This window comes from Cynocephalus volans, chromosome 4 (assembly GCF_027409185.1).
Source record: "Cynocephalus volans isolate mCynVol1 chromosome 4, mCynVol1.pri, whole genome shotgun sequence".
In the NCBI taxonomy this organism is placed as follows: domain Eukaryota; kingdom Metazoa; phylum Chordata; class Mammalia; order Dermoptera; family Cynocephalidae; genus Cynocephalus; species Cynocephalus volans.
Window position 1 is genome coordinate 84,843,354 of NC_084463.1, and position 72,089 is coordinate 84,915,442.

At 36.7% G+C, this 72,089-nt stretch overlaps 2 pseudogenes; one reads left to right on the forward strand and one right to left on the reverse strand.

The window, feature by feature from the left end:
• The first annotated feature begins 9,956 nt into the window (after nt 1-9,956).
• LOC134376250 (large ribosomal subunit protein uL15-like) lies at nt 9,957-10,386 on the forward strand (annotated as a pseudogene).
• Nucleotides 10,387-15,902: 5,516 nt separating this feature from the next.
• Nucleotides 15,903-60,360, reverse strand: LOC134376251 (probable ATP-dependent RNA helicase DDX10; annotated as a pseudogene).
• Nucleotides 60,361-72,089: the final 11,729 nt, after the last annotated feature.

The following is a 72,089-nucleotide window of genomic DNA, read 5'->3' on the forward strand; positions in this document are numbered from 1 at the left end:
CATAAAAAAGAATGAAATTCTGCCATTTGGAACAACATGGATGAACTTGGAGAAAATTATGTTAAGTGAATAAGCCAGGCACAGAAAAAGAAATACTGCATGTCCTCACTCATAAATGGGGCTAAAAAAGAAACAGCAAACACAAGAAGACATGGAACTTTCAGAAGGAGAGATCAGAGCTATAGTTGTTAGAAGGGGAAGGGGAGTGGGAGGAGGGTTAGGGAGAAATTGGTTAATGGACACAAAGAATGAGTAAGTTTATAACAATGAATATGTCAACTATACTGATTTGATCATCACGTATTGTACGTAAATACTGATAGTCAATTCTGTACCCCACAAATATGATAATCAATTATGTTGCAATTAAAAATAAAATTAAAAAATAAAATTTGTATGGAATTACAAAGGTCTAAGAATAAACACAGCATTCTTGAAGAATTAGGTGAGATAATTTTCTTTACCAGGTACCAAGACTTCTGAAAAATCTCCATTATCAAGATAGTGCAATACTGCATAAGGAGAAGACAAATGGATTTAGTAGATTAAAAAGATGGGTATTTCAAAAGAGGCTGGAATCGTGAAGGAAAAAAATGGAAAAAACAAAATTTCTGAAATCAAAAGTTCAGAAAGAATTGACTGTAAATCAGACACAATAGAAAAAAAAAAAAACCAATAAACCTGAAGACAGGTAAACTGAAATTATCTAAACTATCCATACAACTTAAGATTAAGTAGTCAAGTAACTAGAAATCACAACTGACTTTAACATAAGAAAAAAATTTTAATATCCCTATATATACTAAAGAATTCAAAATTAAAAACTTTCTGACAAAAATTCTCCAGGTACCACTGGCTTCAATGGTGAATTCTACCAAGCTCTTAAGGGTAAAACAATCTTACACAAAAACATCCAATTCCTCTTATGTGGCAAGTATAACCCTTACATCAAAACCTGCAAAGGACATTATAAAAAAAAATTATAGGGCCGGCCCCATGGCTCACTTGGGTGAGTGCGCTGCTGGTAACACCGAGGCCGCAGGTTCGGATCCTATATGGGGATGGCCGGTGCGCTCACTGGCTGAGCGTGGTGCAGACACCACCATGCTGAGGGTTGCAATCCCCTTACCAGTCAAAAAAAAAAAAAAAATTATAGACCAGTTTCACTCATGAACATTAAAGCAAAAATTCTTAACAAAATACTAGAAAATTGAACCAAGCAATATATAAAAAGGATAGTACAGAATGACCGATTTGGGTCTTACGCAGGAATGCAAAAATTGATAAATGTAATTCAGCATATTAACCAATTAAAGGAGAAAAACTGTAAATCATCTTAGTACATGTACAAAAAGCACTTGACTAAATTATGCCCCTTCATAATTTAAAAAAGAAAAGCACTCAACAAAGAAGGAATAGAAGGGAACTTCCTCAATTTGATGAAAGACAACTATGAGGTAGGTAAAAAGACTTTGGTTAACTTTCTAGCTCTATGTCCTTGGCAACCTGATAACAGTAGCATGTCCACAAGCTTTATGCTTATAGTAAAAATGACGTCTCATTGGTAGAATGAATCTGGACTTGAAGAACTATCAATAATATGATAGGAAGTACAAATTCAGGCTTTCTTGTAATGAACATGTCCCCTACAGAAACCCTGTAAGAGATAGCTGTAGCGTTGTTACAAGAGATAGCAGCTTCTGAGGGCATGAAGCTTCTATGCCAGGATGGTTCTCCCATCCACTCAATGTGGATCTTGTCTCCTTGTACCTGAAACTCTCACCTGGGAACCAAAGATAAACCCATGTAATGCAGTAATGGCTCCCACAGAAGAGGCATGCCTGAGTCTGCCCTGAAGCCAAGTATGGCAATCAAGTCTTCCACCACCAAATGTTTACGTGAACCTAAGAAGACCCTTGGGTAGGCAAAAATGGAATAATACATTCTAAATCATACTTAATGGTAAAATAATAAATGCATTTCTCCTAAGATGTGGAAAAAAGCAAGAATATTCACTCTTACCACTCTTTATTCAATATTATATATTAAAGCTCCTAACCACTGAAATAAGGCAAGAAAAATGAATAAACCACATACAGATTGGAAAGGAGAAAATAAAATGGTCTTTAGACCCAGATAACATGGTTGTTTATGCAGAAAATCCTAAGGAGCCCACCAAAAAATAAATCCTAATAGCACTAACAAGTAAATCTACCTATTTTACAGGATACAAAAATCAAAACACAAACATTAACTGTATTCAAGGTTTCTTGTACCAGCAACAAACAATTTGAAAATAAATATTTCCCAAGTAACACTGACATATTATCAGAAATCATAAAACACTTAAGAAACAAATACGAAACTCTAAGACCTTGCTCCAAAACTCCAAAACACTGCTGTCAGAATTGAAACTCTAAAGAAACAAATGAAGAGATACAGCAAGCTCATAAACTGGAAAAGTCAGCACTGTTAAGACATCAAATCTCCTCAAACTGATCGATGATATTGCAGTTAAAATCCCAACGTGTTTTTTACAGAAACTTACAAGCATCTTCTAAAATTTATATGAAAATCCAGAAGATTTAGCACAGGCAAAACAATAGGCAACAATACTGAGGAAGAATAAAGTTGAAAGGCTCATATTACCTGTTTCCATGACTCACTGTGAACCACAGTAATTAAGGCAGTAAATGATACCGGCAATAAGGATAGATAGAGATCACATGGACCATAATAGGAAGTGTTAAAATGGACCCAAATAAACAGATAAACTGAGTTTAGGCTTGAGTTAAAGTTATTCATTGGAGGAAGGACAGTCTTGGAGGAAGGACAATCTTGTGAAAAACATGATCTATAAGAAGTGAAAATCCACATGGAAATAAATACATCTCAATCCTCCCCACCTCACACAACATATTAAAAATTAATTACAATAGAACATAAAAGCTACAACTATAAAATTCCTACAAAATAGTCAAGTATAGTATGTTAGTGACATCTTGCTATGGGCAAAGCCTTCATAAGGCACAAAAACCACTAGCCAAAAAGAAATTAAAATGATAAACTGGACTCCAAAGTTAAAAATTTCTCAAAAGACACCATAAAAAAAAAAAAAAGCCACAGACAGAAAATATATGCAATAGTATATTTGACAAAGGATTTAACCAGATTCTATAAAGAAAAAAATCCCTTACAGCAACATATACGAAAAATTATTCATCACGATCAAGTGGGATTCATCCCAGGGATGCAAGGTTGGTTCAACATACGCAAATCAATAAATGTGATACACCATATTAATAAACTCAAACACAAGGACCATATGATCATCTCTATAGATGCTGAAAAAGCATTTGATAAAGTTCAGCACTCATTCATGACAAAGACCCTCTATAAGTTAGGTATAGAGGGAAAGTATCTCAACATAATTAAAGCCATATATGCCAAACCCACTGCCAATATCATCCTGAATGGGGAAAAGCTGAAAGCTTTTCCTTTAAGAACAGGCACTAGACAAGGATGCCCACTCTCACCACTCCTATTCAACATAGTGTTGGAAGTACTAGCCAGAGCAATCAGAGAAGAGAAGGAAATAAAGGGCATCCAGATTGGAAAAGATGAAGTCAAACTGTCCCTGTTTGCAGATGACATGATCCTATATATCGAAAAGCCTAAAACCTCTACAAAAAAACTGTTGGAATTGATAAATGATTTCAGCACAGTAGCAGGATACAAAATCAACACACAAAAATCAGTAGCATTTCTTTTCTCCAATAGTGAACATGCAGAAGGAGAAATCAAGAAAGCCTGCCCATTTACAATAGCCACCAAAAAAATAAAATACTTAGGAATTGAGTTAACCAAGGAGGTGAAAAATCTCTATAATGAGAACTACAAACCACTGCTGAGAGAAATTAGAGAGGATACAAGAAGATGGAAAGATATTCCATGCTCTTGGATTGGAAGAATCAACATAGTCAAAATGTCCATACTACCCAAAGTGATATACAAATTCAATGCAATCCCCATCAAAATTCCAAAGACATTTTTCTCAGAAATGGAAAAAACTATTCAGACATTTATATGGAACAATAAAAGACCACGAATAGCCAAAGCAATGCTCAGCAAAAAAAATAAAGCTGGAGGCATAACACTACCTGACTTTAAGCTATACTACAAAGCTATAATAACCAAAACAGTATGGTACTGGCATAAAAACAGACACACTGACCAATGGAATAGAATAGAGAATCCAGAAATCAACCCACACACTTACTGCCATCTGATCTTTGACAAAGGCACCAAGCCTATTCACTGGGGAAGGGACTGCCTCTTCAGCAAGTGGTGCTGGGATAACTGGATATCGATATGCAGGAGAATGAAACTAGATCCATACCTCTCACCGTATACTAAAATCAACTCAAAATGGATTAAGGATTTAAATATACACCCTGAGACAATAAAACTTCTTAAAGAAAACATAGGAGAAACACTTCAGGAAATAGGACTGGGCACAGACTTCATGAATACGACCCCAAAAGCACGGGCAACCAAAGGAAAAATAAACAAATGGGATTATATCAAACTAAAAAGCTTCTGCACAGCAAAAGAAACAATTGAAAGAGTTAAAAGACAACCAACAGAGTGGGAGAAAATATTTGCAAAATATACATCTGACAAAGGATTAATATCCAGAATATATAAGGAACTCAAACAACTTTACAAGAAGAAAACAAGCAACCCAATTAAAAAATGGGCAAAAGAGCTAAGTAGGCATTTCTCTAAGGAAGATATCCAAATGGCCAACAGACATATGAAAACATGCTCAACATCACTCAGCATCCGGGAAATGCAAATCAAAACCACATTGAGATACCATCTAACCCCAGTTAGGATGGCTAAAATCCAAAAGACTATGAACGATAAATGCTGGCGAGGCTGCGGAGAAAAAGGAACTCTCATACATTGTTGGTGGGACTGCAAAATGGTGCAGCCTCTATGGAAAATGATATGGAGGTTCCTTAAACAATTGCAAATAGATCTACCATACGACCCAGCCATCCCACTGTTGGGAATATACCCAGAGGAATGGAAATCATCAAGTCGAAGTTATACCTGTTCCCCAATGTTCATCGCAGCACTCTTTACAATAGCCAAGAGTTGGAACCAGCCCAAATGCCCATCATCAGATGAGTGGATACGGAAAATGTGGTACATCTACACAATGGAATACTACTCAGCTATAAAAACGAATGAAATACTGCCATTTGCAACAACATGGATGGACCTCGAGAGAATTATATTAAGTGAAACAAGTCAGGCACAGAAAGAGAAATACCACATGTTCTCACTTATTGGAGGGAGCTAAAAATTAATATATAAATTCACACACACACATACACACACACACACACAAACCGGGGGGGGGGAAGAAGATATAACAACCACAATTATTTGAAGTTGATATAACAAGCAAACAGAAAGGACATTGTTGGGGGGGAGGGGGGAGGGAGAAGGGAGGGAGGTTTTGGTGATGGGGAGCAATAATCAGCTACAATGTATATCGACAAAATAAAATTTAAATAAAAAAAAAAAAAGAAAGAAAAAAATCCTTTTTTTTTTTAAGGGCCAAAAGACTCGAACAGAAACTTTTGCAGAAAATAGGAATGAAAAGATGAAACATGAAAAGATGCTTAACATCACTAGTCATCAGGAAAAGCAAATTATAACCACAACAGGACACCACTAGAATGTCTAAATTAAAAAGACTAATAATACCAAATTTTCGAAAATATACGTAGCATCTGGAACTATCAGATAATTACCAATGTATATATAAGAACACAACCACTTTGGAATAAGGTTTCACAGTTTTGTTTCAAGCAGAATTTCTCAACCTCAGCACTACTAATATTTTGGACCAGACACTTGTTTGTTGTGGAGAACTATTCTGTGCATTGTACGATGGGCAGCAGTATCTTTGACCTCCACCCTTCCACACTCAGTTGAGATAATCAAAAATGTTTCTAGACATTGCAAATGTTCTTGGGCGGGCTAAATCACCTACAATTGAGAACTACTGCTTTAAAGTTAAACATACATGTACCCAGCAATTCCATACCCAGGTGTTTACCCAGACATGAACACATATTTCCATAAAATATTTGTACATGAATGTCTACACAGTTTTATCCATACTATCCAAAGACTAAAAATAATCCAAACGTCCACCTACAAGTAAACAGATATTGTATGCTTACACAATAAAATATAATGAAGCACTGAAAATGAATTAACTACTGATATTTCCATTAACATGAATGAATTTTAAAAACAGTATGTTGAACATAAGAAATCACACATAAAAGAGTACATGCTATATGATTATATTTATATGATGTTCTTAAATAGGAAAAGCTAAGCTTTGGTCAATGAAATAACAGTGATTGTGTGAGAGGATGTTAGGGAGCTGGACAGGGCACAGAGGAAGTTGTTTAAAATCTGCACCTATGCAATATGAAAATTATACCTCAAAATGTAAGAAAAAATCAATTTTTATGATATTGCATTAAAACTACAAATATGCAGACAAGTTGAGAAAGTGACAAAAAAGTAGAGCATATAAGTAGCTCTAAAGTCACATTATTTTTTTTTTTGATGTTACAGTTATATATTTAAATTTTAAATAGTACTTAGGGAGGGGTGTGAGAAAGTCAGTGCATTCTTTGCTACCACCTGCTACATAAGCAAACCAAGATACTCAGGCACTGCTTTCAGATATTGTACTTAACTAAATAGATGCTTCAGTTTTCATAACTCGACACAGATACCAAGGCTTAGCATAAATTCCTCTTTAATCTTTTTCAGTTAGCTGGTCACCAATCCCTTAATTAAACAAAGTACCTCACTCATTTATTTCCTGATACATTCACTCAATTGTCAAATGTACTGCATGCTTCCTTGCAAAGGTCACAGTCTTCATAGATCCATCTGCCAATGTAACCTGTCACATTTTAAAAGTCAGCATGCAGAGCAAAACCAATTTAAGATTAACATTTTTCATTTCCGTGTAATTTCCCATGACAACTCACCCTTATATGCACCATGTTTCCTTCATTTCACTAATGAGCTAATGAACATTTATTTCACTTCTTTCGGAATTGGATGCATTTGGCAATACCAACCATTTAAATGTGCCAATGTCTAACTCTAAATAGGTTTTTAAAATGTTTCACTGTGTTCTCTGTCACTCCTAAAGCTACCTGGTACTGAGTTATTTCAATAAGAGCCCAGACTGGTAAGAAGTTGTAACACATTACCAAAGACCACTATGCTGCCAGCCATCCAGTCATATAAATTGAGGTGTCTTCTGACTCCAGCAAGTTAGAAACTGATCACCGGTAGATGTAGTAATCTCCTAACAGTGAGAAGTATGTGATTTTCACTAGATCAGAGAGGGACCGGATGCCCAAATCCACCCTCAAAGCATACCAGCAAATGGTATGAAATGGCATATTTAACATGCCTATACACATATTTTTCCATAATACAAACTATAAAAAGTAAAGCTCAAAACTCATGTTCACTGGGGAAAACATACAGAATACAGTGTAAGAAATACTACAGAGGGTTGCTATTGGCTGAATGTGTCCCCAAAGTTTTATGTATTAGAAACTTAATCCCCACTCTGACAGTGTTTACAGGATGGGAAATCTTGTGATGGTTATTGAAAGGTGGGGCCTTAAAGAGGTGATTAGACTGTGAAGAATGTGTCCTTGAGAATGGATTGATCCATTCATGGAGTAATGGGCATGGTTCTGATAGCTTAAAAAGGAGAGCAACTGAGAAGCTTAGCTCTCTCTCTTGCTCAACCATTTCATCATGAGGTATGCTGCATTGCTATAGTCACTACCAACAAGAAGGTCCTCACCAGCTGTGTTCCCTGGACTTTGGACTTCCTAGCCTCTAAACTGTAAGAAATAAATTTCATTTCTTCAGACATTGCTCAGTCTCAGGTATTCTGTTATCAGCAATAGAAACAGACTAATACAGGGGTATAGATTTGAATGGGGAAAATGGAATGCAAATAATATTTTCTAATGTAAACAGGTACAGGTTTCAGGGATTTAAGAAAACAGCTGAGGTACAATTCAAGGCCAAAGGCTAAACAAAGGCAGATATTTCCAGTTAAAAATAATGAATTGAGCATACCCACTTTGCTGCCTCCAGCAAGGAATACATTTAAAAATGTACAAGAAATAATTTAAATATAAACTCCCAAAGTCCAAGAGAAAGAGAAGACAACAGAAAACAACAGATGTTAACAAAGCCATATACTGTGTTAAGTGGATGAATAGTAAATAACTCAGCAGTGAAGAAATTACAACCTAAGTACCTTCACAGGGCAATGCCCACAAGATGCCAGCCTAGCCACACGGCCAATGGACAGATGATTCCCACCTCACCAAGGTGCAATAAACCAAGGCAAGATCCATTCTCTCATTACATACAGAACACAGCATCAATTCAATTACTTCACATTTCCTACTGGAAAAAAATAAAAAACAAGCCTGATTTCTCCTTCTGATTGTCAAGTAGCCCCAAGCCAATCGGGAAAAAAAAAAAAAAAAAAAAAAAAAAAACTAGTATTATTAAGTACTTAAATTGCTTACACAGTAATGGTTTTGCAATATCAGTTTTTGTTGTGGTGGTTTTTCCTAAGAACACCTTCACTCTGTCCACCCACTAAGTGATTTCATGTGTGCGGCCTCTCATCTTTGTGCATCTCTGGGAACCAGTACTTTCTATCCTTTCTAAGGAAAGCAAGATAGCTTCTTTTTATGTTTTTCTAGGCCCAGTACTCATTTTCACACTAGCAGTTGCAGGGCTGGATCTCCCTTCTCAGCACTATGGCACTTTCCAAAACAATTAAATGAGAATACAAGTGTTTTTTTTTAAACATTAGTAAGTTTAAAACTACTTTTTATAGGCAACACTAAGATATAAACTAAAGCCCTTACTATATTTTGTCCTCTTCAGTTCTGCTATAAATAAACTAATGCAAACCCTTCAATATCAAAATTTATAATTCTGCAATGAATGATAGAACCAGATTCCAGGAAAAGGCTGACAAACAACTACATAACTAAGTGAAAGGTGCATTTGTGCCTTTGAGTGTGTGTGCATGCACACACAGTGGGAAGCATGGAGGGGAAAGAAAAGGCTCATGGACCTCCTAGACTTAATTTGGTGGAAAAATAGAACCATAAACAAAAAAATAAATTTTATAGGTTCCAAAAGAGAAACCATGATAGTTAAAGAACGCGGGTAGACCAGCAGACCTCACCAAAAGACAAGTAAAGCACCAATAGTAAGTGCTGCTACCTTGATAGGTAAATCTCTAAAAGCAACAGCCAATTATCTTGAGTGAGCAGAAGAGAAAGTTAGTCTTGAGTTTGCTTTCGGTCACTTATAAGTAAAAGATCTACTCTCTTACTTATAGATCTCTCTTCAATGATGAGAGAAATCATTCTTACTTGCTCATTTATTCAAGTACCATAATGTTCGTAATAGTAAATAAAAAGTTCTAATTCAACAAATACCATGTACACAAGGCACCCTGCTACACTTTATATCTGAGATGGCAGTGAAAAAGAACATAGTGATTTCAATATCCTGTACTCCACATAGAGTCTCAAAGAAGAAAGTTCTTCATCTTCTATCTGGGTTCTACAACTGGGTCAGGTTCCCTCAGCCACTGGTTCTCAAAGTGTGGTCCACAGACTCCAAATACCCTTTCAATAAGTCTGCAAGGTCAAAACTTTGTTCATAACAATACTGATGTTTCACCATATTGACATTATCAGTTATGACACAAAAACAGCATTGGGGTAAAACTGTTGGTACCTTACCACAGATCAAGACATTGGTGCTCTTTCACCTCAGCCGCCACCATGCCATCCAGACTGAGAAGATCTAGAAACTTAGGGGCCACGTGAGCCACGGCTGCATTGGCAAGCACCAGCAGCATCTGGGAGGCAGGAGTAATGCTGGTGGCATGTATCACTACAGGATCAACTTTGACAAATATCACCCAGGTTACTTTGGGAAAGGTGGTATGAGGCATTACCACTTGAAGAGGAAGCAAAGCTTCTGCTTAACTGTCAACCTTGATAAACTGTGGACCTTGGTTAGTGAACAGACACAGGGAAATGCTGTCAGAAACAAGACTGGAGCGGCTCCAATCTCTGATGAGATGCGATCAGGCTACTGCAAAGTTCTGGAAAGCTCCCAAAGCAGCCTGTCATCATGAAGGCCAAATTCTTCAGCAGAGAAGCTGAGAAGATTTGGGGGGAAGGGAAGGTCTCTGTCCCAGTGGTTTGAAGCCACATGGAGAGAGGTTCATTAAATGCTAACAAATGCTTTTTTAAAAACAAAAACAAAGACATCAACAAACTGTACTCATCAGATATTCTCTACCATCACATGCTTGTAATAAAAGATGCCAGTCTCACTTTAAAATGCCCTCCATAAACCAGTAAAAACTGATCATTAAATCTTAACCCTTGAGTATAAGTATTAGTTTTCTGAGGCTGCCATAACAAATTAATGCAGATTTCATGGCTTGTCAACAGACATTTATTCTCTGACTTCTGGAGGCCAGTAGTCCAAAGTCAAGGTACTATTAGCAAGGCCACACACACCCTCCAATGGCTGCAAGGGGAGAATCCATTCCTTCCCTCTTTGTTTTTGGTGGCTCCAGGCATTCCTTGGCTTATAGACATGTCACTCCGATCTCTGCCTCCATGATCACACTGACTCTCTGTGTCTTCTCTCCTTCTGTCTCTGTGTATTTTCTCTCCCATCAGGACACTTGTCACTGGATTTAGAACCCACCTGAATAACCCTAAATGATCTCATCTCAAGATCTTTATTATATCCGCAAAGAACCTTTGTCCAATTAAGGTAACACTGGCAGGTTCCAGGGCTTAGGATATGGACATATCTTCTGTGAGACTGCTATTCAGCCTGCTACAAGACTTTTTAATACCCCACGTGGCCAAATGGCAAGTATTCGTAAAGCACTTCTGTTGCACAGTGAAATATAAAAGTTATCTTGAGGAAAAGCACTTGTGAGATTGAGTTGCAAACTGAACTAGACTCTTTTTAAATGGGCACCACTTTTACTCACAAGAACAAGTGACAAACCACAGTAACAAAAAAAACAAGAGCAGCCCTGAAAGCTAGAAGCTGGTCTGGTATCAGCAGAGTCTTGATGTTGCTAAGACCTGACCCTCACAACTAAGCCTTCATGTTCTCCTGTTAAACAGAACATCAACATCAGACTAGGACACTGACCATGATGGGTCAAGACAAAAACAAAAATAAAAACATCAACACTCCCCAAACCACAAGATGACTAAACATCCTCCTTTCCTAGCTAATAAGAGTGACCACAATTCCTTCACCAATTAAAGCTTTAGCCTCCATTTATTCCTTCCTCCTTAAATGAGATTTATTAAGAAAACCAGTAAAAGAATCACCCCAGTTACCCCACAGCATCTAATCCAGAGTACGGCCCCCTTCTTTTAACCTTCCACTGAATCATTTAACATAAATCCAAGTCCTACAGTAAGTCCTGTCTAATAAATTCTTATTGAGATGCCCCATGGTTCTTCATGGTGTGCATTCTCCCTTGCCACCACAAGTAATTAACCCAACTTGTTCAACCTCAGGTGTATTAGTCTGTTTTGTGTTGCTTATAACAAAGTACACGGAACTGGGAAATTTATGAAGAAAATGAAATTTGTTTGCTTACAGTTTCTGAGGCTGGGAATTCCAAAGTCCATCTGATGGTGGTGACAGTGACCAAGGGTCTCACATAGCAAGATGGTTGAAGCAGAGAGAGCAAGACAGACTCTCCTCTTCTTTTAAAGCCCCCAGAACCATGCCCTAGACCTCCATTTTTAACCGATTCACTATGGCATGGTCCTTTCAATTACCATAATAGGATTTCCCACCCTCTTAACAGTCACAGTGTGGGCTAAGATTCTAAAACATAAAACTCGGAGGACACAATTTAAACTTCAGTGAGTTTGGGGGAAGACATAATTCAGTCCACTACAGGTGTGTTCCTGGTAGTCTCTGGCAGGAGGGCACTGACAATGGTTTTGAGCCTTGGTCAATTACAGACATCTCCTCAAAAATGCACAAAGTGAGCTTATTACTTCAAAGAAAACTGACAGTATTTATTGCCAATGATAAAATTCAAGCTTTAAGAGCAAATTTGATTGTGGGAAATTTGTATCTACTGTGCACTGGATAGCTTCCCAAAAAAGATTTTTCTAATGAGACCACTGGTGATAATAAATGTGGTTTTGATACTTATAAAATGAAATAGGTCAGTATTTGGAAGATCTGCATAACTCAGAGAATATTTTCCAAATAAACAAAACATGAGGTTAAAAAATACAGTTAAAAGGCCTTTTTGGAGTACAAGACAGACCAATGGACTTGACTGTAACAAAGAACAAAAGGTTCATTGATGTGGTTTCAGAATTTATATGAAACTATCACTGGTTGAGTTCTGGTGTGCTATCAAAGAAGAATGTACACATCTGAGAGGGGTATTAACACATTCCTCCCTTTCCAACTATAAATCTGTGCAAGGCCAGACTTTCTTAATATCCTTCAAAGGAATATATTGCAACAGATTAAACTCAGAAAATATTATTATAATCCAACTGTTTTCAACTCTATTCAGCAGATGTTAAAGAGATTTGTATGGTTAACAATATATAATGGTGTTATTTTCTCACTAATTTTTATTTTAGAAGACAATTATTTTTCATTAAAAACTATTTTAAGTTAGCAAACAGCATTTGCTATTATTTTAAATTAACAAATATTGTAAAAAAATTCAGTGTCAAAGGAGTTTACATTCCCAAGAAATTTAGATAATTATTTTTTTGAGTATCTACCTCATAATTCTATTAAGTTTAGCATTTACTAAAAAACATAAGAAATCAAAACTGTGAGAAAAAATGAGATAGTACCTTTTTCTTAGGGCAGACTAAAAAACGCACTAAATATAACCCATTGAAATGAAAAATCAGCACAGAAATTTAAACATCAATGGTTGGGTTAAAAACACAGATTAGGTACACAAAAAGATGACAGAGTTAAACTGGAAGATAAATCTGAGGAATTAAACAAAAAGGCAGCACAGAAAATATAAAAAGGAGATTACAAAATATGAACAAAATGAAGAGACAACATATATCAAATTGGAGTTTAAATACAGAAAACAATGTTGAGAATTTTCTAGCACTGGTGAAAAAGACGAATCTTCAGGTTCAGGAAGTACAAGAACAATCACTGAATAGTCAGACAAAATTTTAAATGCAATCAGAAAGACAAATCACTACAAACACTGACAATTAGACTGACACCAGCTGTAGCATGTGCTGGAAGACAGTGGGATAATAGATCAGATAACTGTCACACCCAATGACTCCAACACTTGTGAGTAAAAGAAAAACATTTTCAGACACAAAAAGATTTACTAATAACATACCCTTCCCTCACTGAAAGAACTACTAAAAAATGGTATTTTAAGAAGAAAACTAACTCCAAAAGGAAAATGTAGGTCACAAGAAAGACTTGAGCAAATAAGTAAACATGTTGCTGTAGTTTTAAATAATAAGCACTGCTCTCTGAGGGGGAGGGAGTGACTAAACTGGAGGTAGGAGAAAATGTGAAACTAAAATACTGAAAATGGTAACATTTGAGTTGGGAAAGTGTTCCAAGGGTCTCACACTGTACAAGAGCAAAGTAGAAATATTAGTTAACTTTTGACTTAATTATGTCCAGTATGCTTTTATACCACGGAGGATAACCACAAAATTTGGATGTTTAAGATAACCAAGCACACACAACAAATTAAAATACACTGCTGTATGCAGAAAACCAACAAATAAGTACAGATACTGATACAAACCCCTTGTGTTTCACTAACTCCCACTCTTACACTTTTATATTATATATAACATTTTTATACTTTTATATTATATATAACAACATATGAGAAAACAGTGACGGTGTCAAAGCAACTAATATTAGAAAAGCTTAGTGTTTTTTCTCTCAAGATAAATATATAAATACGAAACCTAGTATTTTCTTTCTTGTATGCCAAAGGATCATCCTGCTCTTTGGAAACCACAGGTACACATACATAACCAGAACTGTACAGGCAGTTTCCCAGATGAAACAACCCTTAACGTAATAAATCATGAGTTAATTAGGCCAAGAAGGAGCTAAGTGAAGGGTATTCCAAACAGACATTAACAGCATGAGTAAAGGCTAAAAGGATCAAACAGCATGATCTGTGAAGGAAAACTTAAAAGTTTGAAATTTGCAGTTTTGAACTGTTAGGACATAAAGCAGATCTCTCCGGCATTCACTCCCCAAAACTAAGAGGTGACATCCTTATATCCACTCTCAGTAAAAACGCTGCCAGTAGATCTCAGTGAAGCAGCCTAATCTTTTCTACCCTCCTCTTCTCATAGTAATCAATGCCCCATACTCATTACATGTTATCAAGTCTCAGATGCCTGAATATATTTGCCTAAATTGGAAAGTAGACAGGGTTTTATTGTGTGGCCCCAAAGGAACATGAAATCTGACTTCCACTTTCTTGGAGAAAACGAATTTCCTTAGCACAAATGCACTTTTATACTGCCTTTTCTCAGAGTGCATCTCAGTATAAAACAAATAATCGTGACACTGACTTCCAATAAGCAGTAAAATAATCCCACAGAGAATTATTTACTGGCAGCGAAATCCTATGAAGATGCCAAAGACTACTGGTGATATATATGATGAGGTCCATATAGCTTAGTGCTCAATCTTGCTTCCTCTTTGTCTCTCCAATATGACAGCTGAAATGGCTGGCACCCCAAAAGTAGAAGAGTCCCTTGTCTCAGCAACCACTTAAAAGACAGTAAGGTAGCACCTATTACTTAAGAAAAGGCTCTCAAAGTAATTAAATTTTCCACGCCCTTGAAGTCAACTTGAAGCTTTTAAAAACTCAAGCAACTCAAGTCCTGATGGTTGCACAACAGCCTAACCAGTTAATTACTTGCTACCAACCCTGTGTAACAATATTTATCTATTCATTCACACAGTCATCCAAAGACTCAGTGAGCATTAACTATGTACCAGGCACTGGTGCAGGATATACTGTTATGAAAACAGATGTTCCTGCCTCATATGACATAGCACTTCCCCAGTTTATTAAAATGTAATCTCAAGAACCATGACATTCATTAAACTACAGTTCCTTCCATACTATTATGTTTAAAATTCTGAGGAACATAAATAAGATTCACAAGTTAATACAAGTTTGCTGCAAATCTAAATAGCTGGGATGAGAAAACAAACACATCTTACACAGTAGGTGCTCCATAAATGTATGTTAATATCCATTATCATAAAAGAGATCTAAACGATAAGCTAGCTTACAATGGTATTCAAGCATGAGTCCTCTAAGTCACACCTGTAAAGAGCTACTTCTAAATAAATGACTATGTACTTGAACGAAGTAAAGAATTTTTAAAACCCTATACTACCTTATTCTCATGATGACAGTTTCAGAAGAGACATTACAAAGGAAGAATCAGAAATATGTAATATTGGATGTATGGTACAGAAAGAATTGTATAATCATGTATCCATTTGCTTTTCCTGAGGAAAACCCTTGGCTTCTATGAGTGATATAAAGGCAAACAAAACAGTTCGGCCTTCATAAGTTTACATAGTGGAGGAGAAAGAGGGTATAAAAAACAATAGAAACAAAGGAAAATATAATTAGAGCTGTAAATGCAGAAGTCTATGTATTATTACATGGGGAAAATATCCAATTCAAAATCATCTTTAAAAGTAATATAGCAGCAACTAAATTTAAATAAGGCTTTGCGGAAGCAGGAGTACAACTGTGGATCACCCTGGTCATCCAATTTTGTAGGCACCTACAATTCAATGCTTCAACAAATAAAGGAGAAACTATTTAAATTTCCTTCAAATATGTCCAAATTCATGAACAATATAAGGTTCTTTACAAGTACACCTAACCTAATCTTCCACTTCGTTTAATACCTTCTCACTTCACAAAGTAATGTACAAAGCACACAGTGAGCAATTAAATGATTGCTGAATTGCAGCACTGGCTTAATAGAAAATCTCATTTATTTAGACGCAGATCAAAAATCATTTTGTAAAAAAAAAAAAAAAAAAAAAAAAAAATCATTTTGTGATGCTCGCATGATAAAAAGTGCATGAACAAATGTCAAACATCATGGTTAGCAATGTATCTTTGCAATGCACAAGTATACTGACATGTATTAGATACAGAATAACTCTTGGATTTAATATGAGCTTCTCAAATCACTCAAACTGCAGTCAAAACATTTCATTTCATTTCAGCAGCTGAAGTGAAACTAAGGCTACAAATATTTTTCTGGGTCACATTTAAAGACAGAGCACCTAATTTACTGAAAAACTAATAGCATCTTGTCATCTAGTCCTAAGTAATTTTTCTGAAAGAGCTGTAAGTAATCTTCTAAAACTATAGTACATGAAACTTGAATATTAATATTTTTTCTTACTCCTATTCAAATACTATGATTAATTTTATATATGTTTAAGAATTCAAGGGAGGGACAGAATGGGGATTTAGGATAAACTGAAGCAGCCTACTTTTTAAATTCAGTCCCGCTACCACTGTTGTGACACTTCCATCAATTTTAAGCAAATAATAGACTGTTATATCTGTCCCCTCAGAGTCAGGGTAAAAACCCATCTTGGGGAACTGGCAGAGTATTATTACTGTGGTTTCTTCCTCCTCTCTTTCAGAAATTTTGCTTCTTCAGTATGTTATTTAATTTGAACGTCCATTCAAATCTTTCATGAAAGTTAATATCTTAACAAAAGCAAATACATTTTAAATTGCAACCCATGTAAATTTGTCTTCATTTCAAACCTACATTTCTTATACAAGAGAACATACTTTTTAAAGAGGCTTTTTATTTCAAAGTTTTAATTTTATAGTGTAATTTATACTAGAATAACTATAGATGACAATTCAAAGGCCATTTTACTACATTTTTTTTATGACCACAGTTTTCAAATCATACTAGTATGTTTTAAAAACATACTAGAAACCAGGCCATCATGCATCTAAAAATTATCTTTAAGAGGATTTTCCATATGTCTTTTCTAAGACTATAGACAAATAGAGATTTTCTCAGGTTAATATAAAAAACATTTTTCAGGCTGGCCGGTTAGCTCAGTTGGTTAGAGTACAGCCTTGTAACACACCAAGGTCAAGGGTCTGAATCCCCACACTAGCCAGCTACCAAGCAAATGAACAGAAAACCATTTTTCAAAGTTAGGGAATAAGTTAGACTTATCTATCTGAAAATTACACTGCTTGAATATCTGAAACATGAGCATGCAACCTAGAAGGAACAGAAGATGATGAAATTTAATTTTATCATAAATTCCACTCCAACAAATGTATCCAATTCAAAAACAACTTACCCTTTGTGCTCCTTCTTTTAAATCTTGATCTTGGGCTAAAAAGGATTCCAGTTTTTTCTGGACATCTGGTAAGTTTTTCTGGATTGATTCTTTGTAACAAAAAGATAAAGGTTAAATAAAAATATTTCAATTTTAGAGACTAAAAATGGTGCACAATCTTTTCCTATTTTCCTCAGTATTATCTTTCAATGTGTAACATTTTTTCTCATCTATGACCCAGATTAGACCAAAATTACACAGGACATAAATTTGATTCTCTTACGAATATCAAAAGAGAAAGGAAATGACACAGACACTTTCTCTAAACATCCCTTGATGAGTGAGTGAAAGATACTTAGATTAACACCGCAATTAGCCCTAGTTACTTCTTAATTCTACAAAAATAGAAAGGAGTCTCCCATGGGAGATGGATCCTCAATAAAATAGAGTGAAGTCTAATATCATTTTTATAACTGCTTTCATTTTTAGTCAAATAACACAAAATCAATCTTAAGTAATAAACAAATAGCAAAAGAATATAAATATTGACTTCTCTATTTGGAAAGTAGGCATAATACAACAGGGATGGTACTTAACTCTGCCCACCGGGGCTACAGGAGAGAAAAATTCTAGGTTTCACAAGACACCCCACTTGTTTCCCTGATTTTAGACTGAACCACTTTGTTCCTGAAAAGCTGGGGTGATAATGCGTGGTGGTGGATGAGGTTGTTTTTCCTTTTTTTGTTTTAATTTTAGAAAATTTCAAAATATACAAAGGTAGAAAACTTTCACTCGGCCTCAACAATTATTAACTTGTGGCCAATTCTGTTTCTTCTACCTCCTCGACCACTCTTCCTCCATCTAACCACCCTCCAAATTATTTTCAGAGAAATCAAGCCAAAGCATTTCAACAGCCCAAATACAAGTGAGACTGAAACTTGTCATTCAGACAAGGATGTGGAGCAACAGGAACTCTTTCATTGCTGGTGAAAATGCAAAACGGTAGCCCCTTTTGGTTTTGTGAGAAACTGCCCAACTGTCTTCCAAACACACTTTTATTATCGAGTAATCATGCTCCTTGGTATTTACCCAAAGGAGTTGAAAACATCCAGGTGGGTATTCATAGAAGCTTTATACATAATTGCCAAAACCTAGAAGCAATCAAAATGTCCTTCAGCAGGTGAACGGATAAACTGTTACATCCAGACAATGGAATATTACTCAGCACTGAAAAGAAATGAGCTCTCAAGCCATGAAAAAGCAAGGAGGAAACTTAAATGCATGTTACTAAGTAAAAGAAGCCAATATCAAAAGGTTTCATACTGTATGATTCCAACTGTATGACATTCTGAGAAGAAAAAACCATGGAAACAGTAACAATATTAGTAGTTGTCAGGGGCTGAGGTGATGAGGGGAGAGAGGAATAGACAACACAGAACTTCTTCGTGCAGTGAAAATACCGTATGATACTATAATGGTGAATACACATCTTTACATATCTGTCCAAACTTGTAGAGTATACAACACCAAGACTGACCCTCACATAAACTTACTTTGGGTGATAATGAAGTGTCAGTTTAGGTTCATCAACTGTAACAGATGTACCACTCTAGCAGGGGATGTTGGTAAATGGAGGCTATGCATGTATGGGGCATGGTGTATGTAGGAAATCTCATACTTTCTATTCAATTTTGCTGTGAACCTAAAACTGTTCTAATAAAAAAAAAAATAGTCTTTATTTTTTTAAGTCACAAACCAGACAGCTGATTGGATTAGAAGGGAATTTGGTATACATAATTAAGCACAGTAATTTCACGTCCTTATTTTCCTAATAATAACATAAAGACAACACATAGCTCTTACCTGATTTCCTTCACAGGTACTTGCTTCTGGAGAAGCTGCTGTACCATCCCTTTTTCTTCTGAGGGAAGCAAAATTAATAAAGCTTCACCATCCTCTTTGTACCTAAACAAGAAGAAAATCTGTATCAATGCAATCTGCTTTTTACATTTTAACAGTATGATGAACAAAAACGCAGAAGCAAATTCATCTAACTGGTAAATATTAAGAATACCAGTTTTTAACCTTCTGTGGCAGCAGAAAGTTAGGGCTCTGAATGCCTCATATCAAATTTTCATCACTCGTTATAATTCCTAGTGACTTTTAGGCTGTGCCACAGTACAAGAGCTAGATCTTAAAGAAAGAAACCAACCAAAGGACATTTCTTAAATAAATGTCTACTTATATAGCATGGAGACGATTTCTCGCTCAAGTCACTAGAGGATCTAATAAAATCAGTCATTTAATGAACATGGCAGCAAACATATTAAAGAAATCAATTAATCTTCCTGGGAATTTTATTTATACCTTGGGTATAAAGTTGTTCAGAGACATCAGTTATAAGAAATGGATCACTGCTCAGATAAAACACATACCTCCAATCCATGTAACTTCTCTTCCCTCACCTAGTAAAATCTTATTTCACACTTGCACCTTCAGAAATTTGTACTAACATGGGCCACAAGGCATCTTGTAGTTACTTAAGCTTCTTGTGTTACGTGCATACAGACTTCCTGATACCTTAGTGTCAGCTATGACATGCAACTAGTAAAACAGACAATGAAATTGGGTATTTGGGGAAATATTTTTAATTAAACAAAAGAAAAAAATCTCAAAGCACTCTCTTCAGGATTCAAGCTATAAAATACAAAGGGAAATTTTTATAATTAACCAAATAAACTATTTCCTGAGAAACTTTGTGTCAGGCATAAACTGAAGAACACAAAGAAACAGAAGATGAAAATCCCTGTCTTCTGTTATCTAACGCTCAGTTGAGTAGGAAAGACAAAAACACAGAAGCAAGAGAGTCAAGAGAACAGTCACAGAATTGTAAATAAGTGCTGAAGGTCAACCACAGCAATAAATGCCACCAACACAGAAGTAAAAAGAGTTCACTCAGGGCTAGCCAGAGATAAACAGAAATAGTCATGGCAGATGGCATTTCAGGTGGGCCTTGACAGAAAGGAAAAAGCTAAGGTATCCCAAAGATGAATTACATGAACAAAGGAGTAGAAACCAGAAAGTACAAGGCAAATTTAGTAAAGAGTGAACACCAAAGCAAACAGTCATGGCAGATGGCATTTCAGGTGGGCCTTGACAGAAAGGAAAAAGCTAAGGTATCCCAAAGATGAATTACATGAACAAAGGAGTAGAAACCAGAAAGTACAAGGCAAATTTAGTAAAGAGTGAACACCAAAGCTGGAGTACATAAATGGACAACAGGAAAGACTGCTAAAAAGGTACATAAGATCCTGTTTTTGGAAGACCGTGGATGCCTCTGCATGGAGAGACTGAATACCACTGTAAGACCTTTATCATTGAATGCTGAAAGGAAAAACTGACTTTGATGATTTGCTGAGAGATGGTACTATACTGCATTTTAAAATTTGAGGTCGGGCCAGTTAGCTCAGTTGGTTAGAGCATGGTGTTGATAACACCAAGGTCCAGGTTCTATCCCTGTACCAGCCAGCTGCCAAAAATAAAAAGTAAGATTTGAAGGGCAATTTTTACCTGACATGTTGGCTCTAAAATTCAACTCCTATGAATAAGGTGAAACTCTAGTCTAATCTCATTTTCATAAGATAAATATGTAAATATCCTTATGTGTACACAGATTCAGACAGGAAAATATAAAACTTATCGAAATGTTAAATTTTCTTCAAGTTCATTCATTAATTTTCAACACATTTTATTAAAGATCCTCTATAGGCTAGGCACTGAAACAGAGATAAAAAAGACATGGTCCTGGGGCCGACCCCCTGGCTCACTTGGGAGAGTGCGGCGCTGGGAGCGCAGCGGTGCTGGGAGTGCCGAGGCCGTGGGTTCGGATCCTATATAGGGATGGCCGGTGTGCTCACTGGCTGAGCGCGGTGCGGGTGACACCAAGCCAAGGGTTGCGATCCCCTTACTGGTCACACACACAAAAAAGACATGGTCCTGGCTGTTACAAAGCTATTAGGGACAGACATTAAAACCAGTAATTAAAACTAGTAATAACAATCAAGTGTTATGAGTGAACTAGTAGACATACAGGAAGCTACGTGTAAGTATGACAGAGAGCTCTACTTAATGTAGTCTAGGAGACAAGAAAACTTCCTTGAAGAAATGACATCTAAGCTGAGACCCACAGAAATAATTAGGAATTAGTCAAACATTAGGGATAGGGATACAGATGGGAGAGTCAAGGTTTCCATGGGGAAAAGGCAGCATTTAAGAATCCCCTGTATACTTTTGTCTTCATGCTTATTTGCTTTTTCTAGTTAATGCAGGAAAGAGTAAAGCTGAACATACAACTTACTTAATCCTTTTACTAACTATATTTCATAACTGAAAAAGTAGTACCACATACGTTCTTTATTATATTTTAACACAGAATAATATGACTGAAAGTTTTTCATATCTATTCACTACAAAGAAATATGAATTTAAAGGATTTGCTTCAGCAATATTGGGCTAAGCCATCCATGAAGGCATAAGTTATTAGTGTATAACATAAAGAGGTGACACCCTAAGCAGACGAGATATTTGGGGACATCACAACTTCTGAAGCACCAAGACCTCACTAGGGACACGTCAAGGATCAAAGAGGACAAAATCAGTTAATACTGACCACTAAGCAGTACACTTACCAAAATGCCCTCAGGCCTTCAGAAGTAGAAAGGTTTACTCTGTGTGGCCCAAACAGGAAAAATCAGGGAAGAGGGAAAACAGTGGTTTGAAAGATTGTCAACCCTTTCAACATTCTATACAAAATTCAGAGACAGCATGATAAAATAAATAGGCCCACAAGTCTACATAGAGCAAGAACTAGGGCAAAGGGGTAAGAGAACTCTCTGACATCAAAAAGGCATCCACTGAATGTTCTCTGAGATTCTTCTGACTCATAAGCAGGAATAATGTGGCCAGTCATCTATATCTATCTTATTTACCCATTCATGCACCCGGAGAGAATTTGTGAGAACGAATTGGGATTAAAGTCACAAAGGGGCCACGCACAAACCTTTTAAAGCTACAGCTAACAGAATATGTATGTAAAAGGCCACACAAGGTTAAGACAGACTGTAACAGTGCAGTTTAGTTTCCCCAAAGGAAAATGGAAAATAATATCCAAAGCCAAATCCTACAAGGCAAGCATCTATTAAAAAGATCATCACTGGCCATTTTACCTATTTTACATTATACATGGCTTTTCCCTGAAACAACGTAAAGCACAAATTATCTCCTACACACTAATACTAAAAAATTTCGAGTTTTCAAGAATAAAAGCTCTTTTTATAAAGAAGGCATAAGCCATTTCACTTTGTTTTAATGCTTATAAGAATAAAGTCTATTTACCCATGAGGTAGCTTTCAGACTTCAAAAGCAATATCCATGGCCTAAGGCTAAATATATATACAAGAGAAATAAATGTTCTTCATAATACTTACATTTTAAAACTCCACATATACAGATTTTTGTTTTAGAATTTATTTCAAATTGACATAAAATTGTATGGATTTATTATATACAACATTATGTTCTGAAGTATATATACACTGTAGAATGGTTAAATCTTGCTAATCAAAATATGCATTACTTCACAGAGTTATTTTTGTGGTGAGAATATATTTAACATTCCCTTTGAGCAATTTTCAAGAATATAATATATTAACCGTAGTCACCATAATAGATTATTTTAAGACATATATAGGCACCATATAAAAAAGCCCTGCATCTGAAACAACAAAAATTTCATCTTCACCATTAGTATTAATGCCATGTTGTGTTTACGCAGCTCATCCAAATTTACAAAGAACTTCGTTTTACATTAATTTGCTGATGTTAAAAGCAAACAATCAGTAGAGGACGCAAATATAAAATAAAGTTCCCAAAATACCAGGAAGTTGGCCTAAAATCAGCTGGTCACGACATATCAGACTTTAAACTTCGGATCCACTGCTTTTTCAATTATACCAGCATGCTGTCCAGAAACAAGGATCCTCAGTAGGTTGATCATGACTGTCTAACTAATACCAAAAAGCTTATCTCCACATCCTGCAGCTCACTAGTATTTTTGGCTAAAATAGGAGATTCAGACCACTGACTTGGATGCACATGGTAATTCTTCCATTAAAATAACCTTCAAACTATGGCCAGAGAAGCAAAAAAAAAAAAAAAAAAAGCCCTGCCATTCTGGCAATAATTTGCTTTTTACCCAAAAGCCAATAACCCTTTAACTTCAATTCAAATTCTCTAACACATCAACTCCATTCCAATAAAGTCTCTAACAGTAGTTGGGAGGTATAAGCAGACACTCCACCCTGCCCTGATCTGGCCCTGTTAATAACTGCCTAGTCACCCCAAGTTCTCTCCACCTGGTGTCCCAGATTACAGGTCAAGTTACAAAAGGGTCTATTTAGCACAATTCCATTTTTGTAATCTGAAAAAATATATACACACAAACATACACGAAAAAAAACTTTCTGGGTGGTAGATTTTAAATAATTTTAATTGTTTTCCCATTATTGTCTAGAATCTGCATGGCGAATAAGCATTACTTTGGTAATAAAATACAAGTTAACAAAAATAAGTAAAAAACTAACTCTATATGCTTTTGGACATCTTATATCACTCTTACTTCATTTAACACACATCCTAGTACTACCAAATTAGTGTATTTCCACATCTTGACCATTAAATCTGAGGATGTACGAATGTGCTACGTGTCCCTAACACACACATGTGTCCCTAACAGTTGTTCAATAAATATTTGGTGAGTAAAGGAAAGCAAGTGACCACTAGATGTTATACGAGGAGATAAAACACTAGATTTGGAGCCAAAAGAAGTGGGTTCCAGTACTGTCGTACTATTTATTCATTAGCTATACAATTTTTGATAAGATTTTATTGCGATCTATTACATTTTCTTATTTTCACATTATACATTTGAATAAGATGATCTAGGTCCCTTTAGGATATGAAATTCTACAACTGTGACTATTAATATACTAGTCATTATTCATAACACAAGCATAATCAAGAGGTGGAGAAAGGGAAACATTTGTTGATTACACTCTATTCCACAGTCCTTCTTTTTTTCCTTCCCTGAATCTTCCCATTCTCCCTATACCTCAGCCTTACCTGTGGCAACCATCCCCAAGATTTCATGTCACTATGAAAGAACAGTGCAGTCTGTCATGCAGATGCAGAAAGACAGCCATAAGGAATCTGAGTCCAACTGTTCTGTTCCTCCCACACAATATGGTACAAAAGAGAGCTGATTCCAGGAAAGAAGGTATCTCTGACTTACAGGATGTCTAAACACTCTACACTGGATTCTAAGGAGAAAAAAGAATAGGTTTGGAAATATTCTGGGAAAAAGTAAGTCATCTGCAACCTAATATCTCAAATAACAAAAAGGTATATCACGATAGACTCAACAGTGACAAATTAAGTTCTCCATAAAATAACTGGAAAGAAACCAAGCCGGTTAATACATACTGCATGGAAAGCTTCTAGCACACTGATTAAGAAAATGGATTTATAGAGTTCACAAAGGGTAGAAATCTTAAATTCTATCAACTCTGTTCCCCCCAAAAAGGTTTTTTTAAAGCTAAATTTTAATAGATAAGAATAAAAATAAAACTCAAATAAAAGCAGTACTGATTCTACCTAAAACTGTACTTTCAGGAAACAACTGAGAATTAGATATGATTACCTCATTTTACAGGAGAAGAAACTAAGGCTTAAGGAATTTAAAAACTGACCCAAGGGTGCACAGCTATTAGGTGACAAAATCAAATTCAGACCTAAGTTTCCTGACTTTTAAAGACAATGTCTGAACAACTATGGGATATCTGGCTCTCACAGTCCAAATAAGAAAGAAAACGACTACATTTTTAGTTTGTCTTCATGACCACAAATGGCAGCAAATTTAAGACATCAACCTTCCTTCTCCAAGTACCTGGCTTTCATGCATTCTAGAAGCCCTGCATAGGAGCAGCACCCACTAGAATCCATTAAATGTAAACAGCTGCACATTGGCAAGAATGAGCTATAGAATCAGAAAGACCTGAGTATAAATCCCAGGCCTGGTACTTACTCAACTGAGTAATCTTAGACACATTTTACCTCAAGTCTCTGAGAAAAAGTTTCCTAGTAAGAAAACCTCTTTCATAAGGCTGCTCTACAGGCTAAATGAGTTCACCCATTATTTACACAAATATTTATCAAATTTTGGGAAGTAAATAGCTAAGCCACAATCCATTCATTCCCCATGTGGTGTAGGGGTAAGTAGGGAGGAGGATGCCAGACAAACAAACAAAAAAGTGATATGGCCAAAGTCAAATCTCCTCGTAAACATACTGACAGACCTCCTGGGAGACAAACGCTGTTAGCATGAGGGTCCTCATCTATGAGAGGCTTTTAATAGAATGTACCAGAGTTGTTCACAATCCATGGATTCAGTGGATATTTCTCTCTAGTGAGCTCTGCACCTGAGTATACAAATGGCCCATCTGTGTAAGTGATATGTCACACACATCAGTTAGAGTCTTCTGTGTTAGGCTGGGCAGAGTACACCCTAATGTGGCAAGAAAATACCTGGGGCTGTAATGGAGGTCCCAGACCTCTTCCTGCTTCACCTATAACTCGAGATTGCCTTTATCCTTAAAATTATTAATAAAACTTGATACTGGGTGTGATGGGTAGCTTCTAAGATAATTCCCAATAATCCACACCTCCTGGCATTCACACCATTGTGTAGTTTCCTCACACACAGTGAATAGGCTCAGATGTGTGACCACTAGGATACTGCAGATAAGATGGAATGTGACGTACAAGTCTAGGTCATAAAAGATATTGCTGCTTCCACCTTTCAATTCCTTGCCCTTTCATAATGCTCTCTCTGATGAGGTCAGTTGACAAGTTGTGAGCTGCCCTATGAAGACAACCATATAAAAAGGGACTAAAATGCCTCTGACCAACAGCCAGGGAGGAAATGAATCTCCAACAACTATGTGAGTGAGCTTGGAAACAAATCCAACCCTAGTTGAGCTTAAAGTACCATATGACACCTTGATTGGAGCCTTGTGATAGACTGAGAACCAGAGGACCCAGCTGAGCCACCCCTGGATTCCTGACCCACAGAAACTATGAGGTAAATTATTGCTTTAAGCCACTAAGCCATGGGACAATTTGTTACACAGCAATAGATAATTAACATATTAGGTAAGATCTATTCATAAGTCGGATTTATTATCTCAAATGTCTGCTATATGCCAGGACCTGTTCTAAGCACATAGCATACATCAATAAACTAGACAAACACTGCTGCCTTTGTGGAACTTACAATCTAATAGGGAGAAAGAAACAAAAAATATACTAAGTAAATGCTCTAGTATACGAGGGTACTTCAAAAAGTTGGTGGAAAAATAAATTTAAAAGATGATATGAATCTTTCCATGAACACTTTGAAATTCATATTTGAAGGCAGAAAGGGCTATGGAAAAAAGAAAATACAGAGCAGGGAAAGAAGTGGTTGGTGGAGGGTAAGAAAGATACCTGTGTGGATACCTGAGGAAGCATTTGAGCCAAACAGTGAATATAAAGGCCCTAAGGCAAGAACATGCCTGGCATGTACAAGAAACAGCAAGGCCAGTATGGAGCACAGGGAACAAGAGCAGAACAGAAAAAGGAAGGGCAGAAGGGAGAATGAACAGCATAGGCCCAGGATGTCACTGGCCTTCACTCTCAATGAAATGGGAAGCCATCAGAGGAGTGACATGATCTAACTTGTGTTTTAAAAGGATTGGTCCACCTGCTGTATTGAATGGACAGTAGGAGACAAGATGGGGAAGTAAGTTCATGACAAAATGTAGACTGCTAAGAAATGTCAGTCCTCTATCTACTCTACAGCTATACTCTACACCAGCTCCTCACTCCTTCAAGATGCAAAATGAAGGATTTGCCTTGCACTTCTATTAAAACTTTAAACCCTAGATACCAACACACAATGGCAAATTACCACATAAGGAAGCATCAGCCTCTATCTAGAAGGAGCAGAATGAAGACAGGACTTTCACGAATCTAAGTGAAAGGAATAAAAGAAAGAATTTTCACTAGCAAATTTTCCTGTCCTTTAAGTTAATGCTCATGGAAATTGTCCTTTCACTTTTATTATTTCAATTCACAAACCAATTAAAGAAACTTTTTTTAATCCCATATCTATTCCAGAAAGTGCTAGTATTTTCCACAAACAAACCATAACTCTTCACGTTATTGGAAATTTTAACTAGTTTCCACCTTCACATTTGCTGTTAAGATCTAAACTGCTGCCAGTGTGCGTACAATGCAAAGGCTTGGCCTCTGCTGTCCCCTAGTGGAATCACATTCTGCTACCCAAATTACTCATGAAATTTCTGAGAGTCACAAAATGCAGCCAGACAAATAAAGCTAAGCGAGAATATTGCTGAAGTTATTTTACCTTCTACTGATCTGGAAAAGAAAATAGTTATACATAAACTCCCACAGGCCCCCCCAAACCTCCCCAAATAAAAGCATTATAAAAGTTAGGAGTATCTGAGGTGTGCCTACCTTTCATTCCCAGATCTTTTCTATTTCCAACTGGGCATTTTTATAAGAAATGGAAGAGCTTGGTTTTATGAGTACCAAAAACTGTAAGCCCTAAAGAGAATCTCTCAAGTGGTAGAATGCACCACAGGATACAGCTTTATAAAATTATATTCATATCCCTTGCTTCACTTGTCCCTAAAGGAGATCTTTTTTTTTTTAAGGTGTGTGTGTGGTTAAGGAAAATAAAGGGAAGTTTTTCTCGATGGCTCTAGATCAAAAGAATTTTAGACAGGTGAATAAATTAAAACAGAATAAGTACTTCAAAGCAACAAGTACCTGAATCACCCCTTACTTTTATTTAAAGTATAGAAAGGAAAGAACAGATTCCCCAAATCTTAGCTATTTGCTAACGAATTCATTTTCCTATATTCATATATTACAGTTCAATTCCAAAAGCAAATACTATCTGGCAACCTGGTTTTAATTACAGCCTAACACATGACTTTAATTAGTCTCAAATTTTAATTTAGCCTTTATTCTATTCAATTATTCAGTCCTATGGCCACAAAACTTTCTAATTATCTCTAAGCCCATTAATGGCAACTTTTAAAGTACCAGAGAACAAAATAAGCATTCTATATGCTAAACCTTTCCACTGACTACACATCTAAATAGTCAATTCAAAATATTTTTAATTGTTACAAAAGGTCAAACAGGCTGTACTTTAAAAATTGATGACTACATTAAAAATTACATTAAAACTTTTTTTTCAAATTAGTATTCTCTCTCTTCAGACACAATCATTGTGATGTTCTTCCTCTCCACGGTCATTAAGACCCAATTTAATGCTCACCACAGCATGCTCAACTCCATAAGATGTTCAACTACATAAGATTTTCAACAACTTCTCCAGGAACAAAGAACCCTGAAATACTTCTCCGTCTTGGACCTTTTCTTGGTATACTGAGATGTCCAATAATCTTCATATAGGGAGAGTCATTTTGAAATACTGCTAAATGTATTCTAGGAAGGAGTCAGTCTGGTCTGCCCTATCCAGGTCCATATCATTGGTACATCTAAGAGCATGTAAGCCCGACATCCAATATGCTGTGAGACACCATATCCAACCTTACCTATCCAGAGGACCATAGGATGCAGATGTGTACATAAGTACAGGTACACATGTATACATACCACACATTTACTGAGAACTAAACACTGGAGAAATAATGACTTCTCAGAATGTCTCGCTATGAATAATAATTCAAACATGTACCCAACAGATTAAGAACCACTCAGGCACCATGCACTTTCTTATAAAATGGAAAAGAGAACACACTGCTTTTCTACCCATGTCCCACCTGACTTAGATACCAGAAGAAATAAAATCCTGAAGACAAGTTTGCCTGAATACACAATGACATCATACACAGAACCCAGTTCTAACTCTATTGCTTGTTGTTCAAAATACTATACCACTCGTTGCAATTAAGAGAGGCTGGCCAGTTAGCTCAGTTGGTTAGAGTGTGGTGCTGATAACACCAAGGCCAGGGTTTGATCCATGCACCATACCCACCCAAAAATTAAAAATAAAAATAAAACATTTAAAAAATGGCAATTAAGAGACATATTTTTGAACCCTATAGGATATAAACCCTATTTTTAAATAGTCTTTTATTATTATACTATTCTCTCCCTTCTTTCATGCTGGTCAAAGAAACACATTTAAGTGAGTACATTTTGATTATAACCCATATTTGAAGATGACCTCAGGGTAAATGTGAATCAATCAAAAAACATTTAAACACTCAAACATTCAAACATCGCTTATGAAAATTAAAAAACATATAGGAAAGAAGAGCTCTACTTCTTGTTAAGCCATAGAAGGACAGGAAAACCTTCACCAGCTGAAACAAACAAGAAGTTGCCATATACAAACAAAAATTATATTTTTTTCCAAAGCCACCTGAAAACTACAGATCCAAAGAAATCTTAGACTAAACTCCAAAGGGACTTCCTGGATGAGCAAGGGATAGAGGAAACTTTCACACCTGGAGCCTCTTGATGAAACAGGCACAGGGCAGGTGAAAAAAGAAGCTTGCCAGAAAAGTACAGTCTTTGCTTGGGCCTAAAGATCTTGCCATCCCTGGGAAACCCTTAAACAAAAGCCTGTGGCTTGAAATCACAAGCAACTGTTGGTCCAGTGAGATCAACATTGAAATCCATATCATAAATACTCAATAATCCAGGTTTGAGAGAGAAAATGTAAAACCAAAGAAACAGTCCATCTGTGGCTAATTGTAACTAATCATAACCTTATTGTGATTAATATTTAGGTTGCCATCAATTTTTAAACATTACAAGTATTAGTAAGACAAACATCTCTATTGAAACTTTACTCATCTCTATTTTCTTAAGATCCATTTCTGGATGCGGAATTACAAAGGCAAAAAGAAGAACTCTAAGGCTTTGATAAGCATTACCAAATGCTATCCAGAAAGATGTCAACTATTTATAATTCTACCAAAAGCATTCATCTCCAGGCTTCACTGCAACCTCAATAGCAATGACATGTCGTAGAATCCTTTTTCATTAATTCAGATACCTTTCTATGCCATTTAGTTTCAAATGACTGACTTTGCTATGTTCTATTTCTCCCACAGCTCTTGAGCAAAGGGTGCTTTCATGGAGTGGTGGGTTTGGGGGAGAGGGGCACAAAAAGAAATATTTGGGAGTGGCCTCCAGCAATGCCTCTAATTCTTGCACTAGGAAGAAAGGAAAAAAATTCATGACTCCACACCACTTTGCCGCTTACTAGAGCCTATACGCTAGAAGAGGACAAGATCTAGACTAGAGGAGTCATACTGCTTTGCACTGGCTCTGTAGATCTTTGAACAAGTTGTTTAACTGCTCAAAGACTCAGTTTTTCCTCACCTGAAAACAGAGCTTTGAATAGTAGGTCCTATACCTGAGAGATCATTAGGATTCGATGAGATGATGCTCAGTGAGCAGTTCTACTGACAAGTTTAGTAAGGGAAGATTAAAATAAAACTAAAGTAAGTTTTTCATGGATTCTTCTCAGCACTAATCGAGTACCTGCCATAATGATTTACAATAGCTGTGAAGCTGTTATCAACTCACACCACAAAATGCCAAACCAGCACTAAATGTACCTGAATCCTTCCATTCTTTGTCTGCAGTTGGGAAGCATGCTTTGTACTTAGCATCAAAAGCAAAGAAATGGGCCGCTACACCTACCTGGCAGTTCTACCGGCTCTGTGAATATACGTGTTGGCATCCTCTGGACAATCAAACTGAAGAACCCAATTTACAGCCGGGAAATCTACAAAGAAAGAATGTCAAGTTTAAAAAAAAAAAAATCAGTTTAAATGTCTGTCCTGCTGCACTATTTATATTTTACAATATTGCTTGCCCAAACTTTCTATGACTATCACATCAAACTAACAGATCATCTGTGAATCCTATTAGAAATAAAGTTAATTGTGTGAACCAAGAGATAAACATTTTTCTTTGACAAAGTGAACTTAAATTAATGACAGTGTATGAATGAGATTTCTTCATATCTGACATAGAAGAGACAAGCTGCTTTGGGTCAGACAAATAATGAAATACCCTGATATTTAATAACCTAAAAGAACCACTTTTCATGGGGACCTAGTGAACTACAAAACCAGTTTCTAAATTTAAATGAAGGTTTACTTTTCCTGCTATTCCCACCTTTATCCGAAGTAATGTCTTTCTAGGTCCCTCCCCATTTCCTAGCAATAATTATTCCATATATATTTCTGGCTACAGAAGTTTCCATTCATTTCCAGAGAATCCTGCTCTCAACTCCTTGATTTTGCTGCAAGGATTTCAAATCAATTTCTATCAAGGAAAAGGGCTGAGCACACAAAAAGATATTGGAAGATAATGATACTTAGAAGCATCAAACTATCACTAAGTCATACACTCATACGTGGAATCTAAAAAAAAAACTGGCTCTCATAGAAGTAGAAAGTAGAACAACAGTTACCAGAGGCCAGGAGGGAAATGGGGTGGTGGGGAAAGTGGTGGACTAACGGGTACAAAACTATGCTGTCTACCCTAAGTGAATCATTGTGCAGTATATGCATATATTGAAACGACACAACTGTACCCCACAAAAATATACATGTAAATGTTAAATTTTTTTTTTTGAAAAACTGTCACTAAGTCATATGATCTATTCAAAACGGCAGAATTTCAGTATGTGGAGAAAGAACCAAGAAAAACAGAACAGAGATATTTAGAACAATTCTCTCAGGACTTGAAGTAAGCAGGTGACTCAGAAGGCAGGGGCATGTCACAATGCTACAAACAGGAAGATGGGCTGAAAGCAGTACTTAGAGTCTCAAGTCCCCTACCCTCTCCTGTATAGTTGGGTCTCAAGACCAAGAGCCTTAATCTGGAGGAAGGCTTCAGACCCCAGGACACCAGATGCAGTAGAAGGCAGAGGCAGAGTGAAAACAGGGGTATTGAGGGAAAGCCTGCATGCCCACTTTCTTGCTAGGCTTCCAGAGAGCCAGCAGCAAGCTCAATTCTCATGAGGTTGAGGTTTTCTTCCCTAGAGAGATTAAATGCTGGAAGACAATATACTTCAACATTTTGTGTCTTCCACAAAATGATCGACTCTGTCTAAATCCCCTCACAATGAAGGCCATTAGTCAACAAGCCTCATCCATGTACAAATCACTTCAAATAGTTTTTTTGGTGCCTCATTGCTAAATATAAAAAGACATCTAATTGCAGAAAACTGAGAGAAGCCTCAAACATGAATGACAGAGAAAAGGCTACAGAGCAGAAACAGAAACAACGTGGAGAAGAAAACATAAAAACTTAATGCCTTCAGAGAGAGAAAACATGCATCCATCAAACAACAAGAGGCTGTAAAAAAGGAGGTCTACACACTTCAAAATTTTAATTTTATTAGGGAAGTTGAAATATAAAGTCAAAGAAATACTCCAGAAAGAACAGGAAAAGGACAAAGAGATGGGCAATAGGAGAGAACAGGGAAATTAGAAGATCAAAGAGGTCAAATCCTCCTCTAGAAAGAGTAAATAAGGGGCCGAGCCCGTGGCGCACTCGGGAGAGTGCGGCGCTGGGAGCGCAGCGATGCTCCCGCCGCGGGTTCGGATCCTATATAGGAATGGCCTGTGCACTCACTGGCTGAGTGCCGGTCACGAAAAAGACAAAAAAAAAAAAAAAAAAGTAAATAAGGGTGAGGAAGGGGAGAAATTTTATAAGGCAGTTGTTAACTCAAAGAGAATTGCAAAAAAAAGTATAAGAAACAATCTAAGTAACTAATTCCCTCAGCAGCAAACAATAATTACATAGTCAAAATAACATAAATATTGAATGTTATTTAACCAAAACACCAAGAAGCAATTCAAAGGTAAGTATCTTACAACTGAAAGAGATGAGTCTCTATACTGCTCAATATCGTAGCTATTCAAGTTTAATTAAAATTAAATAAAATTAAACACTCATCCCTTCCTCAGTTCCACTAGCCACATTTCAAGTGTTCGATTGCCACATGTGGCAACTAGCTACAGTACTGGACGTAGAATATTTCATTAATCATAGAAAATTCTATTAAAGTACGGGTCCAGAGTGAAAATGTACACTGAATGCCTGCACAACAACTAAGTAGGACCTTGCACTAAGGTACATTATCATAAAATGTCAGGACACTGGATGAACAGAAAATCCTAAGTATATCTAGAAAAAGAAAAGCAGGTTACAAAAAAAAGAATCAGAGAATCAGAAAAGCAAACACCTTCAACAGAATACTGACTACTAGAAGACAATGAAAAATATCTGTAAAATTTAGAGAGAAAATTTCAAACAAATTCTATTCCCAACCTGATTATCATTCAAAGATATGCCATTATCAGATATGCAAAGACTCAAAATTTACCTCCCATGTACGCTTAGGAAGCTATTAGAAAATAAGATTAAAAAGGGAGAAAAAAAGGTAAGCCAAGAAAGAAGACAGAGATCTAGAAAGAAGAGTCCTAGGATGAGAAACGTGCATACGGCTTATGGAGCAACCAGTTCAGATTAGAACTAGAGGCAGAAGCTGCAAAAGGGAGGTCCCAAGGGGAAAAGAAACAGAACTGTGTCTGAACTGTTAGTAAACTAGGAATGTGGCATTTGCTTGAACATTAGAGAAATTAGAACTGGGAACATGGAAAACTAAGCAAAATTTTGTAACAACTTAATTATTAACTCAAAGAAAATCGCAAAAGAAAGCATAAGAAAGAAAGTAGCCCTAATACACTACACTTTCCTCAGAAGCAATTAATTTATAACCAAAACAATGTAAATAAAAAAAGGTTTATTTAACCAGAAGTCGTGATATAACAATATATAATAGATGGCGGGTAGCAGAAGACGGTTGATTGTTAGAGAGGTAATAAAAGGAAGTTTCTGGATAATTTCTAAACTTGATAGATTTAAAAATGGCAGAACATAAGATTACTTAGGAATATGGAACTAAACACAAGAGGAAATAAAAGTTAAGGAGTTACTTCTAGCAGAGCCTGCATGTTCCCTTAACTCATTTTTACACCCATGTACGTGTATTATTAAAAATTAAAATTAAGAATAAAGTTTAAAAAGATACTGGTATATTCTAAAGAAGTTCTTGGACATTTACAAAAGAGAGCTTCAGGATATTCACTGTAAGTGTTTGTAATGGAAAATAAAAAACAACTTTAAGTGTTCATTATTTACAGGAATGAATAGATAACTGCATAAATTCATACTATGGGGTACTCTTCATAAAAACACTGGATCTTTATACATCAACATGGAAAGACTTCAAAAGCAAGTCACAGACTAGTATGTATAACGATATTGTTTATATGAACTTCTAGAAGACCCAAGATAATACTAGAAATTGCTAATGAATATATCCACAGAAAATACTTTTTAAAAAATAAACTAGAACACAGGCTCTTGACATTTTGTGCCATAGTTGAAGCCTATGAACTCCTCAAAATAATGTTTTAAATGCACAAATGAAAACATATAGGACTACAAGAGAAAACATTTCTAATAAAAACTATAGACATCAATATTTTTTATAGAATTTGATATACTAATGTATGGGCTTGTTTACTACATTAACTAACATGACCTAATCGTGGGTCTAACAACCACCATAACATCTAAATAGGACTGAGTGTAAACAATATTCCAAGATATCTGTAAAAACTAATGCAAAATGAAAACATCAAGGATTTCAGTAAGTGACAAAGTCATAGGTACTATTGAAAGTATAATAGTTTGTTGCTTACCTTCATAATGCTATATTTCAGTTAAAGGCTAGTGAAAATATGTAATTTTCTCCTCTTCAGAGTTCTCAGATCCACTGAATTCTATCACAGACTCTTTGGACTACAGGTAAAGAACCTTCAACTAAAAGTTTACACACCAAACATAAGACAGTAAGTGTGTTTGAAGAGAGGGGAGTAAAATGCAACAGAGAAAGGGTACAAAAAGGGCTACATTGATTGCTATCTGATTTAAGAAAATCCAAGGAAAATATGACATTGTAAGTAGATAGTACGTGTGATTTTTTAGAATTATTTTATAATTAAGAAAGGAATCTGGCCCTTAAAAGGAGTAAACTTCAGTTCAAAATTTGCTTTTGTTGACCTAAAGCATTTTAGGTTCAAAAAATCAGAGACATATAAATACATATAAACACAATCAAAATGTTTCAAAACTATATAGCCAAATAGTGATGAGGGGGTGGGGAAATGAGTTGTTATAGGGCTGAGAAAATAGCCCAGAGAGCTTTAAAAATATGCATATTTGGCTGCTATCTCCTGTCACATGTGGATGAACTGATATGCCTGAGATATGCTTTAGAATACTCCAAGACAGACAGGAGGAAAAGGGGGATCATGACAAAGATCATTGTTAGAGCTGGATAATGTGTATATAAGAGGACATTAAACTTATTTTGCTTATGTTTAAAAATTTGCCATAATTAACAAATATAATAAAATTAAGTGATTGAAGAATTCAAATTACCACCTATATATTCTCATCCTTTGCTCCTTCCTACCTCTTAATTAGTTTTCCTCTCTAATTACTTCCACCCCATGCCACCGCCACAAAGCCACAAGTTGTAAACTAACACAGCGGCTTTTTGAAAATAAATTTAAATACATTACGTGTAGTGATTTTAAAATAAAAATTAGAATGGTTGGTAAAAAGATGGACTTCATTGATTTTTCTTGTGAAATGAGTGACAATAGCTATCAACAAGTTTCCAATTTTCAAAGAAACAGGTTTTTTTTCATGTCTTTAAATGTTTAATCTTCCTTTGGTTTTATATGTTCCTCAGGATTCTATGGTAAAATTATCAATAAAAAAACAGTAAGAGCACAAAAGATGCAAATATTATGGAAATTTTCACCAACAAATTCTTAACGGTAATCCACTCTCATCAATTTACTTATTTTTCCTCTTACAAAATAAGAGGAAAGAAAAGAAAGCCCACTTATGTGAATCTATTATATTTCCCAAAATACACCTTACAAGCAAATCATGTTTCCCATGATCACAGAAATTTCACTGTAGGAAGTTTTCTTACCCAGCCCCCTAGCTGCAATATCAGTAGCAAAGAGCACTGCAGCTCTCTTACGGACAAATTCATTATAGACTTCCATTCTTCTCATCTGCTGCTGTTGACCATGGAGGGCAAGGATAGAAATACCAGGACATAGCCGGCAGAACACTCGGTATAGTTACTGCACCTGGGCATTAACAGAAGAATGAGTTTGGTACTGCCAGATGGCAGCAATCTTACAAAATAAACAGCAAAAATGTACTAAGGAGCACACATTTCACCAATTAAAAAAATATTTTTTTAAATATTGAGCAGAGAAAAGGGAAATGTAGTCTTGAGTTGTGATCTTCAAATATTTTTGATCGAATTTTTCCTAAAATAATTTTTTGGGGGAAAAAATGCTCTTCTTGCATTTAAGTTATCTGAAATTTTTCCAAAATTGAATAGTTGCAAAAAATGTAATTACTGATAAATACTGATGTTTTAAAAATAAACACTTATCTCTTATAAACGTATCCAACGGATTCTAAATAGCAAAGCAATTTAATACCCATCAATCATGCAAAAAATGTGAAGAAACTCCTTTAACAGAAAGAACTTTTACTTCCTTTCCTCCTTTAACTCTCATTTCTATTTCCTGATCCCACAGAACCATATCTTAAGTTTTAAGCTTGAAAATCTTATTAATCGTGTTATCATAATCCATAAGTTTCCACAACAAAAAAGTTAAAATTGATACACATTATTTTAATTTTCTGTTTATATGGCTTTATTAACTTTCTTCTCAGACTGAGAAATTATCATAATAGTAGTATAAAACTGACCAAAACAAGAAATATGTTAGGATTTGATAAATAACTATAAGACAAAATTTTATTGTAAATACATCTGAATGTACGGAACTAGAAGGAGCTTACTGTTTTAGTTTTATGTCTCTAGTTTATATACTCATAAACGGAAACTGGATTGACAGACTGAGGCAGAGTTCAGCATTTTATTCCTATTTTCTCTAACATAGGAGTTAAGAAAATCTGTTCACATAAATACAGAAAAAGGACTAGAAGAAACCTTAACTCTGAACTCCTTCAAAATATGCCAAAAATCATAATGACAGATCAGCAACAATTCTTTGTAATCATCTATCAGTTAATAACTCCATTAAAGTCTCTCTTCAATTCTGTTGAAGGTAAAGAATGGGGCACCACCTAAATTGCAAAATCCCGTGTTACAGAGTCAGCAGACACATTCATTTTCTCAATAGCAATACTCTAGTGAAAGGTTCTGATTCTGGGACAATGTACCAGTAAGACTGGGGATAGATGAACTTACACCTGTCTTTTGTAAAGATATTAAAAGGGCCACCATGAAAGGGGAGATGGAAAAGTAGAATTTCCAGACCACAGATGCACTCAGGCAAATCAATCTCAGAAGAAGTACATACAGAAACTCAGGAAGTGTAAACTGAGTTCATAAAAACTTTCTGTATCTCTTGAATCAGGACTGGCCTTGAATTGACAAACTAACTGAGGGGGAAAACATATGTGGGATAAAGCCATGTAAGTTCTAAGTATGGAGTTTAATTCTAATTTATAGAAAGTCATTGGAGGGTCTTAAGCAAGGCAATGACATATTCCAGTTTCTACTTTCCAAAGATCCATTCTGGCTATTACGTGGGAAAACTACAGGAAAGAGAGAGAATGGGGAGACAAATTAGAAGGCTAAGACAAAGTTAAGCATGGTTCAGACTGCACTGTAGCATGGGAGGGGGTGAGAAGTGACAGAGCTTATGAGTTACCGATAGATTTAATATGGGATGAAGACAGACAGGAATTAAGGATTCAGTCATTTATCAAGATGGGGAAGAGTTGGGGGAGGAAGACATAGGGACAGGAACTCTTAAATTGCTTTTCCTATGTTAAATTTGAGATGCATTGTAGGTATGCAACATACCCAGTAGTCAAGGGGATACACAAGTCTGGAGCTCAGGAAAGAAGTTAGGGCTTGAGATGTGGATTTGGCAGTTGTTAGCACATAGATGGAATTTAAAGCCATGAAACTAATGATGTTACTTAGAAAGAAAGCATAGATGGGAAGAGTGGAGTAGAGTGATCTGAGGCACTCCAAACTGCAGAGGTCAAGGAGAGGAGGTTAAAATTAGAGTAGTCAGAAAACATGAGGGGAGGACAGGTTAATGACTGAGGAGTCACAGCAGTCTAAAGACTGCTTCAAGAGGGAGAAAATGGTCAGCAGTACCAAATGCTTCTAAGAGGTCAAGTAAGATAAAGACTGATAACTGAGCACCACCTCTGGAAAGCTGCATCCCTTAATAAAGGCTGACTCAAAGGTGGGCTAAGGAGAGAAAAGGAGATGATAAAGTGACTCAGCTATTAGAGATAAGCCTTTAGGAGAATTTGCTATGAAGAAGAGCAGAGAAAAGAGGTAGTGACTAGAAAGGGACACAGGATTTGATTTTTATTTTTAATATGGGCAATATTAAAGAATGATAGGGAGAAAAGAAAATGCAGGAGAGAAAGGGGTATTTGCAGTAGCAAAGGACTTGAGCACACGAGAAGACAGTCTAACACACAAGAAGAGTTAGTCACAGATACAAGCAAGGACACTTTGTCTACTGTGACAAGAAGAAAAGCAGAGTATTACAAAGCAGAAACTTTAACAGGACTCTCAGATTTATTTCCTAACATCTAGATACCAAAACCATCCTTTTTTAGAAGACATAAAGTCCTGAAAATCTAAAATAGGTCTTAAAAAAATATGAAGTTATTCTTTACATAGTAAAATGATAGAGTTCAAGTGTTTTCACCCAACAAGAGAAACAAACCACCATTCATCTTCCCCACAAGCTGGAGGGAAACTCACCTGCATATTTATCAAGCTCAGCTGTTGTAAAAGCTATAAATCTAGAAATGATCTACCAGATGCCAACTACTGTATGTGATCAGGAGTCTGAAACATGGTACAAGAAAAACTGGCACACAAAATTGACCATGCTCCTTTCTCCTTAGGGGAGGAGACAAAGTTTTCTCACATGAGTACTCCAAAAAGTTCATGGAAAGATTTGTATTATCTTTTATTTCTATTTTTCCATGAACTTTTTTTCATGATGAATAAAAACTTATTTTTTAATTGACATGTATTGATTATACATGAGTTATATTTCAATATATGTATACAATGTGTGAAATCCTATCAGGGTAATTAGTATATTCGCCAACACAACAATTTATCATTTTCATGATGAGAAGAACATTTGAGCTCCTGTCTTCTAGCCATTTGAGAATATACAATAAGTTGTTAATTATAAATGCCTACCACTACCATAGTCCACTAGAACTTATTTCTCCTCTCTAGCTGTGATTTTGATTCTGTTAACTCTTCCTACCTCCCTTTCTTCCCAGCCTCTAGTAACCACAACTCTACTCTCTACTTCTATAAGCTCAATTTTTTTCTCCAGCTCCCACACATGAGTGAGAACATGGGGTATTTATTTTTCTGTGCCTGACTTATCTCACTTAACTTCATGTCTTCTAGGCTCATCCATGTTGCCACAGATGATAGGATTTCACTTTTTACAGCTGAGTAGTAATCCATTGTGTATATATACCACCTTGTCTTTATCCAGTCACCTGTCAATGGACACCTCATACATCTCTGAATCCCTTATTCCTAGCACTGGTATAGTGTTCAAGAAGTGTTTATGAACTAAATAAAGGTATAAACAAAACACTACAGAAGGACAGGGGAGAGAGCAACTGATTCTAAAAAATGGAAGTGTCAGAAAAGGACTTTCATGTGGAACATCTGAACTTAGCCTTAAAGAACACTAAATATTTCCCCAGAATTAGGGTGAAGGGATACAGAGAGGACATCCCAAACAGAGATCAGCACGAACAAAGATATGAAGCACGGAAATAAACGCAATACTCAGTTCCATATCCATGGAGGGGATGGGAGGTGTCAGATTATAAAGACCTCTGCTTAGCCTAGCTGCCAATTGTTCATTCTACCAATATGTGAGAGCTACTACGTTTCCAGTATTGTTAGCACCTACCACAATACTGAAGAAAAGACAGTTTCTGCCCTCATCCAGATTAAAGTCCCATCCACAGATTCCTTTACAAAAAGACACGGGATTCTTATTATCTACAGATCCATTGCCACACCTAGCACTGTGTTTCTCATATGATACAATTATTTGTGTAACCGAAATGTGATATCTCAAAAGGGATGATTCAACATCAATAAGTTCATAAAGAAAATAAACAGTCAGTACCTCTTTGCAACTGGAGAAAAATACAATACTCTTCTTTTTCAGATGGCTTCTCAAGAAGGAATATAGCACACTTATTTTTTGCTGCAGCTCACAAACTATGTAATTCTGTTCCGAAGTGGCAGGGGTGCTTGTGGAATTAAGGGGAGGAAAAACATTAAAAGTATGCCATGGTAGTAACTTCGAAATCCAGACCAAAAAAGGAAACAAATTTTTATGGTGGCACATCTCTCAAACAAATTTCCCACACACATACGCCAAAAAGAGATCTTTTATCTATTGTTCCTTAAAAAAGTAAATCCAACACATGACTTTAAAATACATTCAAAATCCCTTATAGATTATATGTCAAACACACACACACACACACACACACACAGACATATATGCAAATAGTGGTCACCTCTGAAAGTGTAGGGCCAAGGGTGAACTAAAAAGAGGCACAAGAGAACTTGCTGGGCTAATGGCAATGTTCTATATCTTATTAGAGGTTTGGGTTACAGAGATATATACATTCATTAAAACTCAGCAAATGTACACTTTGAATTTGCATTTTTCATTATATGTAAATTTTACATCAAAAAAAGAAAATCTATACAAATACTGAACTCTCATTAGTGATAGGTGTGCTGAAGTACTTAGGGGGATGTAGACAGATATCTGCAATTTACTTTGAAATGCATCAAAAAATGAGAGGAGTTAATATACAGTTAGAGGGATGGATAAATGGCTAGTAAATTAGGTAGCATCCAGGTGTAGGTATAAGGTGTTTACTGTTAAAGTCTTTGTATTTATTGCATTTTTGAAATTTCATATTAAAATGTTGGAGAGAAATACACATGCACTTGCTCTTTAAGTAAACCTACTTTTAGGATTCTATTCCAAAAATACTCCAATAAAAAACAAAAACAAGATGAAAATCCAACCCAAATGTCCATCAGTTGGGAACTCACAGAATAAACTATTGTATATCCACACAATTAAATATTGTGCAACTATAAAAAAGGAATGAGAAATCTATCCATATACTGCTGTGGAGCAATCTCTATGATACATTGTTAAGAAGCCAGTAGCAAAACAGAACATAGTTTGGTACTATTTATCAGGGTGCGCATATACAACACATACGCATACACATGTGCACCTGTGTGTATCTGTGTTTATATTGACAGGGAAAAAAGGGAAACAATCAAAAACTAGAAGTCAACTGGTTTTAGATATGACAAAGTCACAATCCACAAAAGGAGAACATAAGCTGGACTTCACCAAAAGTAAAAATTTCTGATCTGTGAAAGATACCATCAAGAGAATGAGAAGACAAACCACAGAATGGGAGAAAATAATTGCAAAAGACATCTGATAAAGGACTGTTCTCCAAAATATACAAAGAACTCTTAAAACTCAATAACAAACAACTCAATCAAATGGGCCAAAGACTTTAACAGACACCTCTCCAAAGAGGATGGTTATACAGATGGCAAATGAACATATGAAAAGATGCTCATTCCCAGCCTACACACAATCAAATAAATAAAAAGATGCTCCACACAATATGTCATAGGGAAATGCAAATCAGAACAATGAGATACTAGTACACTTATTAGAATGGCCAAAATCCAGAACACGGACAACACCAAACACTGCCAATGCTGAACAACAGGAACTCTCACTCACTGTTGGCGGGAATGCAAAAAATAGTCCAGCCACTTTGGAAGACAGTTTGGCAGTTTTTTTTTGTTGTTGTTTTTTTTTCCCCCTTACAAAACTAAACATACTCTTACCATCTGGTCTAGCAATTGTGCTCCTTGGTATTTACCCAAAGGAGTTGAAACTTAATGTCCACACAGAAACCTACACATGGATGTTTATAGCAGCTTTATTTATTCATAATTGTCAAACCTTGAAAATAATCAAGATGTGCTTTAGTAGGTGAATGGATAAATAAATTGTAACATCCCGGCAATGAAATACTAATCAGCGCTAAAAAGAAACGTGCTCTCAAGCCATGAAAAGACCTGGAGGAATCTTAAATGCATATTACTAAGTGAAAGAAGCCAATCTGAAAAAGCTATATACAGTATAATTCCAACTATATGACAGTCTGGAAAAGACAAAGATGGAGACAGTAGAAAGGCCATTGGTTGCCAGGCGTTAAGGAGGAGTGAATAGGCGGAGCACAAAGGATTTTTAGTAAAAACCAAAGAGAAAAATCTTACAAAAAAAAAATAATACCTTCAAAGGAACAAGAGAACTGTCAGCTGACTTTAACAGAAATAATGGAAACTAGAGCACAATAGAAGATACCTCTGAAAAGCAAAAAAAAAAAAAAAAATTGCCAAGACAGCCTTCAAAAACTAAAGAGGTTTTCAGAAAAGTCAAACCAGAATTTTTCACTAACAAACATGTACTAAAAGAAAATTCGTTGACTAAAAGAAAAATTCTCAAATGGAAGCACAAAAATGCAAGAAGAAAACACCCGGGTTAAAAAGCAATTATCATACAAGATAAAAATCAATATGCTACTTACAAAGACAAATCTAAAACTGTTAAGGGTGTACACAACGTAGAAAGAAAAAGGATGGGAAAGATTCACCATGCAAACACTAACCAAAAGAAAGCTGCTATCGGCAGACTAACAGCAATCAAACTAGACTTTAAGGGCAAAAAGTATTAGTAAAGATAAAAAGGAACATTTTATAATGATTAATGTTTCAAGTTAACAGAAAATTTAATACTAAATTTGTATGTATCTCAAATAATATAAACTCAAAATATGTATCTCAAATTTGAAATTTTTTATAATGTACCACAGAATTCAACTTATAGTCACTGGAAAACAGGAAGTCACTATGGCCCAAAGGCAACTATTTTCTCTTAAAAATAAAAACATTAGAAGCACTATTTGTCTACATATAGCAATATAAAGACAAAACTTACACTTTTTCTAAGTATAGTGTGACATACAACTTCAAGAAGATGTAAATTTTTTAAATTTAATTTCCAGTTCCTTCATAATATGAGAGTAGATATTCTATAATACCTTAAGATATTCTTGATTATAACTTGTCATGACGTATTAACTGTTAAAGGAGAAAAGTCAATAATTACATCAGACAAAATTCCCAACAGCATATGCTTTTTTATAGGGCTTCCAATGAATATGGATCTACAGAGCACTGCAGTCACTATCATACACCCTGTAGTTTTGTAAATTATGTGGCTGCATATCTGCCTTCTAAACCTTTTTCCTGAAAGCCACAGTTTCACAAGTGATGGAACTGCATTTCAACAATCATTTGCGAAATATAATCAAAGTCTTCACATTCAGTTTTTCTCTAAAAATTTTATAACCTACAGATAATAACCAACTCTATCATCTACAGAAATTAGGGATAGGGATACTGTGCACAATTAACTTAAATTATAGAAGGCTTTAGAAATTCATAATTGAAAAATTTGTGTCTAATGAATTTTGAAAATAAGCACGAGGCAAACAGCAAAAAGAACAAAGGAGAAAAATCAAAAGACTTAGATAGTAGACTTCACATTATCACGTTAATTGTAACAAATTTCAATAGTTATCTCAACACAACTTTAAAAGACCAATGTCAACTAAATAGTAAGCCAAGAAAGAAACTATACCTCAAATATCTCTTCCTGTTCCACTGCCAAGTTTTTGATAGCAAAAGCTACCAGTACTCAGATTCTCCAAAGTTTATCTGTTAGGATCACCTGGAAGCATATAGTCTGGCCTCTTTTAGGCTCTTTTTTATTCCTAGACATCTGATGAAGAAGGTCAAGGTGGGCCTGAATATCTATATTTTCTGTACTTAGGGACTTTCCAACAGGATAACCAAATTCACTTTCCAAATCTATTTCTTGTTATACTAACATTTCATAGCAAGAAGAAATGAAAGTTTTAAGATACAAATAATGGTACAATTGAATCCATATTAATGTCTTCAACACAGAATCCAACTTATATTCACTGGAAAACATTTCTTCTGGAAGTCAAGTATGTCCATAATCTATAATGATTCATACCCAATACACACATACTTCCAATTGTCATATCAAAATACAGTTTCCCTCAACCATTTGCATACCACTAACACACACACTTTTTACTGTCACATAAACACACATATTTTACTTCCAGTTTTTAGTGAAACCAAGACAAAATAACAGATGCTAAAACAATTTTAAACAAAGATATTTTGCTAACTCTTAATGCATTTGATAAAATGTTCTCCATAGCACATTGGTCTTGCGTAATACTGCCAAAGAATGATTACGTACCCAAATAATTTTGGTAAATGTAGCAAGCTGTATCTACCTCCCACTGCTTTGAGGAGTCACATCATCCATGAAAACATTAAAGGTTCTGAGAAATCTTGACGTAAAAAAAACTGTTTCACTTTGACTCAACATTTGCTATTTATCTATCCAGGAATTCATCCCCTCTCTCATTTATCTGGGGGAGTGGTGGGAGGAGAGAAGAGCTGGCAAATGGTAAAATACCTGTTAACATCTTATAGAAAAAATAATGTTCCCAAACCACATTTTGGGAAATGCTGCTTTAGAGCATACTCACATTAAAGATATATCCAAAATTTGAGTATTTTAACTGATATATTTACTATGCTTAGCACATCTAATAACATAAAACGTTTTATTTCCTAGAAAACATAAATTTAAAATATCAAATTCTTAAACTAAAAAAGAACATTGATTTTTTGATTGAATCAAAGAGTACATACCTATATTTTGCTTTCTCATGAACCCAGACATACTCAGCGTTTTTCAAACTCAAGCGTGCAAGGTCCTTTACAGATTTGGTTTGTGTTGCTGAGAAAAGTAAAGTCTGATGTCTCTTGGGAGGATTTTCAATAATAGCATTCATGGTATCAGCAAAGCCCATATCCAAGATTCTATCTGCTTCATCAAGAACTAAAAAAGAAAATGCAAGTTGAACTATAATATTTAAAATATATATCAGGCTAAATGCAATGTAGTATCCTGGATTGGACCCTAAAAAAATAAAAAGGACATCAGTGGAAACTGGTGAAATCTGAATAAAGCCTGGCATTTACATAACATACCAATATTGATCTTAGTTTTGACAAAGATGCCATAGTTAAGCAAGATGTTAACATCAGGGAAAACTGGGTGAAGGGAACAAAGGAACTCTTACCATCATTGTAACTTTTCCACAAATCTACAAGTATTCAAAAATAAAAAGTTGATTAAAAGAATACACATTAGGTAGTATCACCAAGCAAAACAGAAAAAGTTCATTTTAAAAAATGCCAATTTGACGTTTCAGTGATCAGAAGTGGCTGTGACAGATTTAAAAAACTCTCGGCAATGTCTAATATTGAAGTACCTAATTTCACATATAAGAGTACATATTTAAAAAAAAAAAGAAAAAGAAAAAGAAAAAAAGGGCTAATTGTATTCTCTAGGTTTGGAGCCCACATGCCAAAAAACTTAAAAGTTATTCCTCAGAATGTTTTTAATCATAATAGTTATCTAATATAACATTTATATCATTAAAATGTGATGGCTCTCTCCTCAGTCTGAGTTATTTTCCATTAGAAATTTGTTAGACTCACCTACATTTGGAGATTAGTAGCATGAAAACATATTGTTTCATCCATGTGTTGAAGAAGCCGACCCGGTGTGCAAACAAGTATATTTACATTGTTGATCCTCTCAGCTTCATGTTTCAGATCCTGAAAACAGTTCTTTCTTATGATTACACAGACACATCACTGGGCAGCCTGTATACCAAAACTACAAAAAGCCATCTGCATGTGGCATTTTATCATAGCAGTTTACATATTCAGGAAAAAAACATAACTTCTCTCTTCTATTTCTGCAGTGCATCCAAATTTGGGGGCTAAATCAAATTCCTGAGTGAAGACCTAAAGAGCTCAGAGGTTGTGAAGGTTAATTATAGATGGCGACTTGGTTAGATGAAGGAATGCTGAGAAACCTGGTAAAGCAATCTTTTCAGGTGTGTCCATGGGGGTGTTTCCAGCAGAGATTAGTATGAGAGTCTGAGTGGCCTGGGTGTGAAAGACCCACCCTCAGTATGGATGGGAACCATCCGATCTTCTGGGGGTCCGGAAAGAACAAAAGAGACAGAAGAAAGAGGTGAACCGCTCGCTCTCTGGATCTGCTGGAGCTGGGATACACTCTTCTCTCCTGTCTCTCCTGGACATCAGACTTGAGACTCTTCAGTTTTGGGGTTCCAGAACTTACACCAAGGACACCATCAGCTTCCCTGGTTTTGAGGCCTATGGACTTGGACTGAGCCACACTACTGGCATCCGGTTTATAGACAGCCTTTCGTGGGACTTTTCTTCATAGCCATGTGAGCTTATCCCCCGAATAAATCCCTCTCATAATTATAACATATCCTATTGATTCTGTCTCTCTGGAGAACCCTGACTAATACAGGGGTCTTCTAGATTCTTAGTCATACCCAGATTTGAGGCAAAAAATAACAAAAAAAATTACACACACACCAGGGATCTTCAAAATTTTCATAGAACGATTTGTATTATCTTTTAATTCTATTTTTCCATGAACTTTTTGAAGTACCCCCCCGTATATATTAAATGAATGCTCCATTTGTAAGTCTTGATTTCCTATTAAGGCCACCAGAATTGACTTAAAACCCAGAATTACCCCCATTCTTTAAATCAGTACCCAGGAACACTCAACAAGCTCTCCAACGCTACTCACCACACTTTGTGGACTGAAAAAAAAAAAAAAAGAGCCAAGCTCTCTACATTTTAGAGGTTCTCTCTCCTTGAGACAAGAACCACAGAATGTTGTTAATTGTTAAGCTGGGTGACAGGTACATGAGTACATGAGGGTCTGGATGCTATTCTTTCCTCTTTTGTGTATGTTTGCATAGAAATTCAAGAAGTTAAGAACTTACCTTCAGTCTAGAGGAGATTCTAGCAGATACAGGCATTCCAAATGTACTATAAAGTAGAACAAAAATTGGACAGCAAGTTTTAACCATGACCTAAAATAAACACTCCTCAAAACAATCTACGTTCCTTTCTTCTACTGCTGACATAGCAATGTTGTGAATTATTCAACCTCCTAGACAGATATTTTATTAAAGGTACTAGTCCACATCCTGAAATGTCATCTTTCCCAATATATATAAATAAGTAGATTTATAGGCTGATTAGAGTAAATCTATCTCTGAGAGCTTCATCAATTCAGATACCCTGACAAAAACAGACTTTAGGGACCAGACCCTAGATGACAGTGACCACACCAAAGCATCACTACCTATGAGGACCTGCCTAGGAGGTCAGTCTGTTTCGATGAAGTCTCCACCTCTCGCCTGTCAAGTGCCACAATGCTTCAACATGGTAGAAGGAAAGAAAGAAGGAAAAGGACAAAAAGACAAACCTTTCCACCAATGATGAGACCAGCTGAAAAGTCATGATTCTTTTTTTTTTTTTTTTTTAAAGTCATGATTCTTTCCCACTTTTCTGAGAACCTCAAAGGTCTGATAGGCCAGTTCTCTCGTGGGTGATATTATCAGAACCCCCAGCCCATCTGTTGAGGTCCATTGCAGACGATATAAGGCTTCCAGCACCTCAAAAAAGACAACAAACTCATATTCAGTAAGTCCTTAGAGAAATCAGCTTTTTGACCCACATCTCAGTATTGCCCCTCAAATCAAAGGCACCCTCTAAGCAGAAGACATAACACTCAAGTTTTATCCAATCCTAAAGAACAGATTTTGTTTCTTTTTCTTCCATCAGAAGCATCCACCTCTAACTCAGAAGGAAAGGAAAAGAAGCCCCATGGTAGCTCAGCTGCTGCCAGAGCTATCCCATCAGGAGACTGGATATCAGTGAAAGGTATGTGTAGCCCACAAACCATTAAAACACACTGAAGAAAAATATTTATCATTTTCTGAGCAATAACCACATAAAAATAAACTTTTAGCTGTGTTACTGCTGAAGTTATATATTGACTGAATTCTCTAACTGTATGGATACTCTGCTTTAAAAAAAACTAGGACTTAAGAGCAAAATGATTTTGCAATACTTGGAACAAATACTAAAATATGATTTTTCTGGGACAATTATTTTGTAGGAATCAAAAATTAGGAGACAAACTATGTAACTGAGATGTAAGTGAATTCCTAGGAAGCTCTACTGTTTTACTGGGACATGTCAATGACCCAGGAAATTCTTAACAAATGTCCAGATCTCCTTAACATGACAATATTTCAGCTTTGTCCTAAATAGGTAGCAAGAATAAATGCTATTGGCAGGTTTGCAAGGGTGATAACAGGAACAGCTTTCCCCACCAGTCCTACTGCACTGAATTGCCATACTGGAACACCCAACAACCTTCAAGAATGTAAAGGCTTGTGAAGGCACAATCATTTATTCATTCAATAAGTTTCTGAGTGCCCACCCTGTGCAATAGGATCTGGGGAATATGGTGGAGAACAAGACAGATGTGGCTCCTAATAAAGCTTGCATTCTAGCCAGGAAATCCAATATGAAGACAACTATTTACATAATTACTCATTCGCACCTAAGGTACAGAATGTTATAAAATTGTATAATAGAGGATCTGATCCAATATAAGTAAAGCACTTACCGGAACAAGGAAAGCCAAAGTCTTGCCAGATCCAGTTTTGGCAGCTCCAAGTACATCTTTACCTTGCAAAGCCAACTCAGAGGTCTGCTTCTGTATCTCAGTAACCAGACGGTACTGGGCTTCTTGCAAACCTGGCAGTGTAGAAAGGGAAAATGATACTTTAGAAAATCCTAGTGTTACAGGCTCAGTTGTGTCTTCCCAAAACTCCTTTGTTGAAGTCCTCACCTCCAGTACCTCAGAAGGTGACTGTATTTAGAGACAGACAGATCCTTTAAAGAGGGGATTAAGTTAAAATGAGTCCCTCAGGGTAGACTCTAATCCACCATGACTGGCGTCTTTTTAAGAAGAATTTTGAACAAACTGACGCCAAGGGTGACATGCATAGAAGGACAACCATGTGAATAGGTAGCAAGTTACAATATGATCCAATAATCCCACTACTGGGTATATATCCAAAGGATATGAAATCAGTATGTTGAAGAAAGATGTGCACGCCCATGTTCATTGCAGCATTATTCATAATAGCCAAGACATGAAATCAACCTAAGTGTCTAGCAAAGGATAAAGAAAATACAGTACATATACACTCAGTGGAATACTATGCAGCCTTTAAAGAATAAGTTCAAGATGCTTATTGTGCATCATGGTGACTATAGTTACTTATAATATACTGTATACTTGAAAACTACTAAGAGTAAGAGTAAATTTTAAGTGTTCTTACCAAAAAAAAAAAAAAAAAAGTGAGGGAATGCAAATGTTAATTGGCTTTATTTAACCATTCCACAACATATATGAGGAGCCTTCAAAAAGTTCACGGAAGGATTCATATTACATTTTAATTCCATTTTTCCACAACCTTTTCAAAGTACTCTGATACATATTTCAAAACATTATGTTGTATACAACACATACAATTCTTGTCAATTAAAAAAAAAGACAGAGGGGCAGCAAGAGGGCAGCTGTCCACAAGCCAAAGAGGGAGGCCTGAAAAAGATCCCTCCCTTATGGCCCTGAGAAGAAACCAACCCTGACAGCACCTTCCTCTCAGACTTCTAGCCTCCAGAACTGTGAAAAAATAAATTTGTTATTTAAGACACCTAGTTAGGTATTTTGTTTTGGCAACCCTAGCAAACCAATACAAAGGGTATCAAATTTTTGTTTGTTCCTTTGCTTATTTTAACTAACATGATTAGGTTTCATTTTAATTATTCAGAGGCTCCTAGCATCTTTTTTTTTTTTTTCAATGTTCTTTGGTCTAGAAATCATGAGACTGACAGATTGTTAAAACTCAAATTAATACTGCTCATTTTTAATTGGTTTTCATGATATCAAAGTAAGATTTTTCAGGTTAAACTCCCTAAATCCTCTCTGATTTATAAAAAAGCATCAAGAAATCCAATAACATGTCCCAAGATCACCATATACCTACCTTTCAATGTTTTTTTGGACAAGGGGAAATCTGAAAATCTGGTGATTTCATTTACATTTATCTATAAAAAAAGGACAAAAGGGGACAATGTCAGAAAAGACAAAATAACCTACAGGATAATTCATTTATTTCACAATGAAATCACTTTTTCTCTAACTTGTACTGCCTAGCTCATCCTTGGTATGGCAGGATTAAATTCAATCATCACTGCTAATTAAAAGTCATCATTCCCTCTGAAAGGAAATTTGCCTTGAGGAAGCTGTCCTGAATCAAAACTGTAAGTTTGTAAAACCATTTAAGTTGATTAAAAAATAAATAAATTACTACACATGTGAGTAACATACATTAATACCTTCAACATCCTTCACCTCCAAGATATTAACACAGTAAATCATCACCACCTCAACTTTAGAAAGAAAATTTACTTTCAGTCATCCTTTAAGGGATATCAGTGTAAAAAAAATAAGGGACAAAATGACTACAAGCCACAGACCACGATGAAAATAGTTCTATATGCACAACTTCTACAAAAGATTGAAAAAAGTAGATCTTAGTTGAAAGAGGTAGATCTTGTGAGCACAATCTTTTCAAAATTTTAATCATAAATCAGTGGCCTATGAAATCCAACCTGATAAACTACTCATTTTGGGGGTATACTAAAGGAACAGTATTATTTCAAAGAAATCAGGAGAAATGTCTGTGTCATGCTCTGATGCCATGATAAGTAATGTTTTGCCCTTTAACTTTGCATTATCCAAATCTTCATTACTAATGTTCTTTATTAGCATAAATCCAATTTTCTGAATTTCATTTCAGCTGCTCAGAAGAATTATTTTATTACAGATACTGAACACAGGAACTACTGCTCATATCTGGGAATATGCCGCCAAATTATTCGTGATTCACAAAAGGGGAAAGTTGCATCTGTAATGCTCATTTTTTTTAAGTTACACTCTAGGCAGCAAAGGGATGGCAGTTGTATTTCATTTCACAATCTACACATTATCTTTCCCAGCATTCTTGATGTAACCCAGGCCAGGGTTACTCTCTGCCCACAAATACTGAAAACACAAATGTTAAAACGTTGTCATAATCCCTACAAATCATTTCAGACATTATTAGAGGAGGCAGAATCAGTGTACTAGCATTAGAAGAATGATTACTCAGTGCTTGTTTTGGCAGCACATATACTAAAAAAAGAATGACTTATTCAAATGACATCCTGTCCCAGCAAGAAACTTCAGTTGGATAATCTTCCAAACAGGACATTAAAATTAGGTGTGGTCATCCTTGCACTGTGGTACTATCAGCTAGAAAGCTGTTTTCACAGGGAACGGAATGCCTACAGGAGGAGGTAGACTGGCAACACCCTCTATGATCCCCATCAAGAGACACAGCACGGCAAGGTGGGCTCCTCAAACAAAATACTGCACAGTTTTCTAAAGTCTGTAAACCTCTTAGAGAGGAATCTTCGAAGAGTGAAACTGTTCCAACATTCTACTGCCAACCATTACAATATAAAACAACATCATAATCTTAAAAAGAGGTCACTGGGGAACGCTTCTACACTGTTAGTGAGACTATAAATCTGTACAGCCATTATGGACAACAGTATGGAGTTTCCTCAAACAACTACAGGTAGAACTGCCATACAATCCAGCAATTCCACTTCTGGGTATATACCTAAAGGAATGGAAATCATCATGTCGAAGGAATACCTGCACTCCCATGTTTACTGCAGCTCTATTCACAACAACTAAGAGTTGGATCCAACCTAAATGTTCATCGACAAATGACTGGATAAGGAAAATGTGGCATACATACAAAATAGAATTCTAGTCTGCCATAAAAGGGAATGAAATTCTGCTATTTGCAGCAACATGGGCAAACTTAGAGAAAATTATGTTAAGTGGAATAAGCCAGGTACAGAAAGAAATACCACATGTCCTCCCTCATAAGTAGGAGCTGAGGGGAAAAAAAAAGAAAGATACAACAATCAATAATTCCTTGAACTTTCAGAAGAAGAGAACAAAGCTGAGGCCACCAGAGGTGGGAAAGGGGGAGGGGGAGAATTAGGGAGAAATTGGCAAAGGGCGACAAAAAAAAATGTTTACATTGTTTAATGGCAAAACAAAAAAGTTAAAAATTAAAAAAAAAAGAATAATGCATTTAAAAAGAAAACAACACACTGAATTAAACTAGTAGAAAAAAAAGAGGTCACCAAAGAAAGAGAAAGAAATTTTGATCCTGCTGATGCTCTAGAACAGGGGGTCAGCAAACTACAGCCTGCAGGCCAATCCCAATTTGCTGCCTGTTTTTGTAAGAAAAGTCTTATTGGAGCACGGCTACAACCATTCATTTACATATTGTTTATGCAGTTGTGACAGAGATTGTGTAGCCCACAAAGCCTACGTTTATCTGGCTTTACAGAAGAAGTTTACCAACCTGGCTCTAGAAGAGTCTGTTACAGTCCAAGCAATACTTAGCAGAAGTACTATATACAGCAGAAGGTGTTATACACAGCAGAAGACGGCTGTGGTTCCTATAAACAGAATAACACTATCTTTTGCTTGAGGATGGGGGGATTCACTCCTGTCTCCACAATCCTCACACTCTCACTAAAATCTGTATCATTATTCTTCTTAAGTCAGGAAAGTCCTTTCTAAAGACTTCCCAATGGTTGTGGAAAAGTTGGAGGGGGCAGAGGGGAGAACAGAGTGAATATCACTTAACCACCTTCTTCCACCTCTCTCTGGTAATAGCTATTTCTCACAAAAGTGAATAATGCCTAGAGAAAAAAGTATAAAACCTTCCTAGAGTGCTCCACCTATTGCAATCAAGAGGAGAAAAGCAATGTGCCTCAAATCACACCAGACCAAATTTTAATTGGAAAAAAAGGCAGGATTAGAATGCTGAGTTTCTATATAGCACAGGTGATTATCGTAAAAATCTCAGTGAATCCCAGATACAGACTTTGAGCCATCCAGCAGTGAAAACAGCTGCTGAACTACAACAAATAGTTCATCACTTTACAATAAGCCTCAATTCCAGTTCTCCATCACATACACCGTATGTGATGTCCTTAGAAAGACACAAGCCAGATCTCCTACTGCGGGGAGCACAGCCGACTGACCCTGCCAGCTGTCACCCCTGTAGATCCACCACTGAAAACACCATGCTTTCCCTGGCTGCTCCTAGTCGGTGACTAAGTTCAGTAGCAGTACTACTGCAGGCTGGGGGGGTTCCTCTAATTGACAACTTTGGAACAGAAACTCCCCATCAGCTGGCTGAAGCTTTCTTACAACTGTGCTACAGTCAGACTCCCTACCTGTTCCTTCTTTCCTCCTCTCCTCTCCCTTCCTATTCCTGTTCTTTCCTTCATCCTTCGCAGGCATTTCTCTCCGATAAATCTCCAATTCATCGAATCCCATCTTGCCATCTGCTTCTCAGAGGACCCAAGACCTAGGCTACACCAATAGTCTTCTACCTGGTCTCAGCCTCCAGAACCTTTATAACTGGGACATATTCTCTAATTGCCACCAGACTTCCCACTGCTTCCAGATAAAGTCTCTGAGCATGGCCTCTGTATAAATTTCTTAGTGTTGCTATAACAAATTACTACAGTTGCTTAACCCCACACAAATGTATTATCTTACAGTTCTGGAGGTCAGTAATCCAAACTGGGTTTTACTTGGCTAAAACAAAAAAGTCAGCCAGGCTGAATTCTTTCTGATTGCTCTAAGGGAGAGTCCATTTCCTAGCCTTTTCCAGCTTCTAAAGGCTGCCCACATTTCTAAGATATGTTCCCCCTCCCATCTTTAAGGCCAACAATGTCCATCAAGTCTTTGCCACATCACACTGACACAGACTGTGCTGCCTCCCACTTTTAAGAACCCTTATGATTATAATGGGCCTACCTGGATATCCTAGGCTAAGCATCCTACTTTAAGGTCAGCTGATTAACTGACCCCTTGCCATCTTACATATTCACAGGTTCCAGGGATTAGGATGCAGACATCTTTAGGTTGTTATTCTGCTTACCACAGCCTCGAGAGTCACTCACAACCCACCTGCAAAAAAAAAATCTCTTCTCCAACCCATATGAAGCCAATTCAGGAACGCATGCAACACTCCAAGGAGTATTTCCTCCCTCAAAAAACTCTATGCATTTTCACATTTCTTTGTATTTCCTCATGTTGCTCCTCCACCTAGAATGTCCTTGCCAATCTTTTCCATCTGGTGAACTCATCATTCAAGAACTAGCTCCTACCCAATGATCTCGAGGTGTCAAAAGAAAAAAAAAGAGAGAATGAGCTCCACTCATGGCTACCACAAACAGCTGGACAGCTTGCACACAGCACAAAGGCAGCTGGTAAAGCTGAGGTATGGTGGGCTGAACCCATCCACCCAGCTCCCCAAACCAGGCCTGCCTGAGGCTGCAACCACCAGGAAGAAGACAGCAAGTCCAGAGGAAACACGGTTTTTCTAATACATTTGGCCAGAAGGAGCACCTTGCCCAGTAACTCAACCTTTTCCCCCTAATTACACCATCCTCTAACTCCACAGCACTGAGTTACCTATATACTATTTACTATTATAACATTTTATACATATTTACTATTATAAAATTTGTCAAAATGTATCAACCGCACTCCACTGCATCACCGTTCCCTAGGGACCCAGATATGAATTTTTCCTATGTACATTTACATAGGCCTCAACAAGTGCCTGTCAAATTGTTTCAAAGGTTTATAAATCCAATTGTTCAGTATTTCACCAGTGAGGCAACTAAGCACCACCATGTACCCTGGTTCTATAATAAAAGTTGTATTCCCAAATGCTACCACCTGAGGAGCCACACAATGAGGAGTCTGCACCTTGGTTACCAAGAGAGTAACAAATCTGCTATTTAAATGATTACATGCTAGTATTGCTGGCCCCATTATTTCTTGACCAAATCTTAAAATATGTCTAAAATTAGAAAAATAAAACAGAACAATGCTCAGAGGAAAAAGAGCTATTCCTTCAACTTAATGAAAAGATTGGAATTTAAACATTTGTTTAACAAATGAATCTCAGTAAAGTACGGTGGTTTGGAGTCTGGTGTCAGACCTAGACTGCCTGGGCTAGAACTCCTTTTTCACTAGCTATTTAACCTTGTGCAAATAATTTAACCTTGCTATGCCTTAATGTCTTCTCATCCGTGTAATGGGAACAATTTCACATGGTTGTTTGTTATGAGGATATGGTAAGTCAACATGTACAAAAGTTTGATAAATGTTACGAATTATCATTAAAACAAGAGACCAAAAAGAATGAGCCAATGCTACAACCAGGGCAAAGCCTCTGGAAAAGGTCTAATCTTACACCAAACATCATCTCAACACTGACTGAGCACCTCCTCAAGGACAAGCACTGTGCTACCAGTCTCAGGAGAGCAAAGATGACTTTGGTGGACCCTCCATATCCGTGGGTTCCACATCCATTCCACATCCATGGATTCAACCAAATGTAGATCCAAAACATTCAAGAAAAAAAACAGATGGTTGTGTCTGTACTGAACATGTACAGGCTCTTCTTGCCATTATTCCCTAAACAATACAGTATAACAGCTATTCACACAGCATTTACATTGTATTAAATATTACAGATAATTTAGAGATGACAAAGTATATGGGAGGACATGCACAGTTTGTATGCAAATACTATGCCATTTTATATGAGGGACTTGAGCAATGGATTTGGGTATACAATTGGGGGGGGACAGGGGGAGAGATGTCCTAGAACCAATCCCTTATGAATACCTAGGGATGACTGTATATCACTGGTCTCTGAACTTGAGAGGTTCATGATCTAGCAGGCAGTTAAAGAAGTTAAATAAAGAAGCAAATCATCACAGCCAGGTCATAAATGCTATAATAAAGGTATTTACACAACCCTACAGATGCACAGCAGCCCTAAATCTGCCTGGGGAGGTCAATAAGAGAAGTGTAAAACAAATCTTGAAGGACAAGTACTACGTATCCCTAGGGTGGGTGGGAGAATGGGAATGCTCACTACAAGCAGTGAAAACATCAAGTACTGGAGAAGAAACATCAAGAAGCATCAAGAAACATGGCCAATTTACCAAACTGCAAATCATTCCTTCATGTGTGCTTGTCATATACTGCTTGGTTTACATACATTATTTGAACCTTACAACCTCTGGGTGATTAATAATCTGTTTGTTGAATTGGGAAACTGAGACTCAACGGACATTAAGAAATGCAGCTAGTCAATACCTAAATTCAGTGAGATTTAAAACAGGTCTACCTGACCACAAATAACTTAGTTTTTCAATAGACTAGAACATGTTGACACATTGTTTGAAAATTTTCCTGAAAGTAACTGTGAGCCAAGTAAAGGTTTTAATCAGGAGTAAAATGATTGAGAATAGACTAGGGATGTAAAAGGCCTAAGAGCCAAATCCCCTTGGCCACCTGTTTCACTATTTAAAGTTTTACTGGAACACGATACTCACTCATTTACATACTTCTATGGCAGCTTTTGTGTTACAAGGACAGAGTTGAATAGTTCTACCCTTATGACCTGCAAAGCTGAAAACATGTACTATCATTTACAGAAAAGGTTTGCTGACCCCTGCTGTAAGCGACATCTACCGTAGTATTCTAGACAAGAGATGATGAGGCCTGACCTAGGGGATAGCAGTAGAGATGCAGATGCACTTGAGAAATTTAAGAAGCAGAATAGATCACCAGTGTGATCAGTCAGATGGTTATAAGAATGGGTAAAAGAGAAGTGTCTAGGATTTCTTCTAGGTTTTCTGGCTCAATGGTCTGCTTAGATGGTGGAGCTAGGATGTGCTAAGCTAAAAGATGGTCCCCAAATATGTCGATGCCCTACCTAACCCCTGGAACCTATGAATGTTCCCTTATAGGGAAAAAGTGACTTTGCAGGTGTGATAAAAATTAATCACACTTCTTGAAATAGGGAAATTTTATCCTGCATTATCTAAGCGGGCCCTAATGCAACCACAAGTGTCCTTATAAAAGGACAGCAGAGACAGACTTGACATAGAACAGAAGAAGGCAACATGTCCACGGAGGCAGAGATTGGAGTTATACAGCCACAAGCCAAGGAATGTTGGCAGCCACGAGAAGCTACAAGAAGCAAGGAACAGATTTTCCCCTAGAGCCTCTGGAGGGATCATGGACCTGATGATGCCTTGATTTTGGCCCAGTGAAACTGATTTCAGACTTCTGGTCTCCAGAACTGTGAGAGAATAAATTTCTATTATTTTAAGCCACCAAGGTTGTGGTAATTTGTTAGAACGGCAACAGGAAACTAATACATAGGATTATGGATTTAGGAGGGGTTGCTGAGGTATGAGGGAAAAGAAAATGACTTCTGGCACTTAACGTATCCTGTGACTCTATTAGGTAAAACATCCAGTATAGTCAGAAATAATACGAACTCAGAAGAGCTCTGGGCAGAACACAATAAGAAGTCACTGGTACACAGGAATAAACCAAAAAAGGGCTGAGGCTATACTCCCTAGGCAATTCTAGTCACAGTTCGAAATGAAATCTAATGGCAATTTACTTTACAGTGCCTTCTTGAAGTGCTTTGTATACAACAGTAGCAGTAATGATATAACAGCGAATATATGGAATATCTCTATGTGCCAGGTGTTGTGCAGAATGCTTCACATGCATTATCTTACTAAATCCCCATAACGACTTATAAGGTAGGTACTATTATTACACCTTTTAAAGACAAGAAAAGGGAAGCAAACAGAGTAACTTGCCCAGAGTCACATATCTGGTGAGCAGGAGCCGGGATCAAATCATCATCTGAACTCCAAAGCCCAAACTCTCAAACTCTAAGCTCTAACTTTATTGTTAATCTCAGGGTCATTTAAAGGAAGACTACACCAGGATGACCCATGATGACTTAAATTCCAGGAATATTCCACCTGTTAAACACCTGACTATACTGTGCTAGAAGGGGGCAGTCGCTGAGTTGGGTGAGCAGGCTGAGTTCGGTGGGTGAAGGCCATGGGATTTGGGGGAAGGAGGAGAGGAATTGAAGGACCTAAGGATCTTGAGGGGGAAACAGGTTAAGAGGTCAAAGTCCTAACTACAAGGATACTTATCTGGGAACATAAGCTACAATATTGGGGATGATAGGCAACAGGAACAGACCAACAATCTAACTTTTCTACACCAATTCTTTGATAGCGACATGAGCAAGTGGAGAAAATGAGATGCGCACAGGAAGGAGGATGGATGATGTTGAGGGACACAGTCTGTCTTAACCATCAAAAGCAGAAGCTTTGCAATTAGAAAGACATGAGTCTAGGATCCAATTCCAAATACCTGCTAAGTGTGAGAACTTGGGATAAGTTTTCGTATCTTCTTGAAGCCTCAATTTTCGCATCTGTAATATGGGAATATTCAGATCCATACCTAAGAAGTCAAATAATTAATACGTGATTTAAAATGTAGGTGTCGTTATTACCATTACTGTTGTATTATTACTATAAATACTGCCCTTAAGTACCATTGCATTTCTAACATTTTTTTTTTTTTTTTTTTTTTTGTCTTTTTCGTGACCGGCACTCAGCCAGTGAGTGCACCGGCCATTCCTATATAGGATCCGAACCCGCGGCGGGAGCGTCGCCGCGCTCCCAGCGCCGCACTCTCCCGAGTGCGCCACGGGCTCGGCCCGCATTTCTAACATTTTTTAAGTGTGGAGACGACGGTGGAGAGGCCTGGGTTGTGGCACCCACTGGACCACTCATGGGGCCTTAACAGGGCTTCCGGTGACAACTCCCACCCCGTTCCCTTCTCCAGCCAGTGGACTTACGGCATGCTCCCCAGGCCGGGTCCCCCCCCCCCCCCCCCCCCGCTGCCGGCCCACTCCGCGCGCGTCAGGGGCCGGTCCGCGCCTCCTCCCCAGCTCCATCCTCACCTTCTCGTAGTTCTGAATAAGGCGGCTGATACCCTCGCGCTCAACCTGCCACTCGGGCTTCTTCAGCTGCTTCCTCAACTGCTTCTTTCGGTTCTGCCTATGGCTGTGTTTTTTCTTCCAGCGATTAAAGCTCCGCACCGGGTCGGGTAGGGCTCCCGGAGTCCGGGAGTCAGCAGTTTTGCCCATCACGGCGGCGGCGGCTACAGCACAGACGGCTGCGAAACACGATTCCTAAGGCCAGGCGGAGGCGCGGCACTGAGAGGCGGCGGCGCGGCACTGAGAGGCGGCGGCGCGGCACTGAGAGGCGGCGGAACCAGCATGGGGAAAGCGCACAGGGGCGCATGCGCGAATCCAGGAGCCCGCCCCCGAGCCTTTGAAACCTGGCGCGCTCCAATGTCGTCAAGGAAAAGGCGGGCGGTGATTGGCGATTTGGCTTCCACGGGGAGGAGCAGTCTCGGGGAAATGGAGACAAGGCGGTCTGAGGGGGAGGGCAGGTTCAGCGACTGCAGGAGCACACCCGGTCTTTAAAAGAACGCCTGCGTACTGGTTGCCGTTACTATGGTGACGTCATACTAAACTTTTAACGGCCGTCACGCATTTTCTCTGAGTTGAACTTTGCAAAACATTCCCGAACCCGCACACGTACAATCTGTGAGTTATAACTGTGATCCTCATTTTGCATATTTCGGCCCAGGGAGCCGAAAGATTTGCCCAAAATCAAGCAGTTAATGACTTCTGATTTCCGCCCACTGCAGTGTATCTCCCTAGGAAGAGAAATGAATATTGTATATTCCTCCTATGCATCTCTGGGTTTTCCCTTTTCTCTGGGCCGCTCAGACACTACCTACCGCAACAAGGGAACTAGAAGAGAGTCAAATTGAATTTGCCTTAAAATGCTATTATAAAGACAAAATGATAACTAAAAGTAAAGAATTAATTAAAAAGTTATTTGTAAGTTGGCCATTTACGTGAATTGGCTTTTAATTAATTGGGGGTTTTGGTACCTAGAGCCTCCACAGGTACACACTAGATGGTGGTTGGGAGAGTCCAGTTGTGGCAATGGGAATAGGGGAATAGAGTTCCAAGTTCACGTGCAGAGTGTTTGGGCCCTCAAATTCCCTTTTCAACCCCACATATGCAGATAACTTCTCGAACCCCATGCCCATCCCCTAAACAGGAGTTGGCTTATTAGAAAGCAGGAGGGGAGGAGAGTCTCCACACTTAGGGACACTAGATGTGGTGGAGAGTAAAGCTCAATAAGGTGAGATTATATAAAAGTATACAGACATCTTCAAAAAATTAAAAATAGAACTACCATATAATCCAGCAATTCCACTTCTGGGTATATATCTAAAAAAATTGAAAACAGGGTCTCAAAGAGAGATTTACACACCCATATTCAAAGCAGCTGAAAGGTGGAAGCAACCCAGGTACCTATCAATGGATGAATGGATAAACAAAACATGGCAAATACGTAAAATGGAATACTATTCAGCTTTAAAAATGAAGGAAATTCTGACACATGCTATAACATGGATAAGCCTGGAGAATATTTTGCTAAGTGAACTAAGCCAGTCACAAAAAGACAAATACTGTATGATTCCACTTATACGAGGTACTTGGAGTTGTGGAAATTATAAAGAAAGTAGAATGGTGGTTGCCAGGGAATCGGGGGAAGGAGGGAGTGGGGAGTTACCATTTAGTCCGTGGAGAGTTTCAGTTTTGCAAAATAAAGAGTTCTGGAGTTTGCCTTCACAACAGTGTGAATGTACTTAATGCCAATTAAAAATGGTTACAAAGTAAAGTTTTATGCTATGTCTATTTTACACCATATACATGTATATATCACATATGTGTGCATACAAAGCTGATTGTCACCACTCGTGCCCAAGCTGTGATGGCCAGATCCATACTGGCACCATGCCCATTAGCACAAGTTGTGATTATACCCCATGTCTTCCACCCACTTATCCCTGATCTCTCTCCCCATCCCCCTTTCCCCACTCCACTTTGTATCCCTAGGTATGCTCTCTACCTCTGCAAGTCCAACACACCACTGTGGTCTTTTTTTCCTTCCTTCTTTCTCTTTTAGCTTCCACTTATGAGTGAGTAGTACATGCAGTATTTATCCCTCCGTGCTTTGCTTATTTCACTCAACATAAGTTTCTCCAAGCTCATCCATGTTGTTGCATTCACTTGTTTCTAATCAGCCTCTTAAACATGAAAGAATAACCAAAGACCACCAAACTTTGGGGAAATCCTTTACCTTAAAAGTTTTAAGCCAAAATTAATAAACTAATGAAGAAAGCAAAAGACATCTTCAAAAAAAAACCACTATTAATATTTTTAGAAAGATAAGGCATTGTGTTCAAGAAATAAGAACGAACTATTCAGAGAACAAAATAGAACTCTTAATAGAAGTCATTTTGTTTATTACATAAATCAAATATTTAACATAAAATAATAGAAAATTCACATTTTAATCACAATTAGGAACTCAATATCAATATTAAATCATTAGGATTTAATCATTTTGAATAAAAATAGTCCATATCTTGATCACATAAAATGACATCTTCATAGTGGTTTCAATGCTTATTTGCTCCAACACCTTGTTTTCTGTACAAATGACCCCTATGCAGGCCTTCACTTGTGACACAGAACAATTAAACAGTTTTTAATACATTTTAATTTTAAGACTCTATATTCTCCACTGCCAATCAATATTCACAAAGCTCCTGAAGAACTAAAAAGGATGTGGAAATGTGCCTAGTAACTACTGCTACAAACATAGGCAAAACTTCAGTGGGAGGAAGAGCCATATTAAAATTTAGAGAAGAAATGCAATATTTTTAGTTTCTCATACATTGATACCCCCAATCAATATATTAATTAGTTTCTATTTGTAAATCTTTACATAGTTTCAGTAGTATATCATCGTAATTTTTCAAACTACATGTCTCTAAAACTCTGAAAAGACCATTATATTCTTTCAGTACTTCAAAACTTTTTTAAAAAGATTATCTTGTTTAAGAAACAGAACAGTGATACCCCAATAGTGATGAGGGCAACTATTGCTCAGATTTCAATTTATAAATACCATTTTTTTTTTTTCAATCAAACACATTAGAGCTCTTTGGAAAAACAACTAATTCCAGGGCTGGGGTAAAGAAAGCATAAAATGATCTGGAATATGTTGAAGTGCCACAAAATAAAGTGTTTCAATGAACCAAAAGGTGGTTGTATATTTCTTGATGATATAAAATGTTCAATAGTTTAAAAAAATTTTTTTTTACTATATTTTTTACCACTAGTTTAAGTAATGCACAACAAGAAATATGGAATGCTCTATGATTACTTTTTGGGAATCTTCCTGTCAAAATCAATTATGTTTTTCATCTACATAAATGTGGTACTGTCAGTTCTCTGACTTCAAATTATTAATAGTAATTATAATATTATTGTTATTATTAGAAACTGATTTAAGTTTCCTAGATATATATGAACAAGAAGATACTTTATTTTCAATATGCCATAACATCTTTACCTCAGAACTTTAGCATTTCTAACTTCAGTTAGGCTACTTTTTTTTTTTTTTTTTTACTATCTCAAACTGCTGTAAGAAAACTTTTTGGCATTTACTTTGAACTCAGTCTTCAGTGAATCTTTTATTGCTTTTGTTTTTGCAAAGGAGTAACTGAACCAAGACAGTGGCCACATGCTTTCAACGCGTTACAAGAGCAGGAGCACATCATTCCAAATCAAAAGATCTTTTCCCCTCATATTATTTTGGTTTCTATTCTGTTTATAAGTAGTCTAGTAAATATGTAGACCAGATCATTCCATAGTTATGTCATCTGATGAGCAAAATCTACATTTACATATAGAAATACTGGGTTTTAGAAATCCATAAATCTAGCAATAATTGTCTGTTCTGTGTGGGGTCTATAGAGTTTGTAACTAAAATAATTGAGCAATATTTAGCATTCTCACCTTATTCAAATGATCAAATGATTTAATTCAATGTGGTAGTATTAACTATTTGGTTTTATATTTTACTCTCTAAATATAGTCTCTGTTCCTGCACCACTGCTTACATCTATTATACTGTTCAAACTGAACTTTGAATACTTAACATGTTGCTGATGTGCTTTTTCATTTTCTTCACAGTTTCTAAGAAAATGTGATAAATCCAAGTCTTTGCACCCATTTGCGTTCTGTAGTTGGTTTCTTTTTCATCTCCAGTTTTTAATAAGGATAGAATCCTTCAAGGTACAATAATCAGAATCTAGTAATTTTTTACTTTTTGAGTTTGTATTTTTAAAAAAAGTTTCCAAAAACTCTCACCTGTGCTTTTTTTTAAAAAAAATTTAGATTTCTTGCTTGTTGTAAATAGTTTCCAACAACAATAACCCATCGTTTAGTATTCTACTTACCTGGCCATGTACCTGAATTTAGAGAAAGTGATACAAATGTATACTCAATTTTTTCTCTTCCAATTTTAATTTAAATTTGTCTATTACTGTTGACATGGAGATAAAAAATAAATTCTTATCCTGTTCTCAAGACTATGTTCTGATGAAACTAATATCTTTCTCTTTTTTCCCCAATAGTCCCTATACTTGTTCTTAAAAAAAATATTCAATTATCCCATAATATTACTTCATTCCTCTGTATAATGGCTTCGTGTTTTCTGATTCTATCTAGTATTTTATCTCGGAATTTGTAAAATTTTAAAACAATAATATGAAAAAATTATTAAATTTTAATTGTGATTATTCACTGTGAACACTGTGAAAATCTTTTTCTTTTTGTAGATGATTCACATCCACTTAAATTATTTGGTATGGCTGATATATTTGGCTTCAGTTCTGTCATAGTAATTTAAATAAAATTTCATATGATATACATGATTTGTCATTTTGCTATGTTGTCTGTTTTCTTTAGTCATTTTTATATTTTTATATGATTTTTTAAAACTTTCGTATTTGGAACAGTGTATTTAGTAGTTACCTATATAACAATATCTTCATATGATGCCCTTAGACTTCTTTTTCCTTCAGTCAGTGATACCTATTGATTCCTACTTATTATCTATATGAAAATCAGTAAGTTTATTCTATTTTCATTTCTCTTTCCATTATTTGAAGTTGTGTTGCATATGCATTGTCAGAGCATATAGTATTTATATTCTATTCTTCCAGGTTTTTCTCACTTTATTTAGACTTAGATCTAAAATTACAATTAATTAATGCCCATCCTTTATCTTTCTGCCAAAGTTTCCCAAATCATTTCCTGGTTAAAAGGAGCTTATGGGTACAATATTCCTTGAGTTGCTTCATGCTTCTAAATGTTTTTTACAAGACTCAATACTTGAAGGACACCTTAACTGGTTAAAAGGCTTTGGTTCTTACTTTTTTTCCTTGAGTTTCTTTTAGGGGTTGCTCCACTGTTGTCTTGTTTAGTATGCTGATGCCAAGATGTCTGGTGCCAACTTGATTTTCTTTCTTTTGTAATGACCTTCATTGTATTAAATAGGAAATGAGGGTTTTCTTCCTTTTTAAACAAATATAATAGTTTTACTAAATTATGTTTTAGAATTAACTGTTCACAGGTCAATTTTCCCAGGCACACAGTGGACCTCTTCAATGGTAGTTTTTTGTTTAAGTTTTCCTACTCTCTACATTCTACCTGTCTCTCTACATTGTCACTAAAGTTAAATAGTGTTTAATTTCAGGAGAGTCCCATAAGCTCTGAGTAACTTGACCAAAAGATGCCAAACAGTGAGCCCATTCAAGTCCTCTTGTCATGCAAAAATGGCAAGTAACTTTTTGTAAATCAATTCAACTACGTATTTGACTTTTAATAGGAGAAGAAATAAACCTAATACAACAAATCATGTTTATTTAAATAATAAAATCCCCCTTTGTTTCTTATTAATATAATCAGTCTGAAGTCATTCTTAGGATACAATACCTCTATGGAATTTTAGAAGTTGCAGCTTATGTTGGTTCCATCTTCTTTTCCTCATAACTTCTAAAACTTGTCAGGGCCAACATGTAGCCATCTGGATTCCAAAGTGCAACCTCTCTGAAATTTTCAACAGTAAAAATATATTTACTTAATTTGCTAGTACACATAAACTAGAACGCCAGGAAGTTCAAGCCTGACACACTGTTGTGTTGCTAATTATCACCAGGAGTCGTGAATCAATTAGTTTGTCCATGCATTCCTTTGTTCATTCATTTATCTGGTTTTTGTTCATTCACTTATTTAATTGTCTTGTGCAGGACATTGTAAAGCCTCAAGAATACAAAAATGAAGAAGAAATTGTCCTTGCCTGAAGAAGTTTATAATCTAGTATAATGGTCTCCAAAGTTAGCTATATGAAAATCACATAGGGAGCTTTTAAAAAATTGTACTTCCTGAGCTTTACCCAAGATATTCTTATTGTACAGGTATGAAACAGAGACCAGACAATTCTGATTCAATTACCTAATTGGCCTACAGGTTTTGTTTTAGGTACCTCTGGTCTAGTAGATTATAATTAATCATAATAATTAAAGTTGATTATAATTAATTATATAATTTGTATCAGTTCAACCTTAATGCCACTAAAATTAAACCATACTAAAACTAGGAAAATTAACATACAAAAGGAAAATAGAGTCTCCTTATGCCTTTGATTCATATATGAGCCATGGAAAATGTTAATATGCCTAACAAAATCATCTCCACTCACCAATGTTATCAATAAAAATTACTGTGGCTGTTGCACATAAGGATTCTGATGCTGAGGTCTGCTAATAAAAATACTTGAAAACTCATGCCCTAATCATTTGTCTAGGATAAACTAAACTTCTGCCACTATTTTCACGAGGTGCGTAATTGGAACTTCCAGATAGTTATTTTTGGTCCATCATGGGCCAGCAGATGGCAGTCCATGATGAGTGCTATCTTTCCCTTAGGATTAGAGTGAATTCAGCCTAGGTTTTTATACCCACCAAATAGTTGGTTTACACATCAGTTTATCTGCTTTAATATAATATTGAGATTTTAGGACATGCTTTACAATTAGTACTCCTCAAATTCTTTGGAAAATTTTTAAATTCATTCTTCCAGTGGTTCTTTTTAATTAATAGGAAGTATCTGCTAAAAGTACATACATTATTTCTAAACTTCATACTACCCATTTTCCACATGAGAAAACTAAAGCCAAGATAGATGCCCAGGGTCACCAACCTAGTAAATGACAACACTGGTATTCCATCCCAGTTTGTGGCACTGCAAAATATATGTAATTTTGATCTGTTTTATCACTGAAAGCCTTCTATGTATCCTGTTCTAGGAAGAATTAGGATCATTATAAACAGGAGTTTATCTTCTACTGGGGTCAACCTTATTATTTCTAACATAAGACTGAGTTCATTATTTGAGATGACTTTCAATCTACTTGTCCACTATGTATGTATGATTTTCATGTATTTATATGTCTTTCACAGATTAAATAAAAAATCTTTATCAGGAGATTTCCAGTTTCAGCTCTGACATGTGAAGAGCTTGGCTGTTGTTGCTCCCATCTTTTTTTTTTTTATTGTAATATAGTTGGTTGTAGTCACTCCCATCTTTACAACAAGAAAAAGCTAGACAAATTGACTTTTCTTGGGACCACCAGGAAATTGAGTTTTCAGGGCGAACTGCTACCTGGAAATCTAGAGAGACAGGCAAATCCAGAGACTCACAGCTGAGATCTACCTACCAGGAGCAGATGCTGTTGGAACCATAAACTGGTAGGAACACTTAAATGGTAATTTTGATGATGTAGGGGCCAAGGGAAGACTTCCTCTTCAACTCCCTGAAGGTTCTCTGAAAAGTCAACTAATAAACCGAGATTAATATGAAGGAAAGGCATAACAAATTTTATTATTTAATGTGCTGAGAAGGGTCAATGCATGGGGGAATCACAAGAGAGTAATTTCACAATTTTCTAGGAAGATTACATACCCATCTTCATAAGGAAAGGGAAAATGGATGTGTATGAGTAAATGATTGCTAAGGGAATGCAATGGGCCTGGAGAACATACAATGGCCTGGGACGTAGTCTGTTTGGCATGCAGAGCGGGCAGTGACTGGTAGACGATTCTCTTCAAAACACTGAATGCGATCGAAATAGAACACAATGGTCTGTGTCAAAAGTCTGTCAGGTGTGTGGTGACAGATTTCAGTCTTGCTTTCTGTGATATGAGTTTAGTTAATGAAAAACTCAAGGAAAGGGCCAGAGGTAATTATGTTCTTCTTTGACAGGTCTGCACATTCCGCAGATAAAGGAATAGCTTCATCCTGTGCTTTCCAGAATGACAGAGGATTGAGAGACAGGAGGGGGTGGGGTGGAAGGTCAGAGAGACCTTGAGGCTTCTTCTTAATTCCAGCATGTCAAAGAACCATATTTTAAGGTAATAGCTTCTAAGCCTCAACAATGAATTGCTAGAGCCTGAGTAGTGGACTAGCTTGAGAGTGGGGGCCCATCCTAGCAGGTTCTCCAGGTGAAGATCTGAGAAAGATGCCCTTGTGGCTCTGGCAGGCGAGAGGGGTAAAGTAATTATTGTGAAACATGCCTAAAGCCTTCTCCATAACAAAGGAAGATGGACTCTCAAAACAACTTAACCAGAGCCTTGTGCCATAGTCATGAGAGAAGAGCATTTCTCTCTCTCCAGCCCCTTCTGTCTTCCTGTCTCACCTAAGGTGGAGGAAAGGCTATATAAGAATAAATACTTTGGAAGGTCACAGGCCAGAGACCTCGTTTCAATAAAAATTGAGATTAAATTGGAAGATTATAGACAACACCCCCTCCTCCATGCTTTGCCACCATTTCAGCAAGGCTCCAGTATAACAGTATGGTAGAAAAATATTATAATACTATAATAACAATAATAATGCTGACAAGAATATAGAGCAACAGGAACTCTGATTCTTTGCTGGTGAGGGTGAAAAATGATACAGCAATTTTTAGAAGACAGTTTCTTGCAAAACTAAGCAGTTTTGCCATACAATCCAGCAATTGCAGTCCTAAGATTTATCCAACAACTGACTTGAAAATTCGTGTCCACACAGATATCTGCCCACAAATGTTTATAATAGTCTTTTTCATAATCACCAAAAAACTGAAGCAATCAAGATATCTTTCAATAGGTGAATGGATAAACAAACTGTGGTACATCCATATGATGGAATACTATTCAAAAGTAGAAAGAAATGAACTATCAAGCCTCAACAAGACAAAACAAAACAAAACTCCACAATGATGAGTTATATCAAAGAGACACAGGAGCCAACTGAAAGCGTTCCCAATAGCCAAAGCTGGAAAAAATTGAGCAACAAAATAAAGTAGTTTTGGTTGGTAACCCAAAGTATAAAATAAATATTCATAGATCCATTCTCATAAAAATAAATGTGGGAGAATAGACATATCTCCCATGCAACATAATTTTAAATAATTTATATAGATGCCCTTAATGACACAGGCATAACTCTCTAATCCTTAAGTCTGGGCTGTGCATAGTTACTTTCTTCCAAAGAGTACAGTATGGAATGGAAGAAAAAAGAGTTAACTTAATAGTGAAGAAACCTGATAAATACTACCTCAGCCAGGTGCCAAGATCAGAATTAACAGTGACAAGTCACACTGATAGTGGGTACCCTTGATATGATATGATGAGAATGGCACTTTACCCCTGTGATCAATCTCCCCAAAATGCATTACCCCAGTTTAATCATGAGAAAAATGTCAGAAAAATCCCAACTGAGGGACATTCTACAAAAATATGACCAGTACTCCTCAAAACTGCCACAGTCACCAAAATCCTAAGAAGACATAATAACTAAACGTAATATGGTATCGTGACTGATATTGAGATCCTGCAACAAAAAAATGACATTAAACATAAATTGAGGGAAGTTCAATAAAGTATGGACTTGAGTTAATAATAAGGTATCGATATTGATTCTTCAATTATTACAAATATACCATCAGATGTTAATGACAGAGGAAACTGGGTGTGGTGTGTATGGGAACTCTGTGTGTTATCTTCACACAATCAAATAATTTTGTAAATCTAAACGCACTCTAAAATTAAACATTTATTTTAAAAGTCTTTATCAGAATTTGCATGTGCATCAGTAAATTACCCTAAATACCTCAATGTCATAATATTCTAATGGAACTTCTGAGATGGAATATTTTATAATCTGCATAGAAAAAGTATTCATTCTGAATGCAAAGATCCATGATGGCGTAAGTTGGCATGTCTGCAATGCTCAGTGTTTTGGGCTAGTCATGTACAATACAAACAAACATACAGAAACTACCATTAGTTATATAATCATGTTTCACTATCTGACTGCTTGCCAATATTCCTGACTTTATATTGTGTAAGAGCTTAATTACAACTAGAAAATATGGGCCGAAAGCTGTCAAGTTCCCATGTCCTCAAATGCATTCTTGTAAACAAACCTAGCCTCACAATATCTATATGGGCATATATCACACTCCTTTCCATGGCTTTTTATTTCATTTCATTATTTCCATTGAAACTGGGGGACAGACCTCCAATTCCCCCTGGCTGTTCCCCTGACCCCCATCAGAGCAGACCTCAGCTGGGGGAAGGGAGAGATAGCTAAAGAAAAACTGCTTGGTCAGGCATGATGGGCCAGATTCCTAGGAGCAGCAATGATAAGACAAGAGCAAAATTGCTTAAACATAAAATTCATTAGGCTAAGACTTGATCTGGGGGTTGGGATGTTTGTTCCTTAACTGAATGCCTTGTGGCTTAAGATAACACCTCTAGGGCCGGCCCGTGGCTCACTCGGGAGAGTGTGGTGCTGATAAAACCAAGGCCACGAGTTCGGATCCCATATAGAGATGGCCGGTTAGCTCACTGGGAGAGCGTGGTGCTGACAACACCAAGACAACAGTTAAGATCCCCTTACCGGTCACCTTTTAAAAAAATAAATAAATAAATAAAACACCTCTAATGCCAATCTCTAGTTATTTCTGCAGACCACCAGCAGCTACAAACCTGCTTAGAAGCACACATACCTTGGACCCTAAAGCAACATGGAAAATATCAGTCAAGATGCCAGGAATAGTGTGCTGACTTCACCCTGAACCAATCAGCTTCCTACATGACTTGCAGGACCCCCACTCATGATTCTGCTCTATAAATGATTGTGACTCTAAGTTATCAGGGAGTCCAGGTTCTTAAAGCTCCTTGAGCCACCACGGATTCCGTTGAATGGCCATCCAAACAAATGTTAATCTTTAACACTGCAAACTTTGGCGTTAAGAGACTTTTTAGGCTTTTGGGTGGCAGATGGGAAATACCTCTCATTCCGTAACACCAAGGCTTAGCATGAAAAGTTATGATTCCCACAATTTCTTAAATTCCCTTTCATCACAGTCAAACTATTTATCTAAATGACATTTTTCTCTCTAATCTTAAGTTCATAAAATTCTGTTAAATCTTGGCACTGACACTGCCTGTATTTTCAGAATTACGATACTAAATACATGAAAACAATGATTGCAGCTTCTCTAAGGGAACTGACTGGACTTGAAGTTTAGTGGACCACTGACACTGACATTCTGGATCAAGGATGACACTGTGCACTTTTCTCCTGTATTCAGTGCAGCTGAAAGACAAGGACTCACTGTTGACTCATTCTCTGGCCTTATAGAACATAAAAATGCTCACTCTTGATAATCCAAACATCATTTTAAACTGTGGAGGCTTACATTAAAGTTCTTGTTGGAGTAAGCAGGACTGAAGCCATGTTGTGACCTAAAACTGCCTGGGCTGCAGTGGGTGGGGAGGATTTTTAAAAAGGACAGTTTTTTTCTCTCCACTCTTTCTTCTCATCCCCTGACTTTCTTA